This window comes from Pyrgilauda ruficollis, unplaced genomic scaffold (genome assembly GCF_017590135.1).
Source record: "Pyrgilauda ruficollis isolate IOZ18807 unplaced genomic scaffold, ASM1759013v1 scaffold24, whole genome shotgun sequence".
Lineage (NCBI taxonomy): Eukaryota > Metazoa > Chordata > Aves > Passeriformes > Passeridae > Pyrgilauda > Pyrgilauda ruficollis.
This window is the reverse complement of record NW_024523648.1, coordinates 5,984,296-6,056,384: the sequence shown is the minus strand read 5'-3', so window position 1 is coordinate 6,056,384 and position 72,089 is coordinate 5,984,296. Positions and strand designations below refer to the sequence as shown.

General features: G+C 39.3%; 1 protein-coding gene and 1 long non-coding RNA gene across 3 annotated transcripts; both read right to left on the bottom strand.

Moving 5' to 3' along the window:
- Positions 1–13,637: 13,637 nt before the first annotated feature.
- On the bottom strand, positions 13,638–66,508 carry ENPP1 (ectonucleotide pyrophosphatase/phosphodiesterase 1). Of its 2 annotated transcripts, XM_041470112.1 has the most exons (25): positions 66,179–66,508; positions 50,924–50,996; positions 49,341–49,457; positions 46,321–46,446; positions 46,091–46,151; positions 41,030–41,127; positions 37,425–37,504; positions 35,999–36,118; positions 34,754–34,863; positions 33,537–33,602; positions 33,157–33,229; positions 31,443–31,551; positions 30,158–30,289; positions 28,487–28,518; positions 27,089–27,216; positions 25,993–26,062; positions 23,896–23,983; positions 22,909–23,084; positions 22,361–22,412; positions 19,833–19,987; positions 18,448–18,583; positions 17,570–17,650; positions 16,928–17,060; positions 16,128–16,284; positions 13,638–15,283 (listed from the first exon to the last, which is right to left on the bottom strand). In XM_041470112.1, exons 1-25 carry the CDS (start codon positions 66,362–66,364, stop codon positions 15,116–15,118), a joined length of 2,727 nt encoding a protein of 908 aa, XP_041326046.1. In that variant the 5' UTR covers positions 66,365–66,508; the 3' UTR covers positions 13,638–15,115. The 2 variants fall into 2 exon arrangements, with proteins under 2 accessions (XP_041326046.1, XP_041326047.1); XM_041470113.1 differs by lacking the exons at positions 37,425–37,504; positions 50,924–50,996; positions 66,179–66,508.
- On the bottom strand, positions 24,155–25,986 carry LOC121354989. The gene is made up of 2 exons (XR_005955364.1): positions 24,652–25,986; positions 24,155–24,586 (listed from the first exon to the last, which is right to left on the bottom strand). It is a non-coding gene; the product is annotated as an uncharacterized LOC121354989 (long non-coding RNA).
- Positions 66,509–72,089: the final 5,581 nt, after the last annotated feature.

The window sequence follows — 72,089 nt, the reverse complement described above, 5'->3', positions numbered from 1 at the left end:
ATTAACACCTAAGTGTGGTATGGTAGAGCACTGAACTCTGGTGGCAATTACACAGATTATCTTCCTGCTTGCTGACAAGGCCAAACCATTACATGTGACAGTTCTGTGTAAAGTGTCTCCATGGGTTCAAACTCCTGCAAGGCCACGGATGAGAAGTATTGTAACAGCTACACATTTTGATAATGGTCCAAACCTTCTTCTTAAGATAAGCAAGAACTATCTGTAAGGACAGTTGTGAGTCAATTCCCTCATCTGCCTGAAGCTAAAAGAAAAGCTTCAGTCCTGTGCTGGGACCTACATTAATAACAGACTTTTTTTGTCCCTTTATTAAGACAAGGAGATTCTTTGAATTCAAAATTAACCTTTGCACTAGAAGCATTAGTTCTTGTTTTGAGAAAAAAACACGCTCTCCAACAAGAATCCTTTTCAGGCAAACAAGTTCAATCTGGAATTTCCTGGTGCTGAAAGAGTGTTAGCTTATAAAAATGTCCATCCTTCCTGAGCACCTTCCAATCCCATTGATTTCAGCTGGCATTAGCAGCAAATCAGTGTAACACCAGCTTTGACTAATGATGAACAACAGAGCCCTAAACTAATGGGAAGTCAATGGGAGTCTTGCCAATGGCTTCACCAGGCTTTGCTCAAGGGCATAGAAGCATTTTCCCTTCCTCTGAAAAATAAAAGGAATTCTCCTGGCATGAGGAAGTGGCTTTCTATGTCCCATACAAAATACTTTTGGGTAGCCCCTGGCTCTTATGTTCCCTGAGACTCTCCAGCATTTTTTTCTCTATGTTTTTTTTCAGATTATGAATATTGTGCAGCCATTCAGCTCACCCTGGAAACGCTTCAAACATTCGTACAACACCAAGGACTGGTTGCCTGACCGCTACTGTGGCTCCACCCCCAAATAACAAGAAAACTCTCATTTCTAGTTCCAGAAAGGACAGGATGTACGTGGACTTCATTCATAACCATTGCTATAGAAGCTCTCAGGATCAGCAAAACAGAAAAAAAGCACAATGTACCTGGCAGGTTGGATTAATTCCTGTGAGAAATGGGGTTCTTATGGCACTGCTAAAGCGTGTTGATGAGCAGCTCTGCTCTGCAGTATTTTATCAGCTAGTATCAGATATTATAATGAATGACATTTCCTAATACCGTTATTCCCATGAGCCTCATGACCACGAGATTCACTCATGTTCTGCTCCCAGCTCTCTGCAGTGTGGGCTGTATCTCCAGCACCTAATCCACAAAACGCTGTGGCTTCCCCTGGCACTGTCGTCCAGCTGTGCCTGGCAAACAAGGCTGGAGGGTCAGAGAGCAACAGCAGGGCTCTGGTTGAGGAAGGGCTGTCTGAAAGGCACTTGCAATGGGGTTCCCCCAAAGCAGCCCAGGACCACTACCTGTCCTTTCCCAGGTTATGTGATGATGAAACTGCCTTGCCTGCAATCTGAAACATTATTGCACTGTTTCACAGGCCAGCAGAGCAGGGAAGAGGCCTGTCAGAATAATTTGATAGTGGTTTGTTGTTGCCACTGTGAGTTAAAATAAGGGAATACACTACATATGCAAATCTGTTAAGCAAGTTGTTGCTCTCCCCTGATCATATCAGGGATCATAAATCTCAGGTATGCATTATAATGGTTTGAACTCCTTTCTCCAGGAACATGTGTAGTCTTCTGACAGAAGCATAGGTTTTACACCATTTCACTGGTGTTAGACCTCTGAAGGTTTTATCTCCGAAGGTAAAGAAATTTAAATATTTTGTTGTAAGCCCTCCTAGAGGTATAGGTAGGCATCATACTGTTTGTAAGGCTTTCTTTCAAAGGCATCCCAGGAAAAAGGAGCCCTTGTGTGGAATTTATGGCATCTTAAATGATGGCTACAATGTGGGCCTTTCAACCGTAAAGAAGTTTCCTGGTTTCATTCTTTGTGCCTAAGATGCATAGATGGAAGAATAAAAACCTGAGTTCAAAAGTCCAGAGTCACTTACATGGGAGAGAACGCTGGTTCACGTTCCTTTCAAAATACCTTGTTTTGGAAGTCTGCTTTTGGTTGTTTGCATCCTCAGAAAATCCTATTGAGCAAGTTTGCTACTGTACTTTAAAAATATTTTATTCATATATGAAAGCATAATCCTTCTATTTACTACCTCATTTAAATGGATCTCCACCTATATTAATAATACAGTTGGTAAAGAATCACTGTAAAGTCAATACTAATTTGATAAAAGGTATTCAATTAAATATTAAACAGAAATTCAAGGTGGCTGGAGACCAGAGTATCAAATACTTTGAAATAGTTCTAAACCATCATATTACAGATTTTTGTACCACAACACTTTTGCATGGATTTGCAGCTTAGCTTTCTAACACAATGCAGATGTGAACAACAGACAGGGATTATAGCCCTTTCATATGAAATAGGCTCTACTCTCCAGATGGAAATTTGTCAGATTCCTCAGAGCTAAGACACAACCAAAAGACACTAGTTTAAAAAGTCTTCAAGAATGAGCCACTTTTAATGATCTGCAACCACACAGGAACAAATAAGTCTTTGAACAGTATCCAGTTGTTTGTCTCACAAAGACGGAGACTTAGCTGAGAAAACTGACTTTTGGACACCACTAGAAATAGCATATTCTTTACTAGATCATTTGTATTTTTCTCATGTAGCATAGCTTTTTCAGACCTCGCACTTGAAGAAAGCTCTAATTTCATTATACTGAAAAGGACATTAAATATAAAAAGGAACAGTAATATTCTTACCTGAATATACAGTAATTCAACCATTCTGACTTTGTATCCTACCACCAAAATGAAGTTCTTTAAAAACAGTGTTTAAATGTGGCTTTAACTGGTGTTATACTATGCCTACATATGGAAGTAGTTAGCAAGGAGAAGTTGGGAAGAAATACCACTGTAAGGCTTTGCCCAAAACCCAAGAAGAATCCGAGAGAGGAAGTAGTTCAGTTAACTTATTTTTCCTCTCATTTTCCACTTTTTTTCCTCCCTGCAGTTCCTTTGATTCATGTCCATAAATGGACATACCAAAAGCCACTACATTCTCACAGTGTTTTTCAGCCTGCCTGGAACCAGGAAATACCAGGAATTTCTTCAAGGAACCTGTTCCCAAACTGTACTAAAGCCTTTAACACATTAAGTGTTTGAACAGAGTTTAGAAGCATGACTAAGGTCCCATCTCCACTGCACTATTCAGTGTTGCTGCTGTATCAGAGAACTGTTTGCAGTCCTTAGTGCTTGCCCTGGCTTTTTCAGCTCTTCTCTGTGCTAGTCCAAGCCCACATCCCCAGAGTAGTGAACGTGGGCCCACTCTGAAATGTCCCACCCTGAAACATCTGGCCGCATATTGTGGCAGCATTCCTCAGCTCCTGTCTGTTATTGGGGTTGTGCCAATTGCAGGACTATATACATTTGCTTAATGTTGAGTAAATTCAACCCTGGTAGGAGTATAATGGTGTTTATGTTGTAAGGAACAAAGCATTTTACAGCCTCCTGAGCAGGGCCAAAAGGCTGCTAACACAGTACTGCAGTGCTAATACAATCCAGTGGTGCCTCCATTCATTACTCAGCCCCATTAATTGAGCCACTGAAAGAAATGCGCAATCCAAATAAATGTTTGTTGGTTTAAATTAGACCTATTAAAAGCAGGTATTTAGCAGCTTTCAGCAGCTACGAAATATGTTTTCCTGCTCCTTAGCTGAATGCTAAGAACCAGCTTTTCAGCTAGTTTTCAGGACTCCAGTCAGCCTAGCTAACGACATAACTGCAGTCAGACTGGTTTGGACCACCTGTGACCCAAAATCCTAAGGCTGTACAATTTTAGGACTCTGTGTGTGTCACAATTAGGGACTGTGTGCCTTGGAGGGCTCCTAGGAGGACACAGGCTGGATCCTGTGGCATTTGCTGGGCAATAAGCACTTCCAGGAACACAAACTGCACAAAATAGTGTTCTGTAAACAGGTAAAATTACAACCTAGTACAACCTACAAGGGTATCTGGTAAATGAAAGAGAAGGACAAGGATTCAAATTAGATCTGAAATACTATTCAAACTTTAGACAATATAAGATGTGGGAAGGTACTCGATATAATCTTAATACACTCTGTGATATGATGTTAAGTATGTTTTTTTAATTAACAGAGCAATGGAAATAAGTAAGAAGTCATATTTGGCCTTTTCCATGTATACATGCTGCTCTAATTCTAAACTTGCTGTGAGGCTAAAAAGTCCAAGATCAGTAAGTTAATCAAAATTCTGAAATCTGGTATGTTGGGAATTAATGAAGAAAGCCAGCTCATCTTACCTTGGGAATTGCCAGCAGTGCCTTTCAGTGGATTTCCCCGTCAGCCTCTTAGCTGTAGTTACCCATCTGGGGGAATGTGCTCAACTGAGGTTTCTCTTCATCTGTGACTCAAAGGATTTTCATATGATGACATAGAAATGAAATATTTCTTTTCTTCCATTGATTCTTCCAGCCACAGCTCCATAGCCACTACGTAGTCACTTTGGAAAGAACTGCATATATAAGAATATGCCCCAGCCAGTGATCTTGAATGGATCCTAGCAAGCCCTATGAGGAATTGCTGAGGGAGCTGAGGGTGTTTAGCCTGGAGAAAAGGAGACTCAGAGGCAACCTTATCACTCTCTACAACTTCCTGAAGGGTAGTTGTAGTCAGGTGGGGCCATGGCAGCAACTGACAGAACCAGAGGACACAGTCTCAAGCTGTGTCAAGGGAAATACAGGTTGGATATTAGGAAAAAGTTTTTCATGCAAAGGGTGATAAAGTACTGGAATGGTCTGCCTGGGGATGTGGTGGAGTCACCATCCCTGGATGTGTTTAAAAAAAGACTGGATGTGGCACTTGGTGCCATGGTTTAGTTGGTTAGGGCATGGGTTGGATTTGCTGATCTTGAAGGTCTCTTCCAACCTAGTGATTCTGTGATTCCGTGATATGGCTAACGCCTGTCCCAGCATGGCTAATGCCTGTGAGAAGTCACCTGGGATCAGTATTTCAAGGGAAAGCAACATTTAGTTTTTCTTGCTGTGCTAAAGGTACAGCATTGTTGTTTATCCTTATGATTCACAGGAGTACTAAAGAGCACTCTAGAAAGTGCCATTTTAGTTTACAGTCATTTGATTACAGACACCAGGAAATACTGTTAGAGAAGAATTGGCAATGCTATCCCACTTCAGAAGAGGGTGCCTGACTTAGAGCTAGTCAACATGGAAAACACCTGGAATAAGGATATTCTGTGAGCTTTAACCTTACACACACACACAAGCACTTACAGACGCAGACATCCCCATTGTAGCTGCCTGCATCATCTAGCTATTCTCATGAAGATGCAGTTATAATATAAATGTGTCACCTTATGCAATATTCTGCTCTACAGATGTGAGTATGCTTTTGTTATCCTTTGGATAACTGTATTCAATGGGGATTTTTAGTTCAGGCTTTTCTGACTTCTGCAAGAATATAATGAGCATGGCAAATCTTGTAAGTACAAACAGTCTAAGAGTGCCAGGATTATCTGGGTAAAAACTTGGGTTTTGTGTGAAGAAATAGTGGACTTTCTACATGCAGAAATGAAACAAGACTCTTCTGTCCTTACGAGTGCTTTAATTTTATTCAGTTGAAAAGCTAATTAGAAGCTATTTATGTAATGTTTTCTTTGGCTTCTGCCTGGTATTCTCCACAGACCTTATCATAAAACAATTTATTAGAAACAATATGTATATTTGTTAACAACTACACACAGACAATACAATGGCCTTCTCAACACAAATCTGAGACAAACAAGCAAAAGGCTGATAAAATCTCTTTGTGCTGCATGGTTACTTCTGATTGTGAGAGGCAGCAAGATCCTCTTCCAAATAGTTTACAGTTATGCCTAAGATTCTCTCTAAGATTATTTATTAAACTTCATTAAACCAGTCTTTGAATATTTTTTTGCTCTGTACATCCACACCAGAACAAGTTGTGGGCTAGTAGGATTGCACAAAAACATCCTGTCCTTTAGGCAGAAAATGAAGAAACACTGGCACCTGTATTTTGTCTGTCCAGCTTTTCCAAACAAGGAGGAGGCGAAAGTTGGTCTGTCATTTTATTTCATGAATTCATTGAGATAAAAGTGGTTTCATTGATGAGGCCACTTTGGAGCATATAATCTCTGGTGGATGATGCTGCTATACATAGGGTAGCAAGTGCAGCAATATATTCCATGTTTGTCCCAACTAGCCCTTAATACCCCACGTGAGCCCCTATCAGACTGTCAGCTCCCGAAACACCGAATTACTACAAACACCGTGCCAGGTCCCGTTTGGCACAGAGCTCTGCCAGACTTCACGCCGGAGCACAGGAAGGGGACCGGGCTCTTTCTCTGCATCACACTGACACCGCGTGGCAGCTCGGCAGCCGCCTTCTGCTCCGGGTACAGCCTCTGCCTCCGTACGAATGAAGCTAAACAGGCTCCTGCTCTTTTTGGTGGAAGGCATTCGATTACTCACTTGAAACAATTCGTGCTATTTTGTTACGAGGGATGATGTAAACATAGACTTGCTGGAAATACAGGAAATCTTTCTTATTTTTCTCAAAGGGAATTAAAGTAACAACTACACAGTTCTGCCCAAGCACCTTGCTTTACTTAGATATCATTGCAGCATTGTTATCTATATTGAAAATATAGAAAATTAAATCCCCAAAGTGCGTGGCACCCACGCTGAAGGAACAAATCATTATAATATATCACAATACATCACAATAGTTTTCACCAGCAGGTACCTGGAAAAATACACAGAAAGAGGGGTTTATTTATTAAAGAGGATATTAAAGTAGAGTATGTTTTAATTGTCTTGCTTTTTATCTTGCATGCTTCTTAAAAACTAATCAACACTCCAAGGTTCAAGTTTAGGATGAGAAGAACTTGCTTCTCCTCCTTAGGCAGATACAGATTCACATGTAGGCTTTGGGTATCTGTCAGAGAACGATAAAATTATCTTATGTAATTACATCTCCTTTTTTCCAGATGACTAATTATGTTACAAAAAGCTTTTGAGTTAAATTGTTGAAAGGGAAAAATTCTCTCCTGACTTCTTCAACATGCATAGACAATGAATCACATCCATTTTGTGCAGATTTTTCTGCTAAATAGGTCTTTGATGCTCTGAATCTAACCCAAACCTATTGTAAAAAAACTCTGATCCAGCTCCCTACTTGAGACCCACTAATGTGAAATGGATTTGGACATACAAATGGGCCAGAGGGCTGAAGTGCCGTTTTGTCTGGATTGTGTCTTCTGCAGCTGTCAAGTGCCCAACAGAATTGTGGAGCAGGGTCTGATACATGCACTGCTACACTACTGAGACTCAAAAACATGGTGAGAAAGGTGTATGTTTGTAAGGCCCATAATCTTCCTTCAGAAGTTAATATGTTTTCTACAACTCACGTGAATAACAAGTTTATTCAATAGTAGCATTGATGGACTGGCCATTCTTAGTCACTCAGAACCAGAGATTCACCTGAGATTTACTTTCCTTACTCTGCTCCTTAACAGCACTCTGCACCTCATCTGCATGAGCAAAGAACCGAGGCTTTTTAGAGACACATATCCTCAGATCATCTTCCCCAGGTGAAAAACTTTTAACAAGGGGTCTTCTTCAGACTTTTTTCAATGCTTTTTTCAACTAACCTGACTGTAAATGCTCAGTGAATCTCAGGCCCAGCACAGGACGCAGAAGCCTTGAGGTATCAGTACCACTCAGTCAGGCAGATATCAGAAAAATCTCTTCAGTCTCCTAGTGTCACCCCCTGCCTTGGAAAGGAGACAGTCTCGTAGATAGCCCAGCTTTGTGCTCACCATCAGCCTGCTCTTAACTGACCCATTTCTTCAGCTTCTAAATCCCTACCAAGAGTTACATCCCGTAACTACCTGTTGCTTTTTCTATTTAAGGAAGCTGTGGGCTTGTTCTTGTTGATAGACCTATTCCCTCCAACACATAACATTGCCTTTTTTGATGCACTTTAGGTAATGGAGTACTGGCATTCTTGCTGAAATAACTACAGCTCTGTAATTTTTGTGGACTTGGATACTAAATGCCACATGGCTTTTTCTTGCATGTAGGGGTTTTTCGTGTAATACTTCAGTTTCACCACCATGTTTTTCATAACAAAATTATTCATTTTTCGGAAGCTTTATTTTGGTATGGATTATCCTCTGGCAAATTACATTGTGAAGGACTCATTGTGGATGTTGCGGGAATGTCCATATTTCTGTATTTAAGGAAGCTACACATCAAGGAGCTACATAAAACCTAGTGCTGAATCTGAAAGGACATCAATATGTTCTGAGCTTGCAGCATATGGGGGCTGGGAGTCTGAGGTCATGCTTTAGTCCTCTCGGGTTTTTTTGTTGGTTGTTTTTTTGTTGTTATTTTTTGGTTTTGTTTGGGTTGGTTCGGGGTTTTTGAAAGCTGTGGACGACCTGGTTCATAATATGTAATCTCCAAGATGAAATCCATTTCTGCAAGACCTCACAAGAACAATTCAGATCAAGCAATTAAATGGTTGATACAGAGTCACATTGCACTTCTGCTCTGTTGAAGCCAGCAGTGGGAGATGGCAACACCAAATTTAAGTGATTTTAGCTCACTTGTGCAAGAAAGTTCCACTCGCATGTTCCATAAACAGGATATAGCGTAATATGAAAGTAAAAACTTCTTCGGTGATGGGAAATGATAGCATAACCTTCTTCTGCAGAATTGTGATTCTTTGCACCTTAGTAATTCAAGCTTCCCCATGCTCTCATCTCTAAAAATTCTACTAGTTGTGTTAGCTAATTACAAGAATGGAAAGTACCTCATAAGGAGCCTAGGAAAGCCCATTATTTTCAGGTGGTTTGCCTGGATTTCTACTGTCCTGGGGCCATGTTTCCTTAGAAAATCACACTGAGCATTAACAGATCATTTCCCAGTTATTCCAGATCAGGCCAGAAGAGGGCCAGATATCACCAGCAAATGCATCTGTGTTCACTACTCATTCAAAGTATAATGTATCTATAAGTCCATAAACAATTTATTTTGAACACCAGAATCAATTCCTTACATCACTTCCTTCTCCATGTAAGGGGCCTAAACACAGCTTTAGACCTAGTTACAGGACTGTGACAAAGAGCATAATTATTTTTTTATAGTAGACTGTGCAATCTTCTGCAGCCAGCAGAAGACTTAGAAGCTAAGCCACAAGATTTAAAAATTAATTCATCACCCTCAAGCAGCATGCTTTCTGCCACAGAGAAATTCAAAGCTCTGGCACAGATGCAGGATGGCAAAGGCAAGGCCTCCAGCAGAGACATAAAGAAATTCTCTGTCAAGTTTCAGACCGAGGCTGGTGCTAAAGCATGGCTTTGCCAGAGTGCCACAAATGCAGACTCATAACAACTAGATGGGAAATTAACAAACCTGACACACACCTGCAAGAAGGGCTGGAAGGAGATCTGGGGAACTACATGCCCATCAGCCTGACCTTGGTTCCAGGGAAGGTCGTGAAGCAGATCATCATGAATGCAATCACGACATGTACAAGACAACCAAGGGATCATCCCAATCAGCATGGGCTTAAAAAAGGCAGATCCTTGCTTGACCAATCTCCTTTTGTGAAAGACTGTGGATGTTGTTTACCTAGACTTTAGTAAAGCCTTTGACACCATTTCCCACAGCATTCACCCAGAAAACCTGGCTGCTCATGGCTTGGGTGGGTAGGTGTGTGGATGGCTGGGTCCAGAGTGGTGGTGAATGGATTGACATCCAGCTGGTGGCTGAGTGGTGCTCCCCAAGACTCAGTAGTGGGACCATTCTGTTTAACATCTTCACTGATAACTTGCATGAGGGGATCAAGTGCATCCTCATCAATTCACAGATGACACCAAGTTAGATGGGAATGCCGATCTGCTGTAGGGGCAGGAAGGCTCTGCAGAGGGATCTGAACAGGCTGGATTGATGGGCCAAGGCCAATAACAGTAAAATGAAGCGCTGAATCTGGCACCTGGGTCACAGCAAACCCTTGTAACCCTTCAGGTTTAGGGCAGGGTGCCTGGGAAGATGCCTGATGGAAAGCACCTGGGTGTGCTGGTCAACAGCAGCTGAAGATGAGCCAGCTGTGCCCAGGTGGCCAAGAAGCCTGATGGCATCCTGGCCCCCATCAGCCATAGTGTGGCCGGAAGGACCAGGGCAGGGATCGTCTCCCCTGTGCTCAAAACTGGTGTATTCATGGATTACTACTGTGCTCAGTTCTGGGCCACTCACTACAAGAAAGACACTGAGATGCAAGAGTGAGTTTAGAGAAGGACAACTAAGCTGGTGAAGGGTTTGGAACACACGTCCTATGAGGAGTGGCTGAGTGAGCTGGGGTTGTTTAACCTGGAGAAAAGAAGGCTCAGGGGTGACCTTATCACTCTCTACAACTGCCTGAAAGGAGGGTGTAGACAGGTGGGGGTCAGCCTTTCCTCCAGGTAACAAGTGAAAGACTGAGAGTAAAACAGCTTGAAGTTGCACCAGGTGAGTTTTTGGGTATTAGAAAAATTTCCTCACCAAAATGTTTGTGAAGCACCAGAATAGGCTGCTCAGAGAAGTGGTTACTGTCCTTGGAAGAATTTAGGAGATGTGTGGATGTGGCACTTAGTGACATGGTTTCATGGTGGACTTGGCAGTGCTGGGTTAATGGTTGGACTCTATGATATTAGAGGTCTTATCCAATCAGAATTATTCTGATTCTATGACTGTCAGCCATGCCTATGTGCCTTAGGGATATGACCAAAAGGCAATTCTGCTGTCTTCTGATCAGTAGACCAGTCTGGAGTTTTGGGGTGACTCAAAACTCTTTCATCTCACTGTATTTGTTTCATTTCAGTAAATTAAAAATAGAGAGAACTAAACATGCAGTAAATGGCAACATAAATTTGACACATGTTGTGGCTAAGGAGGAATTCAATAATTTGCAATGGTATCCTCTAAAATCTGTTTCCAGGCTTCCATAATTATTCCAAGTTTGTCCATGGTCTCCATAGCAGCCTTTCCTGAGGCTCAAGCCTGGTGTGGTGACTCACAGTGGTTCAGCGAAGGACTCCTTTCCAGGGAGTCTGAGTCACAGGATGCCAGACCTGGACTGGTTTCCTGTAATATAGAGGTTCCTGAGCTATGGTAGACGTACCACTCATGGTACACAAGCCACCTCAGCATGGTGCTCCAACACCTCCCAGACATTGCCGCAAGGTATGCGAGGGAAAGTAGGAGATGCTGCTGCTGGCAAACAAACACAAATATTTGGAAACTTGTGCTTGAATAAGTTGCTGGACTCTTATTGACTCTGCCCCTGAACTCCTCAGCAGAGCAAAAACAGTTTACCACAGCCCAGCAGTAAAAGTGCTGAATATAGAGCTCACCATGAGCCCTGGGCTGGTTTCCCAAGCTCATTAGTGGTGCTGCTGTGGGCACAGAGTGTTACAGCAGCTGCCCTGTGACCCTGCAGCACTAGAAGTTCCTCACGGTGCTCTTATTCCTGAGCGTCCACTCTGGAATGGTACATTGGGCAACTCCTTCTGGCACAGGTACCTCCTCAGCAACAAGCTTGAGCTTTGCAGCAGACTTTGAAAAAACAGAGGTCAGAAAAGAGATCTTAGCCTCTTAGATTAGTGTCCTAACCACAGAGTCACAGATTGAGGCTTCCTTTTATATTTCTTTCTGATTTCTGGTCCGCATGAATCTCATTTTCCTGGAAAAGTGGGTGCCTTCCCATGCAGCAGATGGGTAGCTCCTTCCAACTTGCTGAGTATGGTTTATAACCTTGTATTTAAAGGGATAATTTTGTACTTTGAATCTGCTCAGACTAAGGAAAGGCAGGAGCCCAGGCCACCCACTCACCGGATGACACAGGGCAGCCGCTGGCAGGTGCTTTTGGCAGACAGCTGTTGTGCACTAGGCTGGACACCGCGGTTTTGGTGTATTTGGAATGCTTTGAGAAGAGATTTACAAGAACAGTCCTGTCTGAAATACCAACAGTTAGATATTGGTTTATTTTCTTTAAACATGGTAGGTCCTGAGGTAAACAAGAGCAAGAAACTCCAAAATATTAGTCAAGCAAATTACCTCTCAGTTACTGACAGTATCAATCAGTAATACAAGTCTGCACCACCTAAAGACCTGTCAATGCACAACTCTACTTGTCTTGTGACACATTTCACTTCTAGGCACATCCAGACCAGTGAGCTGAAGTCTGCTCTTCCTCTGCCTTTTTCACTTGAAAGAAGGCCACACTACACAGCAAAGAAGCAGTTACATTGAGTAATACTGACACCCATGTCACATGTCACCTTTCAGCTTTACCTACTGAAAATGCTTAGTGGAACTCTGTCGTGGTTTAGGAATGGTATTCCCCAATTTAGTGTTCCTACTGAAACACTCCAAACCACATGCTGCTCACGCATTCCCCGATTCCCTCCCCTCTCCCCTCATCCCTGCAGCAGGATGGAGACGAGAATTAGAGGCACAAAAGGTAAAGATCGCAGGTTGAGATAAGAAAAATTTGCTGGAAACAACGAGATAAGAAAGCAAACAGTAACAACAATATTAGCAACAGACTGCAGAAGACAGGACAGAGATTCCACAGGTGAGTGCTCCCCACCACCAGCCGGCAGGAAGGATGCCAACCTCCCTCCCGGCCCCTGTGCCTGCTGTGAGGTGCTATGGAATAACCTCATGGTCCTGGCCATGCCTCTCCTGGCTACTGCAAGAATTAACCCTGTCCTGGATGGAACCAGGACAAGCTCTGGTATCATACACCAGCTGAAACAAAAAACATTTTACATCCAGGCAAATGAAGCTGTCAAGTTTTTCTGAACGGAGTTTGCTGGTGACTGTAGGATGCTCCTTGGGTCCCATCAGGCTTCAAAAAGACAACCTAGTAGTATCTGTCATCCTGGGGTAGCACTAGCCACAGGACACCAGGACTAGCACCAGCATTTATTCATACGTTCTGATACCACCATTACAAATGTCTTTAAAAACCAAAGAAGAAATTAAATCAGCAGAAATATATACACTAACATTAAATGATAATAACTCTCTTCACTGTCAATTTGACTTGTCAATTTCTGGCAAAGACACATCCCAAACCCCACTTAGCTCCTGCCCTGTCTTGATGACCATAATAGCTTTCACAACTGCTCTCCATTCCAAAATCAAAGGTCAAACCAGAAGTCACATGCTTGAAGACACACTGGTTCCATTTTTATTCAGGAGCTATGATGCTGGCCCTGCCTCTTAATGGAAACTGGCATCACCTTAAGATGTCAACATACCTATTTGTATTCAGGAGACAGTACCAGTTGTAAAAAAAAAAAAAACCAACAACAACAGCACAAAAACCACCTTAATACCTCGATGATCTTTCTCCCTACTTTTCTCTCCTAATAATAAATGTAATTAACATTACAGCTGGAGAAATTCTCTTCATAGAGCAAAGAATGAAGCAACTCCCATCCTCCCCCTGAAAAAGTGAAATTGTGCTCTATAACTGCACCTGTTGGTAGCATTTGGTACAGAAAGGGTCACAAACAGCACAGTACTTCTGATGGGTTTATTGGTCACAGGCAACATTACAAAGCAGTTACACTGAATAATGCTGTCACAGTCCTATCGTATTGTGAGGTTGCTACAACACATTTAGATTTCACACAGTGAAACTACTTGAGAAAAAAAAAATCATGCTTGTAACATAAGATCAAGAAAATACATTGGTTAAAAAAAAAATGGTCCCAGAACTTCAGCCCACTCAAACTGAAGTTAATGGAAAAGCTTCCTCTGACTTCAGCAGGCTCTGAATCCAGCCTTCAACATGTCCTGGCCAAGCTATAAGGTCAAATGCCTCTCTGCGCAGTTACAGGCTCTTCTGACATACTTGTGCGTGATGTATTTTCTCCTTTTTAAATGAGAAGACCATAAATGTGAAATTGGCTATGCTGAATTTTATACATAACAGAGCCAATTTTGGGTCATCAGCTTTAGAGAGTGGGAGAATTACAAAGGTGACAATATGTGTACTGGAAAAGGAGGGAGTTCCTACACTCCTGAGTGCCTGTAGCAGCTGTTTGTGTAGCCTGAAAGTTTCCAAGAAAGGTCATTACATGCTTCTTTATAATTTGCATCTCTGACAACATCTGCATTCAAAAATGGGATTTCAAAACCACAGCTGACAAAAACATGTACCAAACAGAGAAACACATCTTTACTTCAATAAAGCAAAATTTTTCATCAAGTCTAAGTTTAGCTTGAAGTAAGATAATTACTTCTGGGAGCTCAGACATATTCCTGACATAATTTTTCTTATTTACAGGGTGACTTGATGCATCGTACACCCACTCGTTCTGAGGATGCCTGTACAGCACATGCATCTAATTCTCCGTCAGTGTTGGAGCCATCAGAGGGCAGCAACATGCCAAGGCTTCCCAGCCGGCGGAATTCCTGTAGCTAGGAGTCTCTTCCATGTGGGGGAAGGCTTAGTCACCAGTTCTACTGACCCCAGTATAGCTTCTTGCACCATAACGCTGCATTGTTTTATGACACCAAAAGCTCAGAGTGCAATTCACACTTCAAGGAAAACTGGAGTGAGAAGAGTGTTGTTGTTTGGTCACCAAGAATGTAGTTCTTTCCCAGAAGTGTATTTGCTAACTGTCTGCATTTTTAAAGTAGAATGCTGATCATAAACTATGCTTTATAAAATTCTCCCTCTCCAGTGCATATGAAAGATAACATTTGTGTTCGTGTCTGTGACTATGATGACCAAATTATGTTAGCATGGTAACGGACATGGTTCCACCACATCCAAGTGGGAATGACAGGCACTGCCATTCTGTGTCACAAGCATAGTCCATCAGGAGTCCCTGAGATACAAATATGGCACCCACTCTCCTCTCTACTAGCAATTTGGTCAAGAGTTCTCAATAAAAGTTCCAGCTTATTTTTAAAAAAAAAGGTTTCATTAATTAAAAAAGTCTATTTACAAATCAGTTGTGACATGAATAACAACATTCCATAGGAAAAATCAGACTGTCTCAAAAGTTGGCAAATATGTTTTTAACTGTAAAATGTCAGATATTGGTTGTTTTCTGTCTTGATAGAAGCTGAGTCCAGTAAGTAATTCTATATCTCTGATCCGAGCCGTATGAAACTTCATTCTCTCTTCAACCCACGTGGACTCAGACTTGCCATCCTATTGGGACAGAGTAGGAAAAAAAAAGGGGCTGTAAAACTTTTTTTTTCCTCCTGAGATGCATTTAATCTACTAAAAATAGACATTTTGATGTTTTATAAAGGCAGAAATCAATAACTGTTGGCAAGCATCTAACAAACAGTGTGCAAGGATTATACATATATAGAAGCCTGTCTGAATTTAGTTCTTGCTGTTACCTCTTCCAGTATACAAAACCTGTAGCTGCACCAGTTGGTGATAATGGGGAATGGCAAGTTAGGTCCAGCATTTATCTACCATCAGTATGATAAAAATATTTCTGAAAGCTGTGTCTGACTCTGATTCCTTGCTGCAGGATTGGTCTACACACTTTCCACACTTTTTTTTGGTGCATATGGAGCATAGTTATGTGTGTTCTCACCACAATGCCAAGGTACCTGAACTAGAAGCAACCAGTGCTCTTCAGGAACATCTCTGTCTTCTCCTTCTGGGAATGCATTTGGCCTTAGCACTGAACTTTTGTTATGGATGAGTTCTCTTAGAAGCTCTTTGTCCTTCTCAGCTGTTGACTGAATAGTTGCATTACAGAAGTCTGTATGTAATTCATGCTCTCTGCATACTCCGACTCCACTCTGCTAGCTCTAAGCTTTGAACAGATCTATTTTCACATTTGATCATATTCACAGACTTTGATGTAATTCTGTTTGCAAAAATATTGTCTTCTCTCTCAAGATGAGCATGTAGACTGTACCATTTTCAAAGGCTCTAACCAGTTAATATCTGATATCCAACAAAACACTGATATCCAACAAAACAAGCTCCAGCCTGACTTCAGATCTTTATGGGGGCCAAACAGACTACTTACTGCACAGCTTTCACTGTTGTCTTCTCTGTGAGGTACAATGAAAGACAAGGCATCTAGAGAGCCTTCACACTCCAGAGGAGTTTCAGAAGTATTTTTACAGCTAGTCAGCACAATGAAGAAGTGAGTTGGAACTGGAACTTCTGAATTACCAAGGTATCTGAAATACAAGAGATCTTTCTGTAAATCCACCAAATCATCCCTGGACAAAGATCAAATGACAACATTCAGCTATATCCGATTTTATGAATGCACCTATTTTGTTCAAAGAAAGCTTAGGTCTGGAAGGAAAATTCCAGATTACTATTTTTGAAAATCAAGTTTGGCTTGTAGACTAAATAACAAGTTTGATGAGGTATAACAAATTGATTTGCCATAAAAATGCAGAAAACTCCAGAGGCGATGAAGAGTTCAGCCCAAGTGCAGGAATCTGTCTGCCTGCTAGCTTGAGCCAATTTTGCTAACTGGTGTTGCCCACAACTCGTAGTAGAACACTGCCAGCTCAGGAAGTATCAACCATGCCACCAGGGATAAGCCCTTGCCTTCTCCTCTTCTACAGAGGCAATGTCCTAAGTTTTCAGGCTGGTAGACATCATTCCACATGCAACAGCTTCTCTTAAACTCCACCTTCAGTTTTAGCATGACACATTTTGAAGGTGCATTTTTCTCTTCAGGCTTGTTGCTTCTTTCTAAACTTATTTTTCTCCTTAGGCTCTTTTGTGTGTCTTTCTGAAGAAGGATAATTACTAACAGATCAGTATTGGAGGAAAGAAACAAAGGATTAGAATTTGAAAGGTTCTCACCTTTTCAACTTTTCTGGGGTATCATAGAGCCCATCAGAGTCATAATCAAACACTGGACCACTGACTACATTGACACCATTCCTGGCTGCAGCATATTCAGGCAGCAGGTGTTGATGGAAGTAGTTCCATAACACTGAAACACAGTAATGGGATCAGGAAACAATCTTCACCATAGAAGCTGCTAATACAACTCTGCAGAGTATTCAGTGGAGTACAGACAGACATGATAAGCTGCAATCTTCACAATACAACTCTGCAGAGTATTCAGTGGAGTATAGACAGACATGATAAGCTAGGAAAATAAATTCTACAGGTGTTTGCTGTTTTTAAAGGTTGCATACAACTGGGCAGCAGCATCCACTGCTCCATGTCCTGACATATATAACCTAAATAATATTTTAAATTACAATTAAGAATTGAACAGTATCCCATTAAAAAACCAGGATATATCTTTTTTTTTTTCCAGAAGTACCACAATTATCCTTCTTTTTCACCAGGAATATGCTTATTTTCTCTCAGCCAACCATCTCATACTTCTTCTCTCCCAGGAACCAGGGATCATGTGCATGATCTGGAAGCCAGCACAATACCAGCAGTCTTCTATTCAACTATGGACATAAAACAAGCATACAAATAAAATACCTTTAAATGCAGGATACATTGGTACAATGTTGCTGGTAAGCAAGGCATCATAGTGAGGTTTCTTTGCATCTGTCATAAAATCTGAAACAAAGAAAGGACAATTAATTACATGGATTTGTTACTTTAAACTTGCATTTCCGTGCTTTTAGTGATCAGTGTAGGAACATTGAGATGGAGCTGACCTAACTTCATTTTCCAAAACTGATGTGGGTGTAAGTGCTGACTTCAGTACCTGCCAGATTCCATCTATAATAAATAATCTTAGTAGCAACAGCAATTGCACTTGTCAGATACAGAGTTGCCAAATTTAATGGGATTTAAAAATATCAGGACAGGCTTCTGAATTGTGGGGAGAGAAATAAAATTCATGAGTGTCAGGCCAACTTTCCATGACTGTAGAATCTAGATTTAAATATAGGATTCTGTTAGAACTTTGCAAACTATGTTTGATGTGGATGTTTAAATAACCTGCTCCTTGGTATTCAGTGCAGTAGAGTCAATAAAAATACTTCCATATCAGGTCAGCAACAGTTCACAAACAATTTATCCACGTATACAGAGTGAATCTGCAATTTACCAGCTTGCTGGACTTCACTCAATGTCTACATGTCCCTCCCAGTTTCTTCTGTGAGGTGCCACTTTAGAAGCATGATAAGTGTCAAAACTTCTGGGAAGTACTAAGTGACCTTGGACAAGCCACCAACTGCTGAAGCATCTAAAATGTTTTCCTTTTTCATATGCTGAAGTGAACTGCAACAATTCAGCAACTACCGCTTTGTATTCTGATTAGGTATCATGAACACCTACAAAAGACTACACCTGCTGCATTACAAATCATGTACATCAGACATGCTGTACAACGAAGACACAGTACTTACTTGGAGGGGCAAGAAATCCATAAGTTAGGTGAGGATGATTGTTGTAAAACAAACAGGTCTGGTTATGATTCTGTGAAATACGAACATCGTTGTGTAAACAGTTGGAGGCAGCTCCTGTAGAAGAAACCCATTGGTCCTATTGAACAAGAAGAAAGTATCATTGTGAAAGCTGACTTACAATAATTCTCTTGAGAGACTGTAGAACTCTAAATATTTGGCTGCAGCTGCCTTTAAGAGTGTGAAGGGCTTAACTAAGATGCAAGAATTGTTCCTCTTATGTCAGTGGAAAACAAGCCCTCCCATCCACTTCATATACCTTGGAACTAAAGTGAACAGAAGTGCAGCTCTTTAGTCAATTATAACATCTTCTAAAAGAGACTCAAGAGGTCCCCATTAAAGGCAACATGATTTACTGACAGATAAGCAGACTCACATAATTGAAAAATAGATGTGTGGGCCACTTGTTAGAGTAACTGGTTGCTTTATGCCTCTACCCTAAAAATATTTAGGATCAAGTAAATCTTGCCAGAGTTTAGCTGAATTTAATTATAACAGTCATTATTTAAAACCTATGATTGCCAGATAATCAATTTAAAAGTATTCTCTACTATCCTAAGCATGATCTGGCTCCTAAATTTTCTCTGAATGGGAAAGGCCAACTTGAAAAAACTTTCATTCATCAGATCGGTACTCTACACTGAACAGATGTATCTTAAGCATAAGGCTCAGGACCACAAAGACCAGCTTTATTTTCACTGATCTCTTTTTTCCCCAATCAGGATTATATTCTGAGAGAAGAATCATATCAGGGCATAAACAGCTCAAGGTGGTCCTGAGATTACTTTTTCAAAAGGATCCTGCCACATTACAAACTGCTTAAAGACTATGAAACCCACACTGAGTCCAGTTTTTAAGGACAGCACTGAGAGACTGCTGTAGCAGACCTATGCTACCAAACGCGGTCTCCTAAGGGTTCTGTACCAATGGCAATGGACTCCTCACTTCCTGATGGATCTGCTCAATCTGGAGGTAAACTGTTTCACTTTGAGAAATGGAAGAGTCCAAGCCAATCCTTATCGGAACCTTACACAAATTTCCACTTTATATCTTACGTGGTTCAACTTAGTTCCCTGGGAGATAATAGCACAGACCCATTTCAGCTGGAAAAAGACCTCTAAGATAATTGAGTCCAGTCTTTGACCGACCATCAACTTGTCAACTAGACTAATTGCCAAATCCAGTCCTTTCCCGAACACCTCTATGGATGGTGACTCCACCACCATGGTGACTCTTATCATCAGCAGATATAAGAAGCCTTCAGGAATAACTGACATTCTAGATTTTTACTTTTTAAGGGTGCTTCTAATTTTTCTTCTTATACTTACATCTCTGCCAAGAGTGTACGCGCTCCACAGAGCCATCCTGTAGTCCCTGCTGTACCCGCTCACGTAGCGGTAATGGTAAAGGAGGCAGTAATTATGTTTTTTCTGCAGAACCCTGGGCCGTCCGTAGGGTAAATTAAGTTCCTTTGTCTTCTCAACTGCAACAGAAATAGTGCTTATTGCTTTTCAATTAATACTGGTTGTTATGTACCCTCCTCTTTTATACACCTAAGGCTGCCTTAATTTTCAATAGTCAAGCAAACAGAAGCCACAGAAATGGAAAAAAAAAAATTCATTATTTTATCAAAGGCATAGTTTCTAGGTTAAGGCAATAAATTAAGTGATGAAGCCAGGATAAAAGAATCGTTTAAACTTATACTGCACTAATTAAGCTTATATTTAAACCAAAACCTTTTGCGGCTAAAAACAGGAGATAAATTCAAGTTGCAAAGTTAAAGTCTTTGTTGACTTTGTGTTTCAATTTAAAAATGTGGGATCACCAGAAACCAATTCTGGTGATTTGAAATTACTATTTCAGTAGAAACCACATGGTTGTATGTAAAAATGCATTTAAAAGACTAGGAAATACAGAGATCTAAATAAAAAATACAGTGAAGTATTGGACTGGATTTTCAGCTGTGCAAGGACTCACTACTTTGCCTTTGAAGATTCAAATATTTTCAATCATTACATGAATAAAATTATCAAGAAGGTGTCAAAGTGTATCTTCCATTAAATAGGTCCTTACCATCCAAAAATAATTATACAGTTTAAAGGCAAATGTATTACATAGGGAAAGAAATTGAGCAATGAACATGCAGGGTTTTTTCCACAGTACCAAAAAAGTTTGAAGATTATGACAGTTACTTCTCCACCCATGAGGGAAAAAAAAAACCCTTATTTTTTTCATTAAAGTAAAAATGCAGTTAGAATTTTTTGTCCTTACAGACTGTCAAGTTGCAACAATCAATGAGAGAACATGCAAACTGAAGTAAGTAATAAACTCTATACAGTCTTAAGGCACTTCTAGGCTGTTTACTAGAATTCTTTCATCTGTGAAATGCTTTAATATCTGATTAGTTCTTAATCAATACAATTCATAATGAAATTATTACTGTTAAAACAGTGCTATACCAGGCCTCACTGATAATTCAAGACAAAATCCTGCTGCTTCAAAAATGTAGGTTTAGAGCCTTAAGTTCCTATTTCTACAAAAGAGAACTGAAATATGTTATTGTGTCTGGCCTTGTCAAGTTTCTTCAAAGCCAGGTTAAGCAAAGCCCCCCGAGATACTCAGTCTGTTTTAGCAAAACCCCTGGCACACTTTGGAGAAAACACATCGTATTGTTCTAACTGGATTTGATTTTGTTGCACTCATGAGCATTAAAATACTCAAAGACTTATTTTAAAAGGGTTCTGGGAGACATTTTAAAATGATGACCTGTCATTAGTGGAAAACATTCAAGAAAGCTGTATCCACTCTTTGTTTCAGGACAAACTACACAAATCAACAGAATCCTTGAATTAGCCCTGGATAAGGAGCAAATACTGGACCCTGCCAGTAAGTGGCATTTATGTCCAGTTCTGAACAATAGTGAGTTATAGTGGGGTGTTGCCAAATACAGCTTATTTGCTTAAAACCTCCAAGGTTTCATGAACCGACACACACACACACACACACACACACACACACACAGATGAGGCAAGGTCTCTATCAGCCTATTTCTGGCATCTTGATCTTCTTGATGTCATCTATTAAGGCATTAGCACCTGGGACTAGGTTCCATTTTGACTTACAGTTTTCATTTTTTACTTGCTGTTTTACCTGTTTCATGCTCAAAATAGTTTACTTTGTTTTATGACTCGTGAACACATCTACAGCCTTGCAAACTGCAGCTTAAACATGGCACGTGTACGTCCAATGAATGGAAATAAAGCATAAGTAAAAGAAGTAACAACTCAAGACCACTTAACAAACATATAAAATACTCCTTTTGCCTCATTAAAAGTATGCTGCCATTATGGGTATCATTATTTGCATTGATTTGCTGTCAGGTACTTCCCCATACAACACTCTTGGTTCCCACTCTGGAATGCTCATTACTTCAGTACTAGAGAAGTCAAAAGTAACAGATAACACATATGCCATAAAGACACACGTATAAGGATACACATTTACCTGAGAACAAATGGTTCAGGAGGACTGTATTCAAAAACATGAGAATCATAGAATGGTATGGGCTGTAAGAGACCAAAAAGACCATCTAGTTTCAACAACCCTGTCAAGAGCAGGGACATCTTACACTAGGCCAGGTTGTTCAAAGCCCCATCCAACCTGGCCTTTAACATTTCCAGGGGTGAGGCATCCACAAATTCTCCAGACAGGACTATAGTTCCAGCAAGTACTTAAAAGAATTTTCACATAATTTACTTGAGAGTTGCTTGGAAGTTTAAAAACGTAAAAATATTTGACAACTAATAATTTGTTATTGTTAGCTTTTAAATTTTATATTATTATCTGAAATTCTTACCTTCTGTTTCAGTAAAATTTAAACGCTGATGAAAATCCCTTATTGGCAAGCCCTATAATAATAAAGGACAAGCAGTGAGATTCTACAAAGCACCTGATGAGTCGGTACCACACTTAAATGTAACTTCTGTTTTACAAGTTATACATACACAGAACTCACTGACATGTACTGGAGAGGAACTACAGGAAATTTCCAGTAACAAATTGGTTTTACCACAAGCAAATCTACAGGCTCAAAAATCACAGCCCAAACACAATATTCACAGAATAGAAATTTCAACATAATTGAGGCAAGCCAAGAACTGAATGCTTTCCCCATCAAGCTTCTCTGGAGTTTTTCCAGGCTCTTCAGAAATTAATGTGACTTAACACAAGCAATCTGCAAAAAATTAATACACAAATACAGGATAGCACTCACTAACCCCAAGCAAGATTTGATTTTGAAACCAATAGTAAGAGACTGTAAAACTATCTGGAGAATGAAAAGTTGCAGTCTTTAAATACAACACAGACTTCTGCCTTCACAATTTTAACCATTTCAGCACTTACCGCTGTCCTGCAGGAGCAGCCAAGGCTCACTGAAAAGGCTCTTTCTCTCACCACAGAACATTCAGAAGGATGACTTGTTTCTTTGGGATGGTGGGGGGTGTAAACAGGGTGCTTTAATAGATGGTTTAGGCGTCCATGAGTTCCATTGTTTGGGGCTGGCTTCACACCAAGCAAATCTATGAAAGAATTCAAGTGATATTAACAGGAGGAGAAAGATTGTAATGCACAGTTGATTATATTGTGCTTACAAGCATGGATGAGACAAAGCTTCACTGCCTGCTGCTCATAACAACCAAAAAGAAAAGCAATGTAGCCTCTTTAAAAGGGTCCACACACATTCTTAGCTAGTGTTCAGTATGGTACTAATCTTCTTGTAAGGTTGAGCAAGTCGCTTGAATACAGCCACCAATCTCAAGCATTTGCAGTACTCGTATGTATTTTCTGGATCAAACTCTTTTGTATACTTTTCTTCTCACAGAAACAGTACAGGTTCTAACCAGAGAGGGAAGTAGGCAGGAAATAATGGAAAACAGGTGAGGACCTCAAGGGGAATAAATGAACAGAAAGTGGTAAATCTAGTGACAGACTTTTGGAGAAACCATTAAATACAGAATGAAGAACGGCCACAGGAATAAGGAGTCACAGTAACATTGTGTTTGAAAGAGGAAGGAAAGGAGGTTTCGCTTCATGATGGTAGAGAGATTTTGAAGCAGCCATTTTTAGTAGTGGTGAGTCAAAGCACCAGCTGGGGAAAAGCCAGAGGAATACAGAGTGTGACCAGTGAAAAAGAGATAGACAAGGTAGCCAGACCAGTAGATCTTAAACTGCTGTTAGTCATTTAGAGATGGCCCTTTCTCAGAAAAACAAACAGCTGATTTGTGAAAATCAGCAGCAATTCTTAAGGATGAGTTTCTGAGGACACTTAACAATCTCTTAAAATATATTATACCTTACTGAACAAAACTGACCCCCATCCATTGTACTTACCACACATTAAATTATATACTTCAATGTTTTCAAATGGATCGACTTGAGTACCAGACTTGAATCCTGGTCCAAAACCAATAAAGATAGCCTAGGATTTACAGAGAAAAGTATAGTGGAATTCTGTTTAAGACAAATTGAAATGAAAATTATCTTTACACTCAGAGGGCATTTTCTTCCAAGAACTTAATCTTGGAATCTTAATCTTTTTACCAACACAGTATGTATCAAGTCAAAAGCATGTGGTTTTCTTTTTTTTAAAAAAAAAAGTAGATGTATAAGAAGAATTTTCAAAAGTTGTAGAAGAGTACTAGGAAACCCAATTCTGTCTCATTGTTGCCTTTAGCCATTTATGATGTCCCTTGCTCTTCTCTGCTTTTGAAGAAAAGGTATTTTCTTAAATGCTTTAAAAGATTTAATGGAAATGTTGATCCAAAGTAACCATCACATGTCACATCCTGTAAACAATTTGGAAGCTTTTAACTTGGGGCTATAAAAACATCTGTTGGTAGCAATGCTTTAAGTGGTTTAAGCAATGGTAGGATCGTAGGCTTCCATGCCTGGTTTGCAGCTGTTTTTTCTTCTTGCACCACTTCCTGAGCTGTACTGGGCCTGATCCAGGAATGCGGCCAGCTCAAAAACCTTTCCTTTTTTTTTCCTACTGGCTCTTTTCCTTCTGGTTCAATTTCCCAACCTACTTGACACTGCAGCCTTTTTTTTTTCCTGCTGGCTCTTCTCCTTCTGGTTCAATTCCCCAACCTACTTGACACTGCAGCCACCCAAATGTTACACCAGCATATGCAGGGTTTGCTGCATGAGCAAAGAGGCAAGGGCAACAAATGCTTAAGCTCAACTGCTGCCAAAAATATTGTTTTAAAACTTATCCTCAGTTATTCAGCTTATTTTTAATGAAGAGAAACAGATTGCACACATCTGTGGTATCAAGATACTGGATGAGTGACGGATGTTTTACACTGTATAGCTCAGCCCTGGAAAAGATCTCCAAGCTCTTTGCGAACAATGCAATTGTCTCAAATTTCATAGCTGTGTGGCAAAAGCAGAGGCTAAAACTCAACTCTTAACTCCTTTTTTTGAGATCAAAGCATAACACAGGGCATTATTTTGCAACTGTTGATACTAGAATCTGCAGGCTAATAATGTGCTCAACCAGCCTAATTTGAACCAGATGAGGCAGGGACATGCTACCTCCTTTCTGTTGTTTTTGGTAACAGAGTACAAAATACTGTTATGTTGCTATAATGGTAGCAACAAAAAGGATAAATTATATCTGGTTTAGGACTTGTTAGGGGTGCTATGAACTGACAATCCCAAGTGTGGCAAAAAAGTCTGAATAGAGTCAACCTACTGAAAAAAATTTACAGTCAAACTGCAGCAGAGAGAGATGGAATACATATGGCATCACAGGGCTTGCTGATTGCAACCCATTACTAGAAACACTATCAACAGGTTTTCCATTGTCAAATCAGGGAAGAAATATAATCCTGGAAGGGTAAATTGATACAATTTTAAAAACAGTTTGGTGCCAAAGTGATATAACTCTACAACACATGAAAAAAAAAAAGGCATTTAAGAAAGAAAATTATTGAAAACAAGTTTCATGAGAAGACCTACAAAGTCCATGTAATACATTAATTTCTCTTTATAAAAGTATTTTACACATATTCACTGTATATAGTTCTAAGTACCTCACAATGGTTTGTGGATTTTAATCCTTCACACAGCTTTTTGAAATCAAGAACATTGGCTTTCGTTTTCTTGATAGCAGAAAATAAGACAGAGGATAGGTTAAGTGACATCCCCACTTAAAACTGAGGATCTGATTTCAAGTTTCCCTATGATCTCTTCCCATTTCTCATTAAAGAGAAGTTCAAGACTCTCCTTACTTTTGTGGGTTATCCAGCACGTGGCAATATCAGTCCTATAAATGTTTTATTTCTTTAACTGCAGATGGAATAATATCACAGATCTTAAATCAAACAAACAAAAACCAAACAAAAAACAAACCTCAACACCCAGCAAACACAGCATCTGGAAACAGAGGAAATTAAAAATAAGAGCTAACATAAATTTAAACCTCACCTGCATATTGGGGAAGCGATTGTCTGAGCCATGGAATCCACCTTTGCAGCTTTTAATCTCAAGTGGTTTTCTATTAAAAATACACAGTTTACATAACTCACAAATCACATCGGCATCAAGTACATTCTGTGATGATGTATTTACTTCTCTGTTAAAACATACTTAGAAGATTGTCCATAGAGAATGAGAAGTCTAGTGCTTGGGAAAAGAATGCCTTTAAAATTAGAATGGTAATTTTCTCTGCAAATGTTATCCCTTTGGAATTTTCATGTGTCTATCAGAGTCATTTAAAGTCAAATCACATGACATGAAAGAAGAAAATTCGTTTCAGGCCAAAAGATTTTCATTTCACTGTCACTTAAGTAACAACTTTACAGTACTTTAAGTATATTCTCAATATTTTTTAAATAAAAACACTAACCTAATTTAGACCATTTAGACGGGAATCTTACAGTCTAATAGAAACAAACATCTAACCTGTACTAGGTCCATACACACTATATAAACACGCAGTTCTATTAACCCAAACCTGATTTGCACAACTTGCACATATCTATAGTGTTACACAACAGGACTTACTGAAGGGCACTGAAAAACTCTTCCATGATGAAAGCCCTGAAGTATCACAGAGGTGCTCAAAATTAATACCATTACAACAGATACCACTGTTCTGGGACTTGTAAACGCTTTAATCAAAACACATAAAGTAATTAACTACCATGGACTCAGTTCAATGACTGACAAGACTGATTCAACCTAGAAATTATTTACATGCTCTGCTTTCATGGACTCACTTTGGAAATTCCAACAGCATGGCAAGATGTGCTCAAGTATCTGAGAGAAAGGACCTTAATTTCTAACCTGCCACTACCTCCATGCCCAGCAGGCAGAATATCAATAGCTGCCAGTTTAGAATTTAGCCTCCCCAGGCCAGCAAAACCCGTGGAAAAAAGAAGGCATTGTTCCTTTGCAATGTCCCTTTGCTATGACAAACAAGAATATCACACTCTAACAGCTATCACTGAACTCTAAGCACTTGGCAGAGAAAACAATAAATTATTTGTTGTACGGTTGGGTACTGAGAACTGAAACTTACCGAGCAAGCTGCCACTGGGAGTCTAAATAAAAGTGCAGCGGTTCGATCCGGTCATTATAGGAATAATGGAAACGCTTGGGCAGCAGCTGTTTCATATAAGCTTTGAAAGGCTGGTTTGGTTTTATGCACTGAAATGTTTACATTAAAACATAAGGAAATTTTGGTGAAATGAGTATTTTATGTCATCACAGTTCTTACAAAGTACATCAACTGCAAATGGTCTGCAATAACTTCCACTAAGAACAATGTAACTCCACCAGGTTTGGAATCATAAGATCTGAGATATATTAATGAATACTAAAATCACAAATACTGACTGGTTTTGGATTCAGTAGTTATTAAAAGATATTTAATATTGCATTATGGAAAAAAAATTTGGGTTTTTTTCTCTTACAACCTACATTAATATAGAACCAAATGGTACTGCCTGAAATTATAAAGAATTACACTAAGACATGAACATCATGATACTTTCACATCATGATACTTTTCACTTTTTCAAAAAAGTGATAAGAGATTGTCCAGTGCAAAAAGTCTACAGCTCTGTAATAGAGAAGGTAACAGACATTTAGGATTTTTAGACTGATCACACAGGGACAAATAAACTTTTTTATGAACCAAGATCCATTAATGATTTTAAAAAGGAAAAAATCTACAAAACAAAATCTCTACTGTAATATTGGAATTTTTGAATAATGAAGTCATCTATACAAACAGCATTGTTCTCACCAACAGCAGTGTCTGCACAAATGAGAGGCAAACAGATTACGGTGCAGGGATGAGAACAGAAGCCAGGGACAGAGCAAAAAAGCAAATTCATTACACTGCAACTGACACCCCCCCCCAAAAAAAAAAGAAAATTCAATATCATCTCTCAAAGCTGTTTATCAAAAAGGTGTGAGCAAAAAAATCCTGTGTGTGTCCTGGCAATAGAGCTGAGCTTTACACTGATGTGGCCCTCAGCTAGTATGGTCCAGATACACAAGTTCTCCAGTTGGAAGAAAAACACAATACAGAGAAATGAACACAAAGCTTTAGTTAATGCACAATCCAATAGCTGTATGTCACCCTATTCAAATTTCACCTTCCCCTGTGTGGAACTACTTTTGCTGTTGTTGCTGTTAACCGAAGGTCGAACACAAAATCAATTAGGTTGGAAAAGACCTCTGAGATCATCAAGTACAGCTATGACTAAACATCACCCTGTCAACTAGAAAAAATTCTTCCAGATGTCCAACCTAAACCTCCCCTGGTGCAGTATAAGATTATGTCCCCTCATCCTGTCACTGAATCAAAGTACACATAGTATGTAAATTGCCCAGAAAACAGCTAATGCTGTAAAATACCTATAAATGTCAGCAGAAATTAAGCTAGAGCAACAGATAAGACAACACTTACCGTGAGGTTTCTCACAATGCCTTCATAATTAACTGGAAGAATCATAGGTAAGTATTAGTCACCTAAGTTTAAAAAGATCAGATGTAAAATGAAAACATTCCCATCATGTAACACAAATTATAAGTTTCAATAAATATCTGGGTGTAAAAAATTATTTTTCCAAAGTGAAAACCATATAGAGCAAGATAATCCCTAAACTATCAAGTATTGCTTTTATAAAAGTTCAGTTCAGCCTCTCTTCCCCTTGATTACTTATTTACAGCTTTAAATTTAAACTATATTAGTTAAACTTTAGTTAAATTTATTAGTTAAAAGTTAACTATACTTACATTAAGCTATATTAGCCACAGTTAGAAAAATAATCCAAGAAGCAAGTTTTCAGAAAAAAAGCAACTAAATGCTGTGTTAAACCAAGGTGAATTTTTCTTTGCTAATAAGCCTTTAAAGAAAAAGACGCAAATGCAACTACCAGGACAGCAGTTTTGTTTAGCAAATACCCTTAGAAAGAAAGCCAAGCACCAGCTGGCTAAGTTTCAGATGCTTAGGCTCAAGCCAAAAGGGACCATTACATCATGTAGTTTGACATTTTGCGTAACACAGGCCCGCTACATTTCACAGTTACTCTGTCCTGACTCTGATATCCAACACTTGACTCAAGTACCTAAAGGATTACCCTGGCAAGCGAACCATTCATAATTCCTGCACAGATACATGCTATGCTACAAAGACAGCTGTGCTAATTCATTGTAATAGAGCACAGGTCCAAAGGAGGAGATGCGCCACTTCTCCTCTTCCTGAAGTTCTCCAGGGAGAATCTGACACTGCATTTGACTCCCATGTGCTCCAAGTAAACATTTTAAACAGTTTAGAATAGCATCAAGCAGTGAAGTAAACAGGACAAAGTCACTGGGGTTGAGGTCTACAAGTTTTAAAGGGCACAGAGAACAATAATCTCAACAGAAAAAAACCAACACACCCCAAAAAAATGCTATGAAACAAGAAGAAAGCTTCTGCACTCAACATTAAAAAGTACGAAAAATTGCAGGGATTAAACGTTAGCCTAAAATAAGACTGCTTAACAAATCAGCATTTAAAATTTGTAAATATTCATTGATTTTTTACTCTGTTTTATTATTTATGTTTACTCGTGGTTTACTCAGTTACTGTCAGGCTATTAGGCCCATTTTTTCTAACTAGGAAATATAATACTCAAAATAATATATAAATGACAGTAACAATTTAACATTTCTCTAAGACAGCAATATTGCAAATTTATGCAAAACTTAATGAATAAGGAAATGAGGTGAGATGTGAAGGAAGGATTTTTGGGCTGTCTTGTGCACGGGTGATCTTATTAGAAGGAATGCCATTCACAAGGCAGAAGGCATTTGCAGTTGGTAACTCTGAGACAGCTCACAAAATGTTTTCGTGTATTTGAATGTTGAATTCAAATACACTTTCAGACTTGGAAAGTCAAATGGTCTTTAAAAACACAATTGCACACACTATTCAGTATTTCCTCTTCATCGTTGTCCAGATTGTAGCTAAGTGCATTCACTCAAGTTTACTAATGGAATACGTGTAAGTATTTGTATTTGAATCCTAAGTTTGTATTTGAAATGTACAAAAACATATAACCCAATAACAAAAGTTAGTTTAGCAACTACATACAAGAGAAATACTCATCTGGAACATTATTAGGTCTTAGGCGAGCTGCAGGACCAGGTACAACTATGAAATCTTGGACATTGTCTAGATAGCTGTTCAGATATGCTGTTTTTCTGCAGCTCCCTACTTCCATCCCTGTAAAAGAAAATACATTTTCTTTTAAAGTGTAAAGTGTAAAGGAATATCAGTGTAGGAACCTTGCTAAGGAAACATGTAACTTCAGTTGTAGAGGTCAGAAATGTAATTTCTCTGATTTTTTTAACAGCAATCCCAAAGCATCTGACCCAAGAAGACCACAATACACATGCATAGAAGATAAAAAACCAAGCACAGATAAACACTATCAGCCAACTCAGCTGAGAAAGACTCTTCAATCTAATAAATAGACAAACTTTCTTCTCTAAAGGGAAAAGAACTATTATGAGCCTAAGAACAGTAGTAATGGTCAGACCAAACAGTAATTCAGCCCAGTATCCTACCTAATAATGTTCAGTACATATATAAAGAAATAACCAATAAGCACAAAATTATTGACTGGTCTTTCTCACAGTATTCTTTATCAGTTTTCAGAAAGGGGCTTCCAGTTGTTCATTGCATTTAAACTCCTACTTCAAATAATTCCTGGCAGGTTTACACTCCATTAATGTAATAATTTTTATAAGCCTGTACAGATATTTGACTTCCATCATTTCCTGTGGCAAAGAGCTTTACAAGTCAATTTTGTGCTGCATGAAAGTGTGCTTATATTTCATTTGTCAAGAAAAGAAGTAGAAAAAAATGCTTAAATATGCAATTTATAGAAATAATTCCAGATACACAGAAAAGCTAGACAAATAAATCAAAGTTTCATATTCACAGTCTTCTAATAACATATAAAGGAACTGATAATAAAAAAAGAAGATATGGCTTGTCTTTTCAGTTCCTCAGCAATTTGTAAACTGTTGCTGTGCAGTGCAGTTAAAAGACAGAAGAAAATGAAATCTATCTTTTTACAGTACACATTTTCTATTCTATTTCTTTTATCATCTGGTAATAGTCACAAAAGGAATTAGAAATAAAATATGAAAATTACTTAATTCCTCCCTATGTTCTCCACTTCTTTACCCCTTCATAAAATAGTTTGACTCTCTTACTCTATTTGTCATATCATCTTAATAATATAAAACATATTTTATAGGTATTACTTGCTTTGTTAACCTTGCCAGAAACATATAAGTATAAATTCAGAATATTACTTTATAAAGACAGTTCTTCAAAGTTGTGATATATTTCATAAAATCAAATTTACCATGATCTGATATAAAAATAATGTTCAGGCATTTATGCAAGTTCATTTGCTTTAGACCATCCATCAGCATCCCTACTATTTTGTCCACTCTCTGTAACGCCATAATGACCTGCAGGACAAAAATAAGAATGCAAAGTAAGTGTTAAAAATACTGTTAAATATGTCTAAATAAAAATGAGAGCCTGCAGACTGCATATCACGTGCACGTTTCAGAGTTAACTCCACCTACAGAAGATTGCCTATGTCTACACTATACAGCACTTAGCCCAATTTTTTTTCTGCATACTGCACCAAGAAACAGCTACACCTTTTTACGTGCTATTTCAGTTGCAGATGCTTTAAAAAAAATGGAAAATAACCCCGAACAAAAGCATCAAACAAAAACCACCTCACAGATTATAACCAGTAAGGGTGGTTTTTAAAGTATGAAACTGAGGATGCTTGTTGCATTGTGCTTGGGCACAACCAAGGACAGCAAGGAATGACAAAGGATGCAGATACTAATGTGCTGATAGAAGAGAGTAAGCCAAGCCTGCAATACTCTTCCTCAAAATGTCTGTTGGGAATTGGAGCAAACTGTCCTTGAAACTGTGCTCTGAGACTAATATCCAGTCAAAATACTCTAAAGAAACTGAAAAGGCCAAACAATGAACTACTAGTCTAGCACTGCTTGTGATCAGGGGTCTGGGGCCCTAGCTCACTTGCAGAGGTACAGCAATGGAGCTACTTTGAATACTTGCTAGGTTAAAAAAAAAAGTATTTTCCAATGAAGTAATTCTGTCACCTCACTGAACTACTAGTACAAGCTGTCTTGCTTTGTATTAACAAAGAAGAGATGCTCCTGCAGAGACTATATGCAAATCCTCAACCTCCTCACCATAGCATTCCTGACATACAGAACTTTAGATCCACTTATTAAGCAAAGAAAAAGATAACCAATTTAATCAAGTTCCCTATACTGCAGTTCCAATTATGTCTGTTACTTCTTACACAAATAGCAACTAATCACAGCTCAAGAGGAATTGGCAAGAGTTTTTTTTACTCCTATCACCACTGAAGCTAAATACCTATTTATGATGCCTAAACTCCCTGACTGTTCAAGATGGGAGAATTTTACAAAGGTCCTGAATTTCCAAGAACTTTTTCCTTTGAATTTTTTACTTTGGCATTTTAAAATGTAAAGTTATTCAGTGCTTTTTAAGACAGTAGCAGTCCCAAAGACTTCTTACTTATAGAATAAATCACAGACTGTGATGAGGCCAATGTTCCTTTCATCTGTCTCTTTCTGAGAAGGCATAAATTATAACTGCAGGGAAATAAAGCCAAAATCCACCTAACCTTAGCACAGAGACTGGGGGGAAATGAATGACAATTGTAACATTGTCATTTTGTCAATTGTAACATACTTCACCACCACAACTTGGACATTGTTATACAAACCTCTGCTGTTGCTAAATTGAAATTATACAAATTTTCTGTCCCCATTCCCCTCCCCTGCCAAAAATCAACATCAACCATCAGTAAGGTAGGATGCAAATAAAAGAACATACAAGACATACCCAAACATACATTGGTAATTTAAAAGTTACTGAAATAAAGAATACATGAGAATTCACATGATCTCAGTTAACCTAATGTGAATTATGAAACTTAGAAGGTCAGAGTAAAGTGTCAAACTTAAAAAAAAAAATTAAGAAACTACAAAACTACTTACTCCGCTGCTTACTGGTCCAAACTTATGGCCCGAGGAATCTGGTTCTTCTAAATACAGAGTGTAAAAGTGTGGTCTATATCAAACAGTACCAAAAATGTAATATTTTACATACATGTTGAGACAGTTTGAAGAGATTATATTTCAACAATGGAGATCACATATTGGAAATAATGCTGTCATTTAGAGAAAAAATACATTAAACTGAGAGATGCAACTTAATTTAAAAAGTTTTCAGTCATAGAAACAGGTTTGCACTAAATAATATTTCAACATTGTTAGAATAAAGCATAAGATATTGTTTAAAACAGAAATTGTGTTTACAAAGTAATTAATTGCAATACCCCTCAAACAGGAACTCACACTCACAAATGTATACCTACCTTTCATCTTCAGGCAGCTGCAGCCAGCGAAGGACAGTCACCACTCTTTCTTCAAAGGGGATTGAGCTGCATCAAAATAATACAATATCAACAGCTAAATACTTTATCCATACATTATCAAAAAATCACTGTACTTTAGCAGAAAAAAAATCATTATAGTTTTTTTAGCAGGACACAAATTTGTCTATGCTAATTGCCTGTGACTCTACAGGAATTTATGGCCTGATCTGAATCTCCCTTGAATATTGCTCCCAATATGATTAGAATAATGCTCCCAGTAGTGCTTATGCTTATTATACAAAGCAAATAATTGGCATCAAGGTGCAAAGTCACATGCAGGCTTTTATTCCTATATTATGTTTTGAAAAATTCCTGGTTTAGGAGTGGGATTGGGTATTTTAAATTTAAATAGGTTGAATAAAATTTTCTCATACTATGTTACAAAGTAGATCCCTGCATCAATTACTGAAGTAGACCAACAATAAGCACGTTGACCTTTAACAACACTAGTCACCCACTAAGTAAGTATTCAGTGTTTAACACAAGTACAAGTAACAGTGCATCATTGGTTCCTAGGGAAAAAAATATAGGCAGCAAATCAAGAATCAAAAATTCCATCCTGTATGAAGGGTGTAAGAACAGAAAATAATCCTAAAATAGAAATGAGAAGCCTGATTTCTTGGGCAAGATTTGAGATTATAAAATAAATGGTGATAAACATTTTCATTAAACAGAAAATGTTTAATTGCAGTGAAGAGCAATCACTGACTAAAATATGAGTGCCTTAATATTTTCAAAATCTTCAATGAAAATAATTTTAAATTGGAACAGCTTACCACAGTCCAAAGTAAAACTTTAGTTTCCATAGACAATATCACATCAAAGCCTGATCCATTCACTCATGAGAAGTTTGTATTGAAATATTCTACACCAGCCTCAAAAGGTTTGTATAAATAGAAAGAGTAAAGCACTGGAGCTTCAAAGCTGGTTATGCTTTTTACACATCTTACCATTAAAATATTTCTTGAGGAATGAAAAGATAATTAAACAAAGGCTCTACATTATACTGAAACAAAGTTAATTGGATCCTAGCCTTTTTTCCCCATTTCCACAAAATTATTTAGAAAAGAAGGGAAAAAAGGTATGCTTTCTCTGGCACCTGTCCCAGTGCAATCATTAAAGTCAAATATTCCTCCAAGAGAAAGGCATTTACATACCTATTGTATATTTCATACAGGTTTGGAAAAGTTCCATTCACTGCTACATCAGACCCAGGCCAGAAAAAGGTCCCTGCTTTCAGCCCTTGGTACATGGCCGTGAGCCAAATCTGCCGGAGAACATTCGCCATCGTTAGCGCCCGTCACCGAATCGGCTGCGAGACTGCCAGGCCCACCGCCCCCTGACCAACTGCACACCCTTCGGCGAGATCAGAAACCAATTGTTACACACAGCACTCCAGTCCATCTTGCCTGCCATTGTATCTGCAGCTACACTTGGGAGGCTGATTCCTTGTGGCAAACACCCGCATCCCTGCTGCTGCAATGCCACGGAGAGCCAGGACAGAGGTAGGAAGCGTTAGCAGAAATGCAACGGTAGAACCATGGCTGAACGCCAGGAACGGGAAATGTCTCAAAAGCAGTGACAAAAGAAGGGGTGGCAATATTCCAAGGACCAATGTCCCACACACTCTTGACATATGGAAACAACATTTTGGTCAATCCTTTTGATTTTACTGCTGCTCTCATGGTTTACAGATTTATTCCTTCTGCATGCTTCCTGCCTAACTCGTACATCACTCTATTCTCAGTGGCCTGCAAGTTCTACACCTGTGTGTTCTTTCCTCAAGGAAAAACAAACAAACAAACAAAACAAAACAAACAACAACAACAAAAAAAAAAACCCAAACAACAACCAAAAAAACCCCAGTCTTCCCCATATATCAAACAGTTACATCTGGTCCCTTGCTATTCTTCAGGCTAGTGCTCATTTAAATTTTTCCATGCCACTTCATTTTCATGGCAATCTCATCAGTTCTGCCAGAGGTATATGATCAAGCTGAGATAATTTCTTTTAAAAGCACATCTTTAGACTCATAAGTAATTTAAGCAGAGCATAAACCTTTATTATTGTTTCTTATTACTCAATCTTATTGGTCTGCTGATTTCCTCACAGAAGTTAACTGCAAGCCCACTCATGTTAAAAACAGATGAAAATCTGGTAGCTATATTAGCTATTTTGAGCTAGCATTCTCCTTGGGGAAAATTCCATTTAAGTTCAACAAAAGCTGTTACATTTTGTTTCATTTGTTATTTTGCAGCTCTAGCACAGCAATTCCTAGTGGTGCTGAGTAATGCTTCTTGGCTGACTTAGAACTACCCTCTGTCCTCTTTCAACATGCACCCAAGCCATATTAAGTAACATAACAGGGTGATGTACATTCTCAGAAGGGTATTAATACTTACAGGCTGGCCTTGGTACCACTGTGGATTAAACTTCTCCTCACTTTTAAGGGTGAAGGATGCATTTCTTTTGGGGTCATACATCTTGTTATCAATTATACCGTGAGATTCAGGATACAGCCCCTGTAATTGAGAGTATGCTTTGTTGCAATGCTCTAAAGAAAAAGAACCTTCCAGCGACTCAAACACGTCCTTTAGACAAATGTATCCATTGAATAGTCACTCTGCTGGCGACTTCTACTCCACCAGTAGCTCAGGAGCCAAATTTAGCAGCATCATCTCTCATTGCATCCAAGCCCTACCTTCCCATATATTAGGCACTGTCCGTGAGAGTTAAAAAATATTAGGCACTGTCTTTTGGGATCCAACTGAAAGACACTGTTTGAGTTCACACATTTGTTTTATCTTTAGTACCAAAGACAAAGCAATCATCTATGCTAGACCTCCATCACATGAGCAAAAGCTCTAGTTCTAGAAAACCATTACATGAGCAGTCAAAGAAGTGCAGGCACCAGGTCTTGGATGATTTTAGCAGACTTTGTGCTCTGTCTTTAATCAGACTAGCTTCTTTTTACATTTATAAGGGATAAAGCACCACCACGATTAGGACCTTGCTACTTTTCACAAGAATGAGGAGTGGAGATAAAGCTCTGCACTGTACACCTCACATGGTTGCTGGGCATGACTAAGGACTCTTAGCTGCATATTCAGTCATGGAGATTTGTCAGGATTACACAATTAAGCACCTCATTCCTGACCTTGTGCTCCCACCAAAGGTCTTGACAAATTGGGAAGATAAGAAAGTGCAGATCCTAGTATGTGATTGAATTTTAGTTTTGGCATGATGAAACTAAAAAGGATGTCCTGGATTCCAGCCCTGCATTTGTGTTGAGAACCTCAATTTTTCTTTTCCCTCCTACATGCAAGAAGTGTCAAATTTACAATATCAGCTTTGTGACATTTCTATGCAGGCTTAGGTACAGTCCATCACACAGAGCCACTATCAGCATGATGCTCAAATCTTTCCTCTCATTTCATACCCTTCTTTTCATCATGCCAGGCTACTTTAATGAAGTGGAATAAGGTTGGCGACTTAAAGCAGTTAGGTTGCTCCCACTCCAAAAGAGGAAACTGCAATTTAGTGGAAATATTTACACAAATGAGGAGTTGTAAAGTGATGGGACCTTTTGGCTATACAGGATTTTTCACAGCTACTCTTGGAAGGACTGGATTTACTAACATTAGATCTGGCCACTTAGCTGTAGTGTTATATAACAGCTGTTAACCTAAGTTACATAAATATAATACATAATTTTTCCTATTCTGAAGGGAAAGCAAATTATTTTAATAATGCATCAAAATATACTATTCCTTTGGAGAAAACTTGATAATGAACAGTAGTGGAAACATATTATACAAGAATTCTTACTGTGACAATGGAGTAATGGTTGGGAAAGGTTTTTGAAGGATACACTGGTCTCATACTGGAAGTGTATGTTCCACATTTCTCTAGAGGAAGTAACAAAGAGAGTCAGCAAAATTACTGAAATAAAAATCTTGCAAGTTTCTCTCAAGACAATGTATAGCTATTAAGAAAACCCAAAACCAACATAACATATTTCCAGAAAGTTTTCAGTCTTCAAAATTGTGGACTTAAGTTTTCTTCCCATATTCATTTACAAGCTGACTAAAAGCCTATTAACACAAATTTTATATATGCCTAATGGCTGAATGCAATGGTCACATGAGCAAAACCTACAGCCTTTGTGAAAAGTATGTCCAGATAAGAATGAAAAATGAAAGAAATCACACCCTCCAAAGTTGCCCTGGTATGCAGTAAATGCAGTCTGCAGCTTGAGACCAACCAGACACTTAACCCTGGGTGCTCCCAGAGGAGAGGTGAAGTGGCCACTGACACAGTGGTGCCTGGCTCTCTAAGCCATCTGTCAAATCATTGCTTGTTTTTCAGTCTTCCTTTCTTGTTTGTGGGGCTTTTAAAATATAAAAAATAAGCCCTTATTCTAGGATGTATGTCAAAGTTTTCTTTATCTCAATATACAAATCATATGGCTTTAGGGAGATTAGCATACAGTATTTGCTAGTATGAAGAAGCATTAGTAAGGCCAAAACAACTGGGCAAACCTTATTTAAGGGGTCTAAATTTCTATCAGCAAATGTGTGGGCCTAAATTTTCAGAAAGAAAAAAAAAGGTTTTCATGACAACTTAAAAAATACCAAAACTGCTTCAACAGATGCTACAGAACCAAAACTAATGACCCTATAAGAAGAACATCACTGCGACATCTTCACTGACTCTGTGTAATTATACATAATATAAATAGAATAGAAATTAAAGGATTCATAACATAGGAGGTGTTGCATCAAGGCACTTTGAACTCATTGGATTAGGGCTTCAATTAGATTTCAGTTGAAATAATACATTTCAGCTAATGAGGATAAAAGAAGCCAGGCCAGAAAAATAATTCCTCCCAAGTCACACAGGCTTCACCTCCCACACTTGCATTCTATAAGTAACTAATAATCACTTGTATCTTCTTTTATTACTGGAAAACACCTAGCACATTTCAACTACTTCCAAATCTGTTGTTGAGACTGTCTTCCAAAATCTTAGTTTTTTGGTGTGGGTGTCTGGGGAGGTTGGCTTGTTTTGTTTTGTTTTGCTTTGCTTTTTAAAGTAATAGAGAAACACACTTAAAAAGTTTTGCCAAAAATCCTAGGGGGTTTTTGGTAGGACTTTCCACCAGAGTTATCAGTATTCTTTGTGGCTCATTGGATTAGATAAAGATGTTTTAAGACAAAAGGATCACTTATCTAAAACTTGAAATACCACAGCATAATTGTATATGAAAACATCTTCTCTGAACACCACACGTGCCCAGCAAGACTATTCCTGGCTTCACTAAAATCCTTCAGCTCCATGCTGAATTGTTCATCTTTCAAATAGCAGGAAGAGCAAATGTATAACAAAGCATGGTAAAAGTGAAATTATGATAGTCTTACAGGCATCTACTCTGACAGATTTCTCCAAGGAGACACCAAAATATCACTGTAAGCATGGCTGAATTAACAGGACCAAATAATGGCAATATTTTTATCTACTGGAATTCTACCCTTGTCATCAAATGCTTTGAAGATGAAAATCCAGGCATTTAGCACAGTTCTAATTTAACACAGAACCAGGCAGTCCCATAAGTTACTGAATATGAGTAGCTGTTCACTGCTCTGTAAATGCTGTCATTCTTAACTCTTTTTGAAAATTTAATAGTCCTATAAATGGATAGCTGCGAACTCCAAAATTATTTTTTACAATTTTTCTGCAATAGTCAAGCAATTTATTCACTATTGTTACCTGTCTACACAGAGGAATAGATTTTATTACCCTTTTCTGAACAGTGAAGTCCTGCAGGAGTATTTACTAACTCATATATTAGTTTATTTTTGCAATATGACTGCTTCCACCATTTTTGGACACATGGAACATAAAGCAGATAAGAGATTTGAAGCCACAAGCCCTCAAAGTGGATATACACCTCAGGGACACCAAATTTCATTAATGAGAATATTTTTCTCTTACTAAAGAAAATTTGCTTTATCTGAGCATTTCACCAAATTTTTACTATGAGAGAAAAAAGAAGAAAACTGAAGATTCCATAGCACAGTGTATAGCAAAGCCCTTCTAGCATATTACCAAAAAATGATCTAGAGTACTTTAGAACCATAAGCATAATGCAGAATTAATACTTGCCCCCAGACTGGGACAAGTATTTTGTTGGATATAAAACATGCATTATTAGGCATTCTGGTATTAGAATATTTTAAAAATATACGTTTTGACCATAAAAAACCTTGTCGCTGTGGAGAAGTGAAATGACTTTGATGAAGATACAAATATATATTTGTATTTCTTAGTGGTCAGATTTTGTCATAGGCTCAGTGCAAAGAGGAGCGCAAGTTAATTATAGAAGTCAATGAGAGAAGTTCCACTGTAGTCTATCCAGACCAAAGAATGAAGAAACTTCACATGTGTAAGTGGATACTGCAGACTGGAGGTCCTACACATGCTTTGTGACATTTCTATCTTGTATCTCAGGCAGAGCTAGAATAATTTGTACTAGCCAGCCTCTCCTAGAAATGTCCCAGAAATTTTCTCCAGTTTACATTTTTTATAACTGTGTCTAATGAAAACTTTGCAAATATCTTATTTTATTCTAGCACGGAACAAAACTAAAAGGAACCCAAAACCTCAGATACATCTGCGAATTGTTATCCTCTGGAATGCTTCAAGTTGTAACAACCACCGTGTAAAAAAGCAAGTATTTTTACTGATTTATTTTTAGTCAAACTGAAACCAGGCACCCCAGGTAGTAATTTCTGAATGTCAAGAAGATTGGCATATTTTTCAGACAAGAAATATCATCAGTTCTCTACAGACTGCAGCCAAAACAGAAACAGGAAAAGTAACTAAAATTATTTAGACACCACCAAATCAAGTAAGACACTAAAAAAGCTGGGGAATATTTCTTCTGGAAATGTTTGCTAAATTAAGGTTTTCCTGGATTCATTACATTTCTACCAGCCCTTCTATATCATCTTCTCTTAGTCTATTCCTCCTCTGTCTTCATTTTCCAAATATAATCAAATGCTTTCCATATTCCAAAGCCATTCCACCTAAATATGAGATGACAAGTATTACAGAGTAAAAAGGATCTACTTCTATTTTGAAGAAATATAATAACCTCACAGAAAAAAAAAAAAAAATCCCCCTCCTAAATATAACAGGGGCTATAACTTATAAGATTTCAATGAAAATCAAAAGGGCCCTTTCCTCAAGCCCTCTCTTTCTTGCCCTTCCACTCTCCAATACCTAAAGTTCTTTGTGCATGGGTGTTCTTTAGGGCAACAACTTCCATATTCATGGCAGAAGAGTGAGGATTTTAAAGAGTGAGGAAAGCTGCATTTGTGTTTTTTTCAGGTAAGACATCATAATAGTTCTTAGACAAAGAAACTACTCACGTAATTTGCTAATAACAGGTAGAAGTCCACCCCAAGTCTGCAAATATTCCGCTCTGAAGCCATCCAATGAAAATAGCAACACTGGAGACTTGGTAAATCTGAACAAACAGAAACTGAATATTAAAAGACAGACTCTGAGAAACAGTTTCCTATCACTAATTTCAAGAAAGTTTGCCCAGACTGTGGGAATGTTCATTATGAGGTTGTAAGCCAGGCAAGGAAGTCCTCCTCAGCAGAAATTTTTCTGGCACAGTGGTGAGCAAACTGCTCCGGACCCTCTGCTTGAAGGCTGGCAGAGCAATCTGCACCCAAAGAGGCTGAGGTCTGCAGCAGGGCAAGCACAGAAAAGTCATGGCAAGGCCTGATTTCAAACACACCTTTAAGGTGAACAAGCCAACATGCTCAGGTGATTCATCTGGTGGATTTGCTACTCCTTATCTTGAAATCAGTCCCACTGAAGCAACACTCAATCCCTCCAACCCCATTCTCCCATTCCAAGCTAAGAGCAGGGAAAGAAACAAGGCAATGCAAAGCCAAACTTTCCTTTATTCACTTTTCTCCTCAACAACCTGTAACCTAGATGAAAAAAAAAGAATTATATATATACATATATATATATATATACATATATAGTGCACAGAACTGTAAGCAAGCCTAATGTACAGGGTATGTTAAATCAGCAAGTAAAATACATACTTTTCCTCTCATCTTACAAAGATTATCCAACCAAAAAGAACTTGCTTACTGCTCCAGAAGTCCTACAATCTCCAAACTCAAAAATGTGGCCCTGTGACTGGAAACACTGTAACAGCATTTCTGCTAGGAACTTGACAGATAAAGCCAGATACTGATTTCACTGGAACCAACAAAAACAAAATCTCCCCTTCCAGTCTCCACAGGACCCATGTTTTCCAGTCTTGACTTGCTCCCAAATTCAACCCTGTTCAAACAATTTCTCTCCAACTGTAAGTACTTAAAACATTGCATCACAGACAGGAATAGTAACTTCTGTAACATCAGTAACTTCTTCCTTGAAGAAAACATACCCTGTGTTTGACCTATAGACATGAGGGCATGTGAGACTGAAAAAAAAAATCACTGCTGGGCAGCAATAACTATTGAAAATATGGAATTTCATAAAACAATTTACTATTTATAATGTTATAATATTAAAATATTGGTTTATTGCCAGCTCATTTTCCCTTTTTATATTTACTTTTTTAAAACTTTGTTATAATCTAGTTTCCAAAACTAAAACAGCAAGGATAGAAGACAAATATTATTTATGATGTGTTGACAATTTCTTTAGTGATGTACGCCACAAAAGAAAGCTGAAGAGCCATTTACAAATGAAACATTTATAAGCTGTGTGTCAGTCAAACAAATGTAACTATATTAAAGTAAGGAATAGTCAGGCAACCAAAACATGTCCATCTTAAGAAAATTTTAATGAACAATTTGGATGACAGTTCAGCCAAAAGGATTTCATTAGTCAGAATTATCACATAGCCTACCCTATATCCCAGATAGAACAAAATATTTAGATGCATTTCTAAGATGTATGTTTGTAGCCTGCTTTTTAATTTATATGGCACAGGTGGGAACAAGAAATGAGTAATTTTCAGGTCAAAACTAAAGCCGTATGGCAGAACACAGTAAGGAAACTTTATGCACTACCTTTGCCCATATTACAAGTATATTTTTGCACCACAGATTCTGATCTCTGCAAGTTTTGCAGAAATACCTTCTCCACGTCTAAAAATCTTCACTGCAAAGTTCTGTGCAATAAAATGTGAACTTTGAGGCAAAGGCTGTTCAATATTACTTACCAACAAGTCTAACTTAAAAAAAAAAAAAAGAAAAAAACAAACCAAAACCAGAAAACCCCACCAAACTTAAAACAAGCACTTAGAAAGGGACTTTACGCAACTGTTTCTGGTTTGGCATTTACAAGTAAACCAACTGTTAAATACATGTTTTGGTTGTCTGCAAATCTAGCTACCGACCCCTTCGCACATGTAAAATTAAACTTGGCAAAATAGGCCATTGCCACAATGAGGGCAATTGCCCATTTCACTTCTTCTATGCTCTACTCATGCCAAAAGTCATATATTTAGTGATCTGCCCTAGTGCTCAGGGAAACAAAGCATGACAGACCGTGTTAAACTGCACTCTCTTTGGAACAGCTCCAGTAAAATCCCCTGACAAACCGACCCAAGCTCCATTCTGAGGTATATCAGCCACTTCCACGCATTTTTCCTGTCAGTGGCCAAGACTGCACTTGCTACTTAATGAATGGGCTGCCATGAGCAAGCAAGCCTGGGAGGCTCAAATTTTGGTCCTGTTGGTGATTCATGCTGGCTGTGTCCAAACAGTAAGACAAGCGCGTTTCACAGCTCTTGGATAAATAGGTATGCTACAGTCACATCCTGACTCCAAACTGAAGGAAATGCAGTAGCAATTATCCCCTCCTATAAACTGGCTTCTATGGAAACATTATGCAGGCAACACAGGCTTCCTGTGGTCCAGTAGGTTCACCAGTCTGGATGATCAAGAGGCCAGAACCATGGAACACATTGCCAAGTTGGCCTCCCTCACTGCAGGCAGGTTAGACCATAATTAAAAGAAAGAGAAAGAAAACAAAATAGGAAGGAAAGAAAGCTCCCTTTAAAAGCTTAATGTAATACCCAGAAGACTTCTCATCCCACACACATGCATACTGCTTATATACAACCATAAAGCACAGGAGGAATTGTTTTCTTTTCCACTAAATGTACAGAAAGCCTCAACAGGAGGCATAAGAGCAATCTCCAGATATAAAGAGAGATCAGCAAAGAGGAAAGTAATCAGATGCTCTTACAACTCAATGAAGATGGGACAAATAGTAATAGTCCTGAAGTACAGAAAAAGACATGAGAACAAACAGACAGCAAAAAGTCATCAGTAAAGGCATCTACGTAAGTACTAGGATAAACTGCTTAGGTAGGTTTGAATTGTCTGAGTATTATTTCACTCCTAGAACAGTGGGAATGATTAGATCACTCCTGAGATCTTATAGCCTATTAACTTTATAATCCTATTAAACAATATAGAACCCAGTTTTGGAAAGACTTAGTTGTGTACTTAATTTTAAGTTGTTGATCAGTGAAATCAGTGAGCAGTTGATCTCACTGAAATCAGTGGGATTTCTCAGATTAAGCACCTCATTGAATGCTGTGTCATCTTTTGTCTATTCTGCACCACAGGAACAGCTAAAACCCAGCTAAAACTAAAACAGAATAAAACCAGCAATTGGAACCCACGAAATATGCTATGCACAGAATCAGAATTGATATCCTGAAGTCTCAAAAAGAGCACTGCAACTAAATTCACCTGCACTACTGCCTACTACACAGCATAGGAAGAAGCAGATTGTTTACAGAGTTGTTACTTTTGGGAGAGGCTTGTGTGCTAATAGTCCAAGATGAACCTTCAGTCAACACTGCTTGATTCAACTTTGACCACACATCACCCTTTCCTGGGCTGGGTTTTATTGCAACATTTTGGGGTTTACCAGGATTAAAACCATTTTAGAGGAGTAACTATGTATCCCTTTCATGAGCTGAACAGAAAAAAACAAACGAAAAACCCTAAAAACAAGTTAACCAACAGGAGTTGCCCTACAGCACTTGCGTCAGTAACTTTGACTGTGGATCTGCACAAGACTCTTCTTTGTTTACCAACCTCTTGGGGGCAAAGCTTCCTAACCCCGCGTTAGAGAAATCACCATTGTAGACTCTGTTCCCAGCAAGAAGTTCCAAATGGCTCCTCAACTCAGAACAAAATTCAACGATAAAAACTTCAAGAAGTGCCTGGCTATCAGCTTCCTACACAGGGGATTACTGGGGACTTGGACAACAAGCTGGACAGAAGCTCCAGTTTCTGTCCTGATGAAGGTTCTGACATGTCAGCAACTGTTAGTGCTCTGAATCAGAGTGAAGGGTACTCAATTGGTATGAAATATTTCACATGGAAATATTTTGTATTCTGTTTGACAGTATTATAACCCCAATGAATAAAAATAGCATGATTTATATATCTTAAGTCAAAAATGTAATAACATAAGAACAAAATAAAATGGTTTTATTTTACTAGAAATATCCCATTGCACTATAATTTCAAAATAAAAATAAAAAGGTGTGTATTTTTTGATACTTGTCAGACAAGAATGTAGTTGTCCCATAACATGTCTCATAACATGTCTAGCAAGTATTTACTACTAGAACATAAACCAATCTAGAATTAAAGTCACTTCTATTGACAGCTTAGACGTACAATCATAGTTAATAGTCAACTGTAATTACAAACTTAGTTAGAAGACCCCACAGCAAAAAACAATTCAAGTAATACAAGCTTTCTTTCCTAGCTGGGAGCTTTGCTGTACTATTCAAGCCTGAGTGCTGATGCCATAAACCACATGAGTCATTCCTTACACACTGTATACATAACTTGCAGGAGCAGGCCCAATGTGGAGCTGAGCCAGAGAATACAAGGATCCCATGGCACTTTACACCTTTTAAAGAAAGTAATTCAGACAGCTTGCAAATAGTGCTGTCCCACTCCTGGTGGAGCTGGAACACAGATCTGCCCAGTTTGGAGTCCTGAGGCTGGAAAATGCAAGGTATTGGAAAGGTCTTTTAAAGAGACAAGGGAGGGAGACAGGAGTCTAAGATTGCTGGATGGGTCCCAAAATATTTGGAATGGTGGGTATTGTAGCACATGTAGGTCAATAACATGACTGGCAACCAGGCAGAGTTGTCCAGGGCACACATATCTGTGAGAAACACCAGGACTGAGGAATAGGCACATGTTGCAAGTCAAGCAAGTGCTGAGACAGAGCAACCTGACGTGTTAGTAAGCACCAGCAAATGTTGGCTGAACAGGGGTTCATCTCTGTCTGGCAGCTGCTTTCACTGTGTGTGTAAAAGGCAAGCAGGTCCCAGGAAGGCACAGCAGGGAAAACAATCTCAAAAATGAAATGCAAGCAAAGAGCAGAGCTATGCAAATATAAAATTTCCTCACCCTTTCGGACACTGAGGTTCAGTAATGTTCTCACACTCTTCTTCAACCCAGCTTGCCTCTCCTTAAAACAAATGAGTGCAATTCATTTTTTAAGACAGTACATTCTAACTGATAGATGCAAGGTTTTTTTCATGTTTCTGGATGCTTTTAAAGTCATATTATGTTCTTGCTCTTTCTATACAAATATAGGTACATATGAGAAAGGGTAGTAATTTGTTGATGATACTTACCTTTACAAACAGCTTGATAATTAACACAGCAATCGTTGTTTTCCACACAATCATCTGAACAGGAACAACGATATTCTAGTCGCCTCTTTTCTCCACACCTGAATTTATTGCAGGTCCATATGTGGGCTAAAAAACAGGTGAGAGAGAAAGACAGCACAATGATTAATACATTAATATTGCTGTAAGTCCAGAACTAATAAAGCAAGTGTTAAGTTCAGTCTCAAATCTCTACTCACTGAGAAATAGTCCTCAGGTGTAATAGAGATAATGAGTTATCTCATACATGCATGGTATCACAAACTTGGGCACTTCAGGAAATAGGAACACCCATGACTAAATATCCAAGAGCATAGTCATCTGAACACATCTATGCAGCATATGGATATAAATACCACAGGTCAGAAAGAATCTATTTTACAGATCTCCTGAAATATGGTAATTTATGTGGGTTTAATTTGGTAAGGTCATACTATAGAAAAATTCCCAAAAACTCCATCAGAAAAAAAAAAAAATTATCTGAATTTGGAATGCCTAGAAAACAGTGAGCAGCATTAATTTATTCTGACTTGCATCTGAAGTCACAGTGGATTTTACCAGTCATCATCAGGCTCTCCAGCCTCTTTCAGCACCTCTTAGTCATAGGCATCACTGCCATTATTTAAGACTCTATACATAAGCTCACAGAAGACCTATTGACTTCAGCTCCACTGCTGATTTTATTGGAGAACAATGATCATTTCTGAATGGCATATTCCAGTACATTGTATCATTTGAAGACCTGGATGTCCTGGTTGAACATGAATCAGCAGTGCGCTGGTAGTCAGGAGGGCCAAGCGTGTCCTGAGGGGCATCAGGCACAGCATGGCCAGCTGGGCAAGGGAGGGGATTGTCCTGCTCTGATCTGCACCAGGGCAGCCTCGAGTGCCGGGGGCAGTTTTGGGTGCCACAATTTAAGTATTAAACTATGAGAAAAGTGCCCAAAGGAGGGCCATGAGGATGATGAAGGATCTGGAGGGGAAACCTCATGAGGAGCAGCTGAGGTCATTTGGTTTGTTCAGCCTGGAGAAGAGGAGACTGAGGAAAAGCTCCATTATAGTCTTCAACATTCTCATGAGGGGAAGCAGAGGAGCAGATAAGCAGGTACCAAGCTCTTCACTCTCATGACTAGTGAGAGAGCTCAAGGAAAGAGCATGAAGTTGAATCAGGTGAGCTTTAGGTTAAGTATTATTAAAAGATTTTTCACCCAGAAGGCGGCTGGGCACTGGAAAAAGCTCCTCAGGGAATGGTGACAGCATCAAGCCTCACAGAGTTCAAGAAGCATTTGCATAACTCTCAGGCACATGGTGTGGCTCTTGGCATGTCCTGTGCAGGGCCAGAAGTTGGACGTCATCCTGAAGGGTCCCTTCCAACTCAGCATATTCTGTGATTCTATGATTTCTTAGCAGTCATAAACACAAATAAATCCTTTACATTCAGTGATGATAAACACCAGTGAATTTATCAGCTGAGTGAATACTTAAGTGAAGATCTTAACAGAGACATGGAAGCCAAATCTAAATGTTTGAGCAGAAGACGCTCAATTATTTTAATACATGACTAGCAATTAGAAATCCCTAAAAGCATTGTCAGGATGTTAATCTCACTTTCAGTAATTACTTCCAGTAATTCCAGTAATATCAAATAGATCTCTACTTCCATGAGAGAGAGAACAACCTATTATGGTTCTAGTTACATGATACTACTGGGAAATTAGAATTTGATTCTCCGCTGATGTTAGGTCTAATTTAAAAAAACCCAAAAAACAGCACCAGTGAATTCATTCATATTCCCAGTGCTAAGACAGACTCTCCAGTTTGTTTTTAAAGAACCTTTATACTCAGGGGGAGTGATGTCATAAAACAGACAGAGTAAAACTGATGTGATTATATACCTGGATATATCAACTATATATGTGTAACTTGACCTTTCAGTAGCAGTCAACTGAAGCAGAGATCTGAGCTCAGTTTAATCATTTGGTTTTCAACATCCATATTGGAATTTTAAATGTATCAGTGTGGTCTCACCCAGAAATTAATCAAATGTGTATAAAGAAGAGTAAGAAAAAAAAGTTATCTGAAAGGAATGCAGCTTTTGAAGCATAAAGGCAAAACCAAAGTAGAGAAAATACTCAAGTGCTGTACTTGTTTTTCTAGACACACTAACATCTTTCCCTGTAAAATTTCTCCAAGGTATTTTTTGCACGTTTGTCTATTTGAACTTTGCCTTTTGGCAAACCATGGCAGCTGCTTCTCATTTCGCAATCCTTCACCAGTGCAATCTGTTCTGTCATCCTGCCTTGATTCATGCTCATGACCCTTGCTTCACACTCAGGCTGGGGAGCAGCAAGGCCAAGGGCCCAAGCAGCTGGGTAAGGAGAGATGGCAGCTTTTACAGAGCTGCTCTGTCCTTCCCCTTTTTCACTCAGGCGATGACAGACAAATGCAATATGCAGAATGCACTTCTATTCCAGGCTTGCCCAAGAACGTAGGAGTTATCCCTGATGCCAGGGACAATGCAGGTCACTGTTGTCTCACCACCAGCAAACAAAAAGCTGGCTAAGACCTCGTGTTGCCATTGTTCCTCCTCCTTCCAAGGGGGAGGGCAGCAGCACAGTCTGTGGCAGCCTCTCCTCTCATAGGAGAGCTATGGGACAGCCAGCCTACAGGCTTTGTCAGCTCCTAAGTAGACCAGCTGGGTGAAATACAAGCTTTGCTTGTGTGAAACAGCAGCTGTACCAGAGCCCTGATGTTTCCACAGGAATCCCCAGTACCTCCATCATCACTACAACTCCATCCAGGAACGCAAGGCAGCGTAAAAAGGGGAAGATGAGTGGCATCAGAAACTCTCTGCTGCTCAGTAGCCCCGTTTTGCACTCACAGCCCATCTGAAATAAGCCCTGACCACAGCAGTACTCACATATGCTGAGCTGTCCCCTGTCAAAGAACAGGAGAGATTGCTCCCTCAGTTTCTTCCATCCTTACCTGGTTGTATACATGTTTCCTGGTAATCTAAGCAGCAGTTTCCAAGCTTGACACAATCTTTATCACAACGGCAGCTTCCAAAGGTCCTTTCAAAGCAACGACCTTTGCAGGTTTTCACTGTAATATTGGATAGTGTTAGATATCAGTGGCTGAGCCCAAATCAGTCAACATGCAAAAGGAACTAATACAGCCAGCGTGTGAAATGACACAGTTGGTGATTCCAGTGTACAGGATGGCTGCAAAAACAGTGACAGGCAAAGGAAAGTCTTGATCCAACCAAATGCTTATTTCCTCTTACTGAACAAAAATAATTTTTTATCATATTGAACAAAGGGTTCTGTTCTCTTTTAGCAGGAACATGGTGTTTCAGTATTGGCAGAAACCAAAGAAATAAAAGCTAGTTGTGACTGTCCTTGCCTCTCTGTGTCACAGGAAGATGTGAGTACAGTCCCTAAGAATATGTAAGATCTCAAGATGTAAGGATGGCTGTTCCAAAGCAGACACAAAAGATACAAACACTGGTTTATTTTTTGTTCAATTTCAATATAAAAAAGAAAAAGACATGGCATTCTTCCACTAGATTGGGGTTGCTGAGAGCAGGGGAATAATCATAAATAAAGAAAAGAAAGGAAACAAAACGAAAAAACCAAAACAAACAAAAAAACCCCAAACACCACCCCCCCCCCAAAAAAAAACCACCACCACCCAACTACAAACTGGTGATGTGAAGGATTAACAAAAATTAAGAATTTGGTCACACTGTTTAATCCTGAGCAACCACCAGAAGGGAGGGAGGGAAATCCTCCATCATTTGACTTCTCTTCTGAAGAATCTTGAGGTGTGTGACATTAGGAAAATGAGATATTAATGAACCAATACTGCAGAGCTGTAATAAAATTAGAAGAAACCTATATATATATATAGTAACATAAATTTTATGAACTGAACTTCTGTTGAAAATAATTTTATGTTCAGCTCTGAAATTATTCTTCAGAGTTGCTCTCAAAGTGAAGCCTAATTTCTTTAAAAAAAAAAAAATCTTTCATAACCTTCTACCTGATGAAACTTCACCATTGAAAAAACGTATTTTTCAGAACAGAAAACAGACAGAGGAATTCCACCAGGAATGTTTTCAGGCTACAATTCTAACCAGTAAAAAAAATAACTTTTCTTTTTTTTCCTCCATAATTGACTGGAAAAGATGAAAAACAAATGTTCCAGGACAACATGAAATAGAAGTTGTTGTGTTTTGTTGTTTCATTTTGGTTTTTTTAATGGTGAACTGAAAAAAGCCAGCCATTCACCACAGTGACAGCTGGGATACATGGAAGCTGCCAGATCAGACACTGAGTACTAGGATCATTTTACCTCTCAAGTGAGTACACACAATTATTGAGTACACCTGAGGTTTATTTTCTGGTATTTTTATTCCATTCTTACTGATACTGCTTCAAGCCATGCATGCATGCATCCTCCTACTGCAGCAAGAAGGGTGGCGTTCTGATAATATGAAAATTAATTCACAAAAAGAAAAAAAAAGGAATTGTTTAGTAATATTACTAAATAAAAGACATATTATTTACCATCTTTTGAACAGCTAGGCTTCAGGCCAAATATACATCCTAGGATTGTCGTTAACATGCAGACACAGAGTACCTGTGGGACAGGAAGGAAAAGAAATAATATTAAATTACCATTGAATGGTTTTGAAAGTGCTCATTTTCTCTGTAATGCTATACAATTGTACTGAAATTCATAAACATGCTGAATGGGAGGCCAATTTCACTGTTTTCACCAGCAGTTTTCACTTCCACAAGTAGTTATGCTGTTTGCTATTAATTAGCATTGTATGAACATGCTTGTCAGAACTGGGCCTATGTCTATCATTTCTTCTCAAATCCTTTAGCATAGACATACATCATCATGTTTTTCTTGATTTCTTTTATATCATTCTTTCATGATGAGATATTTCTATTTCTTACACATTTTATAGAAACTTTTTTACTCTACTCCTTCCTTCCTTGTATGTTGTTCTAAGAAGGTGAAGTTTTGCCATTAACCACAGACTACCAACAGAAGGCATAGCCCTTAAGTGATACCTATAATTTTCTTAGGCAGGAAAACCTTTTCCCACTTCCTAGTATCCAGCTCATACTAGATCTGGGTCCACACCATGGTAAGCAACTGTGGGATGTCACATTAAGGCTGACCACAGTGTCTTGCACTGACCGGACACTACAGCTGTGTTCATTATGGATTCTGGATGCACTGAAGTTATAGAACAAGCACTGTATTACCCTGGTCCAGCATGTTATAGCAGGATTTAATGCCTACTCAAATGCAGGGACAGATTTCTTTTAACCTCATTAAGTATATCCACAAACTCTTCGAAAAGTATATGTACTATCAGTGCTTATACAATAATTAAAGGGAAGCCAATAATGCAGTTACAACAGCTATTCTATTTAAGTGTAGAATTTAATAAAGTACTTTGCCAAAAGTCCTGAAACAGAAGATACTGCAATAATGCAGGCTTTCTTGTACAAAATAATTTGGGGAGCTCTGGGTAGGGAAAATATGTACATACCACCTTTCCAGTCACTGTTTTCTGCAGAAAAATCGTATTGAAGCAATACTTCAATAACTTCACACACATGGCTACACAATTCTGTCCATTTTTTTCTCCTTTCCCATGAGCAAAATCTGTTGAGTCAGCCTTGAGTAGGATGCCTGAATCATATTGTGATGTGGCAAAAATTCCTTCCATTTTAAAATGTCCCTAATTATTTCTCAAGTTTATTCTTCCTAAATACTATGAGCACTTCAGTAACTAAAAACTATTTGTGTTGTTTTTAAGAACTCTACAGCTTACTTTCCAATTTTGTTCACTAAGCAGTTAATAAAGACAGTAAGAAAGCAATTTCTGGAATGTGTAGAATTGGAATTCATATATTACTCTGAATTTTGAACTAAAAATTAACAAAAAGCAAATCAATCAATATAAAAATTATTTCATGTATACCACTTATTTAAAAATTGAACACTAGACTGTATAAATAGACGAAGCTGTGGCTTAGAATTCTGAACCAGGCAAGTCACTAGAATCTTATTCAACATCACATGTAGCAAAGAAATAAGCATTTTTTCAGTTCAATTACAGTCTTTGAATTGACAGGGAAAGAAAGAAAATATTAAAAGACTGAAGAGGGAAAAAATCTAGCATCATCTATGCACCTGGATATGAAAAAACTTACAGAAAGATGCAAGTCTCCATTACACCCAGCTATCAAGAATGAACACAAGTACAGTGCTTTGTACTTTTCTTTTTTGTTTGTTTTTGGTTTTGGGGTGTTTTTTGTTTTGGGATTTTTTTTTCTGTTTTGTTTTTAAATCAGAATACTAACATGTGCAGCATCAACACTTTCTGTCACATCAGTATCAACAATGTTATCTTCAATATAAATTGTTCTGGACCTTTGAAATCCTTCACATAAAATATTATCTAGATAAGAGCAGGTGCACAGGGAGATAGGTGACAATTCAAATGTAAGATGTCAAAGCCCAGCAAAATCAGTGGAGAGGACAAGATCTGCTATTGTTCTTTTAACATTATCATTACTATTATTGTTATTATTATTATTCAATTACAAATGGATTAATTTATTTTTTAAAAGCAAGGTTAAGAAAATCTTATTTCAGGGTGAAGATTTATTGTTTCTCTGCTCCCACCAGGCCCTGTTACTAAGATCAAGGAGCAGAATGCTCTCTGAGATGTGAACACAAACATGCTTTAAAACAAGCTAAACCCACAGCTACTGTATTTGTAACAGCTTTGTTCCCATACCTTCAAATAGCTACCTAGACCTATGACCTATGGGACTTTGGCCACCTAAGGCATCCTTGTACAGAAAACACATTGCAGTGCCACTAAATGGACTATTAATGTTCCCTTATGGAGCTTCAGTGTAGGTAATGCAGGAATTTAATCATTAATGCAAAAATAAAATCTACATAAAACCCACCCAAAAGCGACAGCATTATGATACTTCTCATCATAAAACTGGTGAAACTTCGCTGAAATTCTCACAAATAATTCCTGTGATTTTGGCACCAAAAATAAAATCACAGTTTTGTCTTATATTCCAGGTTTTCAGTTTTACGCTTCTATGAACATAATTCCAAGAAACAAAAACAAAAGGATTATGTTCACTGAGGCACATGAGTACTCTTTTGGGTACAAAGTACCACTAAATGCAATACTAAATGCAATTATATATTAAGATCTAGAAACTCTTGACTCACTACATTAAATCCTTTGTTTTCTTAACCCTAGTCCCACTAGATTAAATTTTTATATTAAAAATATTTTACAGCAAAACACTAAAGCTTCCCCCTCCTTTTTGTTTTCCTCTTTCTTTCCTTCTTTAACACTTAATAAAGAATTTTTACAAAAACAGTAAGTTTACACATTAAACATTTGACAGTGTTCTGGGACAGTCAAATCTAACCCAGTAGAACCTCATGCAATTGCAGCTTAGTGTTTAAGGCTTTGAATTGAAGCTTTATCTTGAGCCTGAATGACTTCAGTCACATGGATACTATCCACACAAATGGCAAAATGTTCTGCTGGAACAATAAGGAGCAGCTAATACTGGCCAGCAGCAGCAGTCCTGACTAGGCACAGCAAGAAGTGTTACACCAGTAGTTTGTCAGTGGAAAGGCCCTAAGATTATCAGCTCTGTAGATGATGAAGAAGACTCAAACTATTTTTAAAGATCCAGATATTCACTGCATCTCACTGCTGCACCCTAAAGATGAACCAGTTTACTTTGCTTCTTTCTTATTGCAACATATCTGCTGTCCAGAGAAGTTGTGGATGCATTGGAAGTTTTCCAGTCCAAGTTGGACAGGGCTTTGAGCAACCTAATAGGTGTCCCAGTCTATGACAGGGGTGCTGGAACTAGATGATGTTTAAGGTCCCTTCCAACCCAAACTGTTCTGTGATTCTATAAGAAAACCTTACCACAGCAAGTAGGTTACCAATTTTACCTGACCTGCTTTACATACAGGTAGGTCGGGTTGGAGATGCTGCAGCCTGCTACATAAAGATTATATATTTTTTTAATCCATATGAAGACAAGTAGCTGCATGCATGCTTGTTTACTAACAAGGACCTTGTTTAGCATCCTGCAGCAAGCACCAAATTCAAATCTCTAGCTACTACCAAACTGTCAACATAACACCTGCCTTGAAGGTTTAATCTGGCTTTTTAAACCACAGGAAGAAACCTTACCTGTTCTCTCTCACCAGTATTCTTTCACTCAAAAGAGAAAGCAAGAATTGAGAACAAGGTGCCATTAAGAAAGAATACGGGAATCCAACATTTAATAGGAAGACAAGTAAAATTAAAGAACCTGGCCTTGTAATACACAGAAGTGGAAAATTAACATTGTAAAATCTGTATCTTAAGAGACTACTAGCACAAACTGTCAGATTCAATTCTAATATAGCACTTGAGAAAAGGTTTTTAAAACAACACAATAACAACTGCAGAGAAGAAAGTGTCCTTTTTTGGTTCAAAAATAATTTTTAGAAAGTTTGTTTTGGAATCACAAAAACATTGTCATCTAGGGATGAATCTCTGTCCCATCACTGCTTCCTTTACGTGGGAGGAAGCAATAAAAGCTTTGCTTTGTAAACAATTATAATCGTTGTGAATAGGTAGTTGAAAGTCTGGAAAACTGCAATCCTGAGAACATTTCAAAAGCCTTTTATTTCAAAAGCCTTTAATTTTGAGCTGGGTAAATTGAAATATGATAGCATGGTTAGAGAAGAGAATCATCACTCATCTCTAGAGCTGCAGTTGAAGAGGATTTTTCAGCAGTAATTTTGGGGAGCTGCTGGAAAGGCCGGAGTCGGCAAAGCATGCAGGCTGCACACACCTGATCCCAAAGAGACTCCTCAGCTGTACAGGTCTTACTGACACACAAAGAAATCTCTCACTGGCCTTAGCTACTGCCACCTTTCCTATCACATTTTAGTTCTCCTTTGAGCAGTTAATACTACTGTCCCTTTCTCTTCATTCTTCTCTAGCTCCATCCACCTCCCCCACTCCCCTCCTCTATTCTGCATTTTCTTTAGCAAAGAATGCACTGATACTTCTTTTAAGGAATTATCATTCTGAATTACATTTATTTCTGTGTTGATCTTCCTCACTTTTTGCCTGCCCTTGCACTCAGTTGCTTTCCATCTCCCTTCCCTAGTATTCCATGGTCAACAAAACTTGTCATTCCATGGTTTAAGACACATCCATTAACAACTACACAATTATCAAGGAAACCATGCAAAATAATGTTTTTCCATCCTAATCTCCACGATTGGTTCTCACAGTTGTGTCACACATATCCATGAAGAGAGGATGTCTAGACAGGGTCTGTAATGCCAGTATTAAGAAAACCCATGGAATTTTCCAAAACCACTGGGATCTGCAAAAGGCATGCTGTGTTTTCACTGTTTTGTGCACCTAGAATAGATGATTACTGACCTGAACCTTAACACTAAAATATCTTTGAGAAAGAATTTCACCTGCCAAAATGTAAAGAACACAATAATAAATAATGAACTTCAAGCAAGAACAGTGTCACCTTCTGACTGTTAAAAATGCAGACAGCATACAGTATAAAGAAAAAAAACTACACTTATCTACACATGCCAGGGGCAGTGGAACACTTACTCATGCTTGTAAAAATTATTTTTAAACCAGCATAATCCCCTTGCCAACAGCTCAGTTTTATTCAAAAGCAGGGGTTACTTAATAAAGTTTAATAAACTGAAAGGAGGTAGGTACTTCACTCACACCAGTGCTGCTACTCAAGTAACACTTTAGTAAATCACCTAAAAAAAAAATTAAATCAGCACTGAATCAAGTGCACCACCTCCTTCTTGCACCAGTCATCTCTTCTTTCCACATTTGTAAATATTTTTATGGTCTACAAAGACTTGCTTCTGTTGATCTACATTCCACTCGTAGAGGCCAGCAGGAGGAGAATCGCTGAGGCTCTCAGGTCCTGGCTGTTGTACAACACTGGAAGTGACTAAATAATTCTGAAGTCAGTGGATGAAAATGCTAGAGATAACACCCAAAACTTTTCGAGAGCTAAAACGATTTACTATGAAAATGCATAGGCATTGTTGTTTTTCTTCCTCAAAGAGGCACACAGGAGGTCTACTCTTATTCTTTTTATTGAGTGTTCTCAGGACTGTTATTATGTTCCATTGCAACCGAAGGCCATTCAAAAGACAAGAGTGTTTTTTTTAAAGGTAGATTGAGCCACTGCAAGGTATTATAAAAGCCTTCACAGAGCTCACCAAAGAGTGATAACACTTCACTCAGTAGAGAATCATCAGCAGAAGACATCCTCATACTATAGCTCTCTAAATACCTTCCAAAACTATTCAAGCATCTGTTTTTAACAGAAAGATACCAGAAGACAGAAGAGTTAGCATCTGTCAGCTAGTCAGCTGGAATCTAAAATATTTTTCTCATTTGTTGCTTGCCCAACTGTATAGGTACATATTCTCCTGGAACTCATTAGCACTTAAGCTGTTGTTATCAAAGCTTTACCCCAGCTGTTACCTTTTTCACTGCACTTAAGATCATGAGAGAATTTAGAGAAAAATTAAAGTGCAACAATATGCTAGCCACAAAGAAGGGGAAATAAAACTTCTAGTTCAAGTCACAAAAAGCAGATAGCAGCTGACTCTGCTATTTAATCAGCAAGTAGATTTTTGTAGAAACCTAAGGAAAACAGGACTGAAAACTCATGTTATGATAAAAAAGTAAACATTGTACTTTCAAGCACAATTCTTTTATTCAATACAGCAGACTAAGAACACAGAACAAAGCCCACCGCACATCATCCGCTTTAGTGGCAACCACATATGAATGCATGACTGCATAGAAAGGAAAGAAACTGTCAGTAATTATGCCAATTAAAATTTGTTTTCCAAACAAGTTGCACTGACTCATAAATAAAAGCAAAATTGAATCTGAAAACATGGCCTTAAGCCATCTTCATGCCCTTCCTATACCAGAAGTCCCTTTTCAAGAATAAAGCCAAAGCTGTTCCAGTTTAGATTACAGTCATGAGAGTTGTGACAAGAACAGAGAACAGAGAGGGTAGTTTCTACAGGGTACTGCTTATACCACACAATATACCAAGTAAACCTATATTCACATCCATTTTTCTTTGGCAGATCCTGTTACAACTGCCAACATGACAGCAATATTAACTTCCACAGAAAGAAAAAATGACCTTAAAGAGTAAGTGAAGAAATCCTGTAAAACACCAGGATTATTAGGAGTGTCAAATAACTGCAGAACTACAAGCAGTATGAGAAGAATGTAGGACAAATCAGGTTTCAAACAATCATTTAGGCCGGAAAAGACCTTTAAGATCAAGTCAAACAATTTCAGTTATTCATTGTAAGTATTTACTAAGTACACTGATATTGACCCCAGACTCATCTTCAGCCCTGAATCCTCTGGCCATTTTCCCAAAACAAAGACAAGGGATGATAAAGAGACCATTATTTACCTCAGCACCTTTTGAATATAGCCCCTCAAAAAACAAAAGGCAGACTATCAAATTTTGACACCTTCCACACAGAAACATATTTGAGCTACAAGAAAGTTCTAGAACTGGCCCATTTACCAGCATTAAACAGTGAAATGACATATACATGCCAGGTTGGATTACTGATTTTCTTGAAGTAGCTATAACAACACTACACTTTTTGTTATTCTAGGAACAAAAGCAACCAGCATTTAACACAAACTTGTATCCACATACTACCACACTGGAATGCATTTATATAGGTTGATTTGCCTATATGCCATTACACAGCAGAACTGGGACAAGGCTATGCTCACTGACTTTCTTCAGAAATGCAAATACTACATTTTTTCTTATTACTTCCTTTTTTCCTTAGCTAACTTATTGTGTTAAACAATTACACTTTATTTCATTTGAAAAAAGTCCTTACTTATACTACTTTTCTTTGTCCTCCACCACACTGCATTTACCACAATAGCCACTGCTGCCTTATAAACACACAGGAAACTTTTTATACAGGTGACTTGTGCAACATCTATGCAGAACAGTGCTTTTTGCTTTTCAGTGCAGAAAGTGTTTTTTTGAAAAGAGGTCAGGAAATATATCAAACCAGTATTTTGATATTTAAAAATATCATTCCAATATTGAACATTATAAAATAGCTTCTCTTAAAATCACATCTACTGCTGTTTCATTCAAATGGGACACTGTCATGATGCAGTACATTGACAAATTCTTTCATAGCATATGGTCACAGCGATACTTGCCAATATATTCATTTCTATTATCAGCTCCAAGGTGAGAAACTCTTCATACCTTTCATGTTTTCAAAGCCTTTATTTACTCTGCTCCTCCCTTCAGCCAGAAGCAACAATAACGTAGCTTCCACTGCAAGTCAAATCAGAACAATTCACTCTGTGTAATTCCAGTGATACCAGCAAAAAAATGCAAAGGAAAATTTTTGAAGAGCAGGAGTTGGAAGGAAGCCTTGCACAGTTTTTATATCTTTGGCCTTGCCTGAAATCCAAGTTTTAGCACAGTGTAACTAAGTTGTTCTGAATTCAAGATAAAATTATTACTACAGAAAGTCTATCAATTTAAACTGTTAATGCGTTCTTTATTATTTTAGTATCCAAGAGTTTTGCAGAACTATATGAAGGTGTTCGGAACACAAGCTGCCCCCCTCTTCCCAGGAATTTGGCTGCCTGTGCTTGGGGCCAGTTCTCCAGTAATGGTTCAGCTATTGATAGGACTAATTGGGAGATCTGGACCTGTCTTGAAGATAGCTCTACAATAAAAAGCTAGAGAAAGCCTCAGAAGAGTCACTCTGCCCTTGTTTTAGCCAGCCTTTCCTCTATGCCCGGTCTGGAATATGGTACAGCCACACTACAGTCAAGTCCATCCTGGCCATTTATTCTGTTGACCCAAACTCACAGGCCTGCCTTCCCTTACCTTGGACCTCTCTTACCATTATATACTCACCTGGCAATTTAGACTATTGGCTGAACCTGGTTGGTGTCCCCAAATCCACTGTGCTCTCCTTGCTCACACACAGTGAGACTGTCCCTGTCCAATAAAGGCACTGCCTTGTTGCCACGACTGGATAGTTTTACCTTCTCTTCCAGCATGACCTGCCTTCACCTGGTGCCTGACAGGTAGGCAAAGATTTACTGCAAACATTACTGCAAAATTAAAGAAATGTAATGAAAACCCTAAGGCAAGATTGCATTAGAACTCTGAATGCTGGAGCAGTAAGTCTGAGCACACAACACTAATCACAACTCCACTCACTCGTTCTGCCTGAATGGACCAAAGGGCTGAGCCAAGCACAGCGTGGCCTAATCTACACTCCCATTCTCCACTCCCTAATTCTACTCCTATTCCTAGGCCAATGTGCCTGCTTTCAGCCAGGAGCACTGACAGATGCACCAGTCACACAGCTGGGTGTGCTTCAGCCTGTCCCAAGATTTGCACTCCAGCTGGAGTCCAGGCAGCCAGAAGCATCCACACACACTGCATTCCAAAGGGTGACTGAAACCTCCTGCAAGGCTTAAGTCCTCCAATTCAGCTGCAGAAGAGAGTATTTGGTAGCCTAAACTCCATGCTGTTTTATTCATGCTAAAAGCCATACCTAAAATACCTAGCTGAAAGCAAGCTGAAGTTTGCTTGGCCAATTCACAATCACCCCTTTGATTGTGTCTCCAGATTCAACTTAGTTGGGAAATAAAATTTAAACTGAGTTCTGATTACAGTTTTTAATGAAGATGGTCTCTACTCTCCCTTTGTGAAGATTTTTATAAAAGTGGAATTTGGGGAATGGTTTTCTCTGTTGTTGTTTTGGTTTTGCTGTTGTTCAGTTGGTGTTGGATTTTGTTTGTCTAGTGTTCACTGTTGCTTGATTTGGGGCTTTCTTTTCCTATTTTTTAAAATCCTCAACCAAACAGAAAGACTCAATTCCTGCAAGTGTGTCATTGGACAACACTCTTTAATTCATATCAGCTTCTGCCTTTTAGGACAGGTTATGCCAACTAGCTTTATGAAGTGCAAATAAAGCAAGAATACAAATTAACCCTGGAAACCCTTCAGAGCTAAAATACCTAATTTTTTTTATTGTACAAAAGCAAGATTACGATTTTTGTCTTCAATACCCAGCATGAAAATCCTCACTTGAAGGGCAATGAAGAAATTCTGGGTTTACATTTCCCTGCATATAATGAGAATTATTTGCAAAGTCTTCCCCAAAAATGAGTAGACAGAAGAGAAATATTTAGCTATAATGATTTTTAAATTCAAACCCCAAACTTTCTTTCGATGGCTTAAATTGGATAACGTCTTTATTTTATTTTACATATCGTTACAATTTTATTCTAATTAATACATTTAAGCAATATCAACAGCAAGCTCAATAAAGAAAATGTTTTGTCAAACACCATGTGTTCATATTTAAAACCAAGTCACCATGGAAGCTGGAGAGCTGTAACATTGGCAGAAGACAGCTTTAAAGCATTCTTGTTTCCCAACATTGGAAGAGATTTTCCTACAAATTATTAAGATATTGGAGATCAGCCAAGAACTCTTTTAATATTTCTAAACTGAAAGTCCTTCAAAGTCTATTAAAAGTATGACAGTCTTGTCACCATCATTCTTTACTTCATATTTCACCAAGCGATGTTTAATGCCAAAAAAAATTTAAATCACCCAACAGTCACTCTAATATTGAGCTGTGTGGTGTTTCTTGGATCTCAGAAGTCCCATCTAAGCTCAGTCCAACACTGTCATGGAAGCAAGTAATTTCAGCAAGGACCACTTTTCCCTACTGAAAAATAAAGAAAAAAATACAAGCCACATAAATCAAAATAATAAAAAAAAAAAAAAAAAAAAAAAAAAAAAAAAAAAAAAAAAAAAAAGGCTGAAATGGAATGGTTTGCTGAGGGCCAAAAATAGATTAAAGATTGAACATGGCACCCAGGCCTCTCCAATTCAGACAACAGCATCCTCCAATCCAGAGCTTGAGAACTGACTGATACCCATAAAAATACCCACACTGAAGTCAACTGAAGTCAATAACCATGGTCCAAATCACAAGGTTTGGGTAATTAAATACATATCCTGCCTTTTTTTATGGAAAAAAGAATACAGATATGCACTCTCTGCTGACAGCAGCAATGGCAAATATGAACTGGCAACAGAAACTCTCCCTTGGGCAGAGATTATCTCATTTATTTATGATAAATGGGGGTTTATGATTCATAAAAGCTTAACACAGCAACCATGAGATGACTGGAATCAGATTTATAGAATCATGGAGCAGATGTTCCTGAAAACTACACTAAGGCACATGGAAAATAAGAAGGCGATAGGTGATAGCTATTGTGGCTTCACTAAGGGCCAATTGTGTCTGACAAATTTGGTGGCCTTCTAAAATGGGATTACAGCAGTGGTGGAGAAGGGAATAGAAACCAAAGTCATCTACCTGGACTTGTGCAAAGCATTTGACATGCTTTGCATGACATCCTGGTGTCTACACTGGAGTGACGTGGATTTGACAGAGGGACATAGAATTGGCTGGATGGTCACACTCATGAACTACGCTTAGGAGCTTGATGTGCCAGTGAAAACCATGAGGAGTAGCCTTCCTCAGGGTGAGCACAGGAACCAGCACTATTTGACATTTTGTCAGTGACATGGGAAGCAGGATCAAGGCACCCTCAGCAAGTTTGCCAATGACACCGAGCTGTGTGGTGCAGTCAACAGGCTGGAGAGAAGGGATTGCCATCCAGAGCGGCCTGGGCAAGCTTGAGAGGTGGGACTGTGCAAAGGCCAAGTGGGTGCTCCTGCATGACAATCCCAGTACCAGCACAGGCAGGGCAGAGAATGGTTTGAAAGCAGCCCTGAGGAGAAAGACTTGGGGCTGTTAGTGGATGAGAAGCTCAATGTGACCCAGCATCCCCAGCTGGTCTGCAGATGGCACAAAACTGAGCAGTGCTATTGACATAACAGAAGAATGGGATGACACCCAGAGGAACCTGGACAAGCTTGAGAAGTGGGACCACAAGAACCTAGTGAAGTTCAACAAGTGCAAGGTGCTACACACCTGGATAAGGGCAGTCCCTGAGGTGAGTGCAGACTGGGAGAAGGACTCACTAAGAACAGCCCTGCAGAGAAGGACTTGAGGGTGCTGGTAGATGAAAAGCCAGACACGGGCTGTCAATGTGCACTCACAGCCCAAACAGCCAACTGCTTCCTGGGCTGTATCCACAGAAGTGTGACCAGCAGGTCAGGAGAGGGGATTCTGCCCCATGTGGATCCCACCTGGAACGCAGCTCTAGGGTCCTCAGCATAAAAGGAATTCTTAAAACTTCTTGAAGCAAGTCCAAAGGAGAGCCACAAAGAGAAGTAGACCACCTCTTCAGTGAAGACAGGTGGAGAGAGTTGGGGCTATTCAAGCTGAAGAAGAGAAAGCCCTGAGAAGACCTTACGCACCTTCCAGTACCTGAAGGGGCCAATGAAAGAGCTGGAGAGAGACTTGTTACAGAGCACGTAGTGATCGGACAAGGGGAAATGGCCTTAAACTGAAAGAAGGTCTGTTTATATTACACATCAAGAATAAATTATATATTGTAAAGGCAGCAATACACTTTAAAATATTGCTCAGAGAATATGTGGATACCCCTTCCCTGCAAGTGTCCAAGGCCAGATGAAATGGGCTTTGAGCAACCTGGTCTAGCGTAGGTATCCCTGCCCATGATAGAGGGGTTCAAACTGACTGATTGTTAAGGATCTCTTCAGACCCAAACCATTCTATGATATGATAAGGCTAGAAGAGACCTGAAGAGGTTTTAATCTCTTGCCCAAAGTAGGAAGTTGGTTAGTTTTTGGGATGTGCTTTAAAAAAAAAGAAAAAGAAAAAACCACCACAAAAAAACCTGGACAGCCTTAATGAAAAAAGGGGGAAAAAACTTACAGACTATAAAAATATTAAGTGCGTTCCACTGCATTCTTTTTAAACTTCACAATTTATTGTCTTTATGCACTCTGAAATGCTTGAGTTTCTCTTTAGATGAGACTAACACACTTTCAATGTCTCAGTCCGGACCTTACCTGGAATTTTTTTGTAATTTTTTTCTACTTAGGAATTCTCAAGCTGCAAAACTCCTTAAGAATTTTTCTAACAAAAGTGTCAGTTTAAATGAGTTTTCCACTTCTGACAAAAAGTCTGAAGCTGTTGAAAAGAAACATTCTCTTACATTATTACTTTTATTTCTCTCAATGTTTCAGCTGTTAGACTGGCATGGAAAAATTTATTTTAACGGAATGAATGAATCAGACCAAAATGCAATGCCTGAGTTCCTGGCAAGTGGGAAAACCTCAAACACAAGCAAAGGTTATGCTGCTCTTGGGCAGCAGCATACTCCTCACTCACACAACAGCCTGGAGAGACTACAGACAGACAGACAGTTCACTGGGCTTTGAGGGACAGAAGTCTGTGCTCAGAAAACTGGCAAGACAGCAAATAAAAAGGTGTGCTTTAGGTGCTTAGGGAATCACTATGGGTTAGTAAAATCCACCACCTGTGGAATCCTCCCTCTGCAGCAGCAACAGCTGCTCTGTGACAGGGTAAGGTTGGCTCGTGGACAAGAGCTGGGGACGTTGAGGCTGTGTTCACAAACTGCACAGACATCTGCAGCTGGCAGGCACTTGTGAAGGAAGTCGAGAATGCAGTCCAGTCTAAGCTTTCCAGAAAAACAAGAAGAGTGATTCAAGTATTCCTTAATCAGCAGAAATGCATTAACGAGTTTTTAGAAAATTTCAACATAAGCTCACTTGAAAGCAGTTATTTGTGGGATTTTTTTATCTATATAAATAAATGAGGCAATACCACACACAACTAGGATAAATGCAGGCAAATGAGATTTACCTACATCTGGACACTTTAATTTCTCATTACTATAAAACTACAAACACCAAGCAGGTAAGTCTACTCACTTTTTTAGTACATTTAGATATCATCCATGCTTTATAAATACATCAGTTTCTGAGACAGAACAAACTAGCATTTCCAACTCCCGTTTGCTTCTTTCTGACATGTTTAGGTTAAATACATTCTTTTTTTACTCAATCCAGTATCACCTGCAGTATTTACGGAGTTTTCCAAGTTCTCACTGAATATCTTATGTTATCTCTGTGTTTGCAGTCACCCCAAAAAAATTAGTGTATGGCCATAAATATTTAGAATTTTTTAATTGTTTTTGTATAGATGACATATTTCACTCTGACACTCGTGAGCACAGGAGGAAATTCTTGTCAGTTCTCAATGAATGGCATTTGGAAAATAAGAACTTAATTCAGAAGAATAAGTAACTGCAAGCACTAACTTGTGCTCAACTCTGGTATCTAAGTGGCTGTGCATCTCTAATAATTCTATTGCATTAGAGCCTAAAAAGCTCAGGGCAACAATACTAGGTTTTGAATAGGATAGCACTATTTCCCACTACTGGTATCTAATTTCTAAGCCTGAAAAGAGCTGAGCTGTCTTCACCATCCAACTGCAGTGGCTTTTATGGCACAACCTTAACCTCCACAGAAGACAATGAAGTAATGAAATGAGCTACTAACCACAACCTTTATTTACAGGGACATTTCATCAGACAAGTTGCCAAAAAAGCTTCTGCATGGAAACTACCATAGACCTTTGCATTATTTTTTTTTTCTTATAACATTCTGACAAACTTAGAAACATAATTCACCTCCTGCTATGTTAGAAAGTATGACCAACCTGTAGTCACAATGATATGGGTGGATGAATCATTTGAAAAGGTAGCCAGATTACACAGATATCAGTAAATTTGGATAGGCACCTTGACATTTATGCTTCAGTGTATTGAAAGAGGACTACTTATGCGTAGTGACGTCTGCTGCAGTTCCACTAAAGCTTCCTTCCAAGAACACCACAATTCCTTCACCTTGATAATGATTTTAGCCTCATAATGATTACTGCAGGCAGTTTGGAAGGTCTTATTTTCACATCTCTATGGGGAGGATAATTATAATACAGCAGCGTGGCTAAAACTGGAAAGTGACCTACCTGCTAACAATGGCTTTGGCTGCTGGGGCTTCCGAACCAGGGCCAAAAGTGCCTCCCAGCAGCACTTGGAGACAAACTTTCAACCCACGGTAGCTCGAATTCAGAGAAAGGCAAGTTTTTACACTTCCTCTGTCCTTTTGGCTCTTGAACTCTTTTTAGATTTTCCAGCTGTATTTTCCTATTTTAACCAGATTTAGTCTTCCCTGGTGTCCCCCCTACAGCAAACACCTAAAACCACATGATGGAAGACGAGACAACCATTGACACCACAAAAAATTTTGAAAGATTTCAACGCTGAGGACTGCCAGAAGAGTAAAATAAACCAAGAGTTTAGAATCCCTCTCTGAGGCAGGTCGCTGTCTATTCGCAATGCCACGCTCCTGCCCGAGGCTGACTCCCGAAGCGGAGCCGTCCCGCAGCACTGCTGCCCCGGGCATCCCGAGGAGCCCGCGCTGCCGAAGGCAGTCACCCGCTTCCAACACCGCCCAGAGGCTTCTAAGGTCCCGCCACGGGCTCGTCTCCCATCTCCCGAAGCCTGGGGACGGGCCAAACACCTGCGCCGGCCGCGGCGCTCCCCTCGCTCCCGCCGGCGAGGTGAGACCCAGCTCCGCCCGGCCCCGCGGCGCCCCGGCCCTTACCAGGGAGAGCACTTTGTAGGTGTTGGGATCCTTGCTCTTGCCGCCCGGAGGCTTCTCCGGCTCCTCGGCCACCTCCATGGCCGGCAGCATGGGCACAGCCGCAGTCTGCAGCCCGCCATCAGCCGCCCCTACCCCATCCAGGTGCTCCTCGTGGCCCTTCCCCGCTTGCTGCCCGTTCCCCTGCATGGTCCCCGCGGCTCTGCCCTCCGCCCGCCCGGACACGGCTATTAATAGCCCGGCAGCCCGGTCCCGCCCCGCCCGGAACGCGGACACCGGCGGCCCCCGCTCCCCCGCCGGCAGCGGCGTGCAGGAGGGAGCGGGATGTTCCCGTCCTTCCCTGCCCGCCTCGCTCGGTCACCCCGGCTCGGCCGCCCCCCGCTTTCCGACCCCTCCCTGCAGGTGAGGGCGGGCCGGGCAGGGAGGCGGTGCGGGGCCGGAGGACGCGGCGCTGCTCCGAAATAGTGTCCGGGGGAGGGCGCCGGGCCGTGTTTACGAGGGAGCGTGGAGAAAGTTTCCGCTGCCCGGTCCCGGGGCGGAGGCGGTGGCGGTCCCCGAAGCCGCCCGGCGGCGGTGGCACAGGTGTGCGCGGGGGCGGGGGTCCCGCTCCCAGTCCCGCTCCCGGTGCCGCTCCCGGTGCTGCCACAGGCAGGCAGCCAGCCCCCGGTGCGCCTTTGCACCCGGAGCGCCGCCGGCTGCTGGTCGCCTTCGCAAGGTGCTTCCCTCCTTCCCTGCCTGGAGTTCTTCGCCCCTTCCCGAGGAGGTTTTCCCCTCCCGTCCCTAAGCGCCTGCGGGATGCCCTCGGAAACCCCCGCAACGCGGGGCATCGGGCCAGCCGAGCGCCCGCACACCGGGGCTAGGCTCAGCTCAGCAGGCGGCTTCATCGCCCGCCCGGGGGACACTGCGACTCCTGTGGGGTGATTTGGTCTTTTCCGCCGGGAGAAGAGGGGAATGAGGGGAGACATCATCCCGGTTTACAACTTCCTCGTGAGGGGAAGAGGAGAGGCAAGCACTGATCTCTATGGTAACCTGCGACAGGACTCGAGGAAATGGCCTGGAATTATGTCAGGGGAGGTTTAGATTGGATATCAGGAAAAGGTTCTTCACGCAGAGAGTGTTTGGGCGCTGGAACAGGCTCCCCAGGGAAGTGGTCCCAGCACCAACCTGAGAGAGCTCAAGAAGCACTTGGACAATGACCTGAGGCTCATGGTGTGACTGTTGAGGATGGTCCTGTGCTGGGTCAGGAGTTGGACTTGATAATCCTTGTGGGTCCCTTCCGGCTCAGCATATTCTCTGATTCTGTGACTTTGGACTTATTGCCCCCAAGCCGGGCCCTGCTCAGAGGGCTGGTGTTGTTCGGGTAAAATCCATGTTTAGTGTCCTTCAAGACCTTTATTGGGTCTGGCACCACCTGGCTCCAATATGTCACTTCCCAATCATTCCCACTCAGCCCTGCTTGTTTGGCAAGAGAGAGGTGTTTGTACACACCCTGACTGTCCATGGGGAAAGGCAGTTCACCCCACATGTGTAGGTACAACCCTGACTGCAGGGCTGGCTCCAGATGTGGGTCATTCCTCCTTTCTGTAATAGATCTGAGAGGGTTGAGTAGCATCAAGACTTGCAAAGTATGCCTAAGCTTAACATTACTAAAGGTATCTCATTCTGCATAATTTTTACAGGTTTTTTACTATATACAGTTATGTATGTTGACATTAGGCTTAGTCTTTCAGTTCAAATGGGATGGTGGGTTTGATTTCCTAGGGCTTCAGGAGTCTATATCAGATTTATTTTAACTGTCAATGTACTCAGAAAGGAGTGGCCCTTACATAGTTTCTGACAAAAAATCCATATTTTCTAAAAAATAGCTACAGTGAAATGAAAATTTCCTTTGGAAGTGATCTTGATCCCTGTTGAAATGTTGTTGCTCTGCTTTCTATTTCAGCTGAGTTGCAAGAACAAGCTGTCAGTACAAGTTCCCATTAAAAATAATTGCCAGGCTGCAGCATGTACATTACTGCTGGTCTGTAGTGCTGCTGCAGCTCACAGCATGCTGAGGGTCACTGCAGGGCTGCTCCCACGTGCCCGTTGTCATCTAATGAGGTTCCATAGGTGCAGTCTTGAGAATTTCTACACTAATGTTTCACTTGGTCGCAGAGGAAAGAGAAAGGCAACAGAAACTGTGAGAACTAAGCCCTGGAGCCTACATTAAAAATCTCCTTTATTCCATTAATGTGGCATTTCAAACAGCTGTCCAGCTGAGCAGACAGTTATTATACTTTCAAGGGTTTTGGCATGTGAAAGTTGCAAATTGAATACTGGTTGCACAATAATTTTAAAACTCTCATAAAAACTGACATAGTCAAATTGTTTAGGTTTCGGGGTTTTTCAGTGAGTGTGGCTTTAATAATTAGCACAAGTGGCAGTAGGACCCTCGCTTTTTTTTTTCTCATAAAAATGAAAAGATGCAATAATGTGTGTAAGTTCAAACCTTTTATTTTTCCATTTCCAGTCACACTAGCAAGAAAGTAAATATTTTCTCTCTACAAACAAAAAAAAAGGAGAAATTAAAAGTTTACAGGGTTGGTTTTTTGTACAAATAAGATTTCATTTTTCATTTATTTGTTTTTGTATGTAGAAATATATTTTTGATTAATTTAAAGTCAAATATAAATCTTTCTTGTCCAAAGTGTCATTTACTCAAAAATTTGAATTGCACATATTGTGTAATGATGCTGCAATGACAATTATGTATAATTACACTGCAGACAAAAAGGTATATTTTTTTTCCATAGAAAGAAAGGATATTCTGCAGCTGAAGCTAACTTCTGAGTTGTTCATTCATTAACCATTAACTGTTCATTAACACTTACTCTTCTGTGTACAGATATTCCTGAAACAGCGTAAATTTTGTAATTTCTTTCTGTGACAGTACAAATAGTCAAGGTACTTCAGGTTAGGCATGGAAAATAATTAACTAGCATAGAAAATAATTAACCTAACAGTGAGAAATAAGCTCATTTCAGCTGACTGACAAGATGTCAAAGTGCTCTAGACAAGAGAGTCTGGGAAACCAAAAAAGACTAAATTTTGGCGCTGAATATGTCAAATGTATCTGAATAAATCTATTGAATACTGGGGAAAGAGGTAGAACATTCCCAATATTAAACCTTCAAAAATCCACATCTGCTTGGTCTCTTTGTGGTGAGGCTGTTAAATAGCAGTCAATACCATTTTAACAAATCTGTGACAAAAGACATCATTGTGAAACAAATTAATAGCAGAGATTACTGAGTTGCAAATCCAAATTGTAAAAATTGGCTGCAGCCATTTCGACAGAGACTGAGGAAGCTTTTGAGGAAGTGAGGGCAGCTGCCAGCTCCAGCAGTAATTGAGTCAAGCTGCCCAACCAAATGTCAAGGGAGAATAGCAGTAACACCAGCTTCATGTCTGCAGGCCTTATCTGTGAAGGGAGTCATCAGAGATTATAAATTTTAATTTGCTGTTCAGCTTTTAGTGGTTGAAGCAAAGATTAACAAAAATCAATTATGTACTAGGAGCAAAAGGTAAACACAGGAAGTTTTCCATGCTGCTGCATGTCACAGCTTGTGATGTTTTCTCCTTGCATTTTTCACTTCGACAAAATCTCCACCAAACATCTGTTTTTGGAAAGACCTGAGCAAACACCAAGTTCTCCCATCTAGCCCCTGTGTGAGAGGTGGCTGTGGCCCATTTAGGAGCTGTGGTTAGTGACAGGGGGTTGTAAATTGCACCATGTTGCATGATTGGACTATCCACCTGCACCAGCCAGAGTTGGGAGGCCCTTGCTGCTCTCACAGCAGGGGGACAGGGTGAGCTTGCAGGCAGAGGAGCATCATCTTGTGAGGTTGCCAGTGATAATCAGCTCCTGGCTGGCTGAGTCTTGACCCTTGCATTGCAATAGAAACCAGTGGTTGGTGGTTGGTGCAAATATTTCCTGTTGCATTGCCTCTAATCTGCAGCAAAATTCCTGTAACCGTGAAGAAGACCAGGAGCCCTAGGAAAGTCTGAAGCTGCTTGTTAAAGACCATTGCTGCTCAGTGTTACACTGGACTCTACCTTATAGGAGCTAATTGAAGATGTTTCTCAGCTCCTGCTCTAAGGACTTCTCTGGCATTGTTGTATGAGTGTTGCATTGTAATCTAGTCTGGAAATCATTGAAAAATTAGCAACTATGGTAGTTTCTGAAATATCCTAATGGGTAGTTTTATTTAGCATTCAAAATGTGTCTGAAACTTTACCAAAATGCAAGAAGTACTTAATGAAAGGAACAAATGAAATTGGAGGTATATCTCAAAACTGTTTTATTACATCTGGGAGTAATGCCTAAGATGAAGTCAGAAATCCCATGGCATTTATGGGCATATCAAACTGTGTGGACTGAATGGTTTGCATCAAGGGATGGCATGTAACCAAGGAGAGATCCAAGACACAAGGACAAGGTACAGTTTCAAGGCACACGTTGCAAGTCTCAGATTCTGAGCTTAGCATCAAGATGCCTCTTTGTCAGGAAAAATTAATTAGTCCTTTGTAACTACTTGCTTCAAAATCTGTTAATTTTCTTCCCCAACATGCCCCTTTTAATAAGTGCAGAAAGAAAATAATTTTTGCAAATAATTACCCATTTTTTGGTTGTTTTGCTGGTCTCCAAAAAAAAACCAAACCAACTATAGATAATAAACTGATAACTTAATATTTACTGTATAATTGAAAAATGACATAATTGTTCCTCCTTTCAGTCTTAGTTTGGCATATATTATTGGAAATTTAACAACTGTTAACACAACAGTTGTTAGCTACCAGTGATAGCTGGCAACAGTAGAAGAAAAATATAAAAAGTCCTTTAGCAATAGGAAATAATTGCTTGACAGTGATTTCCTTCTCTCTAAGCTATATAAAAATGCCTCTAGTTGATTTTAGAAAAAATGCCTATACTCTTTTAAACTATAAAATCCTGATGTGATGACAACATATTGGCAGGATTTGTTGGGAAGCAGACTATAAGATGCTTGAATACTTTAATGCGAACCAAGCATACGTTCATTATGCTCTTCTCAGCATAATCTCTCAAGCAAACACAGTTTCAATACCTAATCTGCCAACCATATCTAAGTGGTCTGCACAATCAAGCCTATTATCAGGAAGAATACCTTGGTATCTATGGTGGAAAAATTGTAGGATGTTCACAAAAAAAAAAAATTAAAAAGCGGGGGAGGAGGTGGGAGGAAGAATACAGTGCTAGAGTAAACACCTGAGTGGTTTCTTGAAGACCTGAAAGGTTAATGCTGTAGTGCTTGTAGTAATATTAAAAGCAGTGCTTATCAATCTGGGAGGAGTCCAGAGCAAAGCAATAGTGTAGGTACTGCAACATCCACTGCAGCTAGAGTGTGATTTAAAGAATATTAAATGTTCTTTCACAAGTTAAGTGTTGTCTTACAAATTAAGTTAGATATCTCCTTACCTCTCCTTGATTTTTGACATCTTGAAATGAACAAGATTCAACACAAACCAGGATGGGAAGGAAAAAGGCTTTCAAAATAGATAGTCAGTTGAGGGCAGAGATTTGAAAAAAATGCATAAGGATTTTAGCAATGGGCATCCAGCAGCTCCATACAAACTTATATTCTAAGTCTTTGAAATCCACTTCTATTTCATCCCTAGAACTACAAGAACGGTTCTATTTAATTAGGGTAGACAGTGGTCAAAGACATGCAGCTGAGAAGAATTTTGAGGGAGTGTCTCCTGCTAAATACTGTTCAAGATAATTTTTCGTCATGTCTAACCACTTCTTGAACACATACATATTTTAGGATCTACCCCATCCTGTAGTATAAAATTTTGCATTCTAACTTTTAGTGAAGAAATACCTCCTTAAATT

Excerpts from the sequence above, each read along its gene's own strand:
- ENPP1 (XM_041470112.1), bottom strand. The coding sequence starts at position 66,364 with ATGCAGGGGAACGGGCAGCAAGCGGGGAAGGGCCACGAGGAGCACCTG. Across the intron at positions 50,997-66,178 it reads CCTACAAAGTGCTCTCCCTG|GTACTCTGTGTCTGCATGTT; the intron begins GTAAGGGCCGGG and ends CCTGTCCCACAG. Across the intron at positions 26,063-27,088 it reads TCCCAGTGGCAGCTTGCTCG|AAAACCACTTGAGATTAAAA; the intron begins GTAAGTTTCAGT and ends TATTTTTAATAG.